The sequence below is a fragment of the Myodes glareolus genome, chromosome 4 (genome assembly GCF_982192425.1).
Source record: "Myodes glareolus chromosome 4, mMyoGla1.1, whole genome shotgun sequence".
Taxonomy (NCBI): domain Eukaryota; kingdom Metazoa; phylum Chordata; class Mammalia; order Rodentia; family Cricetidae; genus Myodes; species Myodes glareolus.
This window is the reverse complement of record NC_142029.1, coordinates 36640440-36712528: the sequence shown is the minus strand read 5'-3', so window position 1 is coordinate 36712528 and position 72089 is coordinate 36640440. Positions and strand designations below refer to the sequence as shown.

The 72089-nt window shown below is 43.5% G+C and overlaps 1 protein-coding gene across 3 annotated transcripts; it reads right to left on the bottom strand.

Moving 5' to 3' along the window:
• Positions 1-28248: 28248 nt before the first annotated feature.
• Gclc (glutamate-cysteine ligase catalytic subunit) lies at positions 28249-70618 on the bottom strand. 3 transcript variants are annotated; one of them, XM_048424019.3, is made up of 16 exons: positions 70225-70615; positions 49293-49405; positions 48203-48385; positions 43801-43914; positions 42129-42187; positions 41907-42040; positions 38521-38595; positions 38053-38169; positions 37043-37181; positions 36506-36618; positions 35996-36088; positions 35602-35706; positions 30886-30967; positions 30702-30805; positions 30478-30598; positions 28249-29574 (listed from the first exon to the last, which is right to left on the bottom strand). In XM_048424019.3, exons 1-16 carry the CDS (start codon positions 70372-70374, stop codon positions 29363-29365), a joined length of 1914 nt encoding a protein of 637 aa, XP_048279976.3. In that variant the 5' UTR covers positions 70375-70615; the 3' UTR covers positions 28249-29362. The 3 variants fall into 3 exon arrangements, with proteins under 3 accessions (XP_048279976.3, XP_048279978.3, XP_048279977.3); XM_048424021.3 differs by lacking the exon at positions 38053-38169 and having other exon boundaries at positions 70225-70618; XM_048424020.3 differs by lacking the exon at positions 35602-35706 and having other exon boundaries at positions 70225-70617.
• Between the last annotated feature and the right edge of the window lie 1471 nt (positions 70619-72089).

Here is a 72089-nt window from a genome sequence, read left to right as displayed (position 1 = left end):
TTGGCTAATTCTCACATCTTGCTTTAACCCATATTTAGTAATCTGTGTAGCACCACGAGGTGGTGGCTTACCGGGAAGATTCTAACCTATGTCCATCTTGGGCCGGAGCTTCATGGCGACTGCCTGACTCTGCTTCTTTCTCCCAGCATTCTGTTCAGTCTACTCCGCCTATCTAAGATGCTGTCCTATCGAAAGCCAAGGCAGTTTCTTTATTAACCAATGAAAGTAACACATAGACAGATGACCCTCCTACATCATATAAGCAAAGGTTACTATGGCTGCAATGAAACAACATGATCAAAGCAATTTAGGGAGGAAAGGGTTTGTTTGGCTTATGCTTCCACATTGGAAGAGGTCAGAGCAGGAACTCAAACCTGGCAGAAACCTGGAGGCAGGAGCTGATCAGAGACCATGGAAGGGTGCTGCTTACCGACTTGCTTCTAGGGCTTGCTCAGTCTGATTTCTTATAGGACCCAAGATCACCAGCCCAGGGGTGGCCCCACCCATAATGGGCTGGGCCGTCCCCCATCAATCACTAATTAAGAAAATACCTTACAGAACACACTTTTAATCCCAGCACTTAGGAGGCAGAGGCAGGTGGATCTCTGTGAGTTGGAGGTCAGCCTGGTCTACAAAGCAAGTTCTAGGACAGCCAGGATTATTACACAGGGAAATCCTGTCTTGAAAAAACCTGAAGGAAAGAAAGAAAGAAAGAAAGAAAGAAAGAAAGAAAGAAAGAAAGAAAGAAAGAAAAAAAGGGAAATGCCTTGCAGCTTACAGCTGGATCTTATGGAGGTGTTTTCTCAATTGAGGTTCTCTCCTTTCCTGTGATTCTAGCTGTATCAAGCTGACACAAAACTAGTCAGCACACTGTTTCAGTAGAAGACATGGCTTTGATTCCCAGAACCCACATGGTGGCTCGCAAATGTCTGTAACTCCATTTCCAGGGGATCTGATGGCCTCTTCTGATCTCTGTGGCTACTCTACGTATGTGGTACATAGATTTGCATGCAGGCAAAACACCTATATACATAAAATAGAAATAGATAAGACTTTAAAAACTAAGCAAAATCACTCAAAAGTGGTTTATAGTACTGAACACTCTGTGTGGAGAGAGAAACACACACACACACAGACAGAGAGAGAGAGAGAAAGAGAGAGAGAGAGAGAGAGAGAGAGAGAGAGAGAGAGAGTAAGGAAAAAGAATACAAGTATAGCCTAAATATAGAATGAATGTTAATGGGAGAGAAAAACAAGGGTAACCAATATGCTTTAGAGAGCTACTGCTATTGCTATTTGCCCATGATTTGTACACAAAAGAAAAAGAATAGGCCTGAATAAGAGTATTCAGGTGTGTGTGTTAAGATTTGCTTATGCTTAACTTCTGTATCATTTGCTTCTATCTTGCTGTGATAAAACATCATGACCAAATCAACTTACAGAAAAAGGAGTTTATTTCGGATAATAGTTGTGGGGGCATGGGAGAGTCCATAATGCTGGGAGAGCGTTAGCACAGGCAGTTAGAGCATCAAGTTGAGAGCATATATCCTCAATATTGTGCAGGAAGTGGAGAGGTCCAAGGCTGCAGACTCTCAAAGTATACACCCAGTGATGTGCTTCCTCTGCAAGGCTCCACTTTCTAAATTTCTATACCTCCCCAAACAGTGCCACCAACAGGAACCAAGTGTTCAGACACATGAATCTACAAGGGACATTTCTCATGAAAACCTCCGCAGTGGTCTGCCAGTCTTCAAACGGTAGGGCACCTAGTGTTTATATCAGATCAACCTGTGTGCTCCCTGCAGAGTGTCTTGTCACAGTGCTAAGGCTGCTGGGATCGTATGCTTCAGGAACTTAGTCTTTGCTTTTCCTTCAGCTCACCTTCACGCTTTGCCTCTATCAGAACCCCATTCCTTCTCTCATCAGTCCTCCTCGCTCTGAGTTAGATGTGGGTTCAAATCTTCATTCTGGCTAGCTCCTGACCCCTGTGGAGAGTAGCATCACCAGGAGAAATCCCAGAGCATCCTAAAGGAAGGATGAATGGAGGCTACACCAAGAAAGATACTGGCAGGAGCTCCCTGCAGGCTCCTTTAATCTCCTACTGGCTCAGCTTGGTCCTCCTCACTGCCGATGGTATCAGTGAGGTGAGCCTTTGGTGGAGACCAGTGAACTGTGACCTAGCTTGCCAATTGCAAGTAGCCTCTTGATGTCACCTCGGACCAACACACTCTGGCTCCTAGTTGTCTTCCTGGAGGAACCTGGGAAGGAGGACAGAAGCAAATGCTTAAGAAGCCCCTGATGTTGACCTCAAAGATAAGAAAGGGAAAGCTTGTCGGAGCCTCATTTAAGACCTAATCTAATGTAGCCTTACCTGAACATTCTCATTTCCTTCTCTTCACCCGTACCCCAGAACAGATACCCTGCCTGCTCCTGCTTGTCTTTCTTTCTCCTCCTCACCCCCGGCACTTCAGCTCTCTTGGTTTCTTCTGTCCAGGGTCTGGTTTCACCACTTTGCAAGGCCATAACTCTCTGAAAGTTACCTTTCCCAAGAAGCTGGCCTGCTCCTTCATTGGCTCTTCCAACTCTCTTTCCCCATGCATGGCTGACCATGACCCACTATCTTAGCTTGCTTTCTACTGATGTGATAAAAAAAATGAGGAAAAACAGCTTGGGGGAGGAAGGTGTTTATTTGGATTACATATCTCCACAGTATTGAAGCCAAGGCAGAAATTTAAACAGGGCAGAAACCTGGAGGCAAGAACTGAAGCTGAAGCTGTGGAGGAGTGCTGCTTACTGACTTGCTCCCCATGGCTTGCTTAGCTTGCTTTCTTGTATAACCCAGGACCACCTTCCCATTGGTGACATTGCCCACAGTGAGACAGCCCCTCCCATATCAATCATTAATCAAGAAAATGCCCTACAGACTTGCCTACAGGCAATCTATGGAGATAGTTATCAACCAAGGAGCCTCTTCCCCATGACTCTAACTTGTCCCAAATTGACAAGAAACTAGCCAGGACACCCACCAAACAAGTTCGTAGGATGTCCCTTGAGTCTCTAACTTGAAAAATAGTCTGTTTTCTACCGAACTTTCTCCCAGAAGGTCATCAAGACACTGTGATATCTACTTTTCTATACTTACCTAGACTTCAGGCTGTGAGTTCCCTCAGGCCAGAGCTGTATTGCATCATCTTTGAACAGCTTCTGTTACCCCATGACCAATGGAGGCAAAATTTTCAGTTGAACGAAATGAATTTCCCCTATTTTAGAGAAAGCTTAGAGTTCTTAGATAAAATACAGAGGTACACATTTCAGATAAACAACAAAATTTCAGTATAACTATGCTCCCAATATTGTACAGGATATAATTACACTAGATATCTGTTAGTTGTTTATTTAAAATAGACATTTAACTAGCTACCTTGTATTTTTGGTAGCTAAGTGTGGCAATGGGTATATGTTTCAACAAGCAAAGATAAGGAAGCATGCCAATCCATTTGAAATATCTGGATGCTGGAGGGGTGGTTGCAAAAGCAACACAGCTGTTTGGCATGCCTCCAAGAGAATTGCATTAATCCTTATCTCTAGCCACCTCCTCAGTTACCAGGGCTTGCCTCTTCACCAGCAGGATCCTCGCCAATAGGTCTGAGGCACACAGTGGCCTGCCCTTGAGAGGCCCAATGTCAGAAGGAGCCTCCAGCCTTGTTTCTTTCCACTTCTCTGAGGAAACAGATCAGCAGGTGATTTCTCCTCAGGAAAGCAGCAGCTTAATGCAGAGCTCAGTTTAGCCCCTCCTGTCTGTTCTATTCAGATAATCACTTGGAAGTTTTGTATGATTTTCCCAAAGTGTACTTAACGTCTCAAATACATGAAGCAGCTGCCATTACTAAAATAATCTCCACCCTTAAAATGACACCTTTTCTAGTTCCTTCAACCTTCAAAACCTTCTCTTTCAGAAACATTTCCTTCTGTTTTGTGCTTTGGTGTTTATGTCTTTACTTAGAGAAAGAAAAGGTTTATATTAGCATAAACCATGGTTTAAAACTGTCATTTGGCTTCCCACCCAAATAAGATGCTGAGCCATTTAACACATGCGTGCATGCACAGGCAAAGACTAACTAACTAAGTTATATAATACATAGATCTAAACTCATAAGGACTTATGTTAATTGCCTAAATAGCATTTAAAAAAATTTAGAACTTATACTTCATATATATAAAACATTACTAGTAAGTATTAGTAGGCTACCGTGTAAGGCCTCAGTTTATCCACACATTACATAAAAATGTCATAATCACAGCCAAGAACAATAAAAATTGCATAATCTATTAAGTAATAGGATTAAGACAGAAAACTCCTAACACGCGCTCTAATTGCTTCAGGTCTACCTTCCCTTCCTAATGGCTAACTGTTCTGTGAAACACTGGCCTGAAGCAAGAGGAGGAAGAGGAGGAATAGGTGAAGGGAGAGGAAAAGAATGAGGGGGAGGAGGAGGAAAGGGAGGTGGCAGCGGCTGAGTCAACCATGGATGGGATGTGTGGGATTTTGCCCAGACCCAGCACCCGAGAGTGTCACAGGACACCATCACCTTTATTAGCAGCTCATTAGTAGACAGATGGCACCTTTGGTTTGATCTTTACCCTTTCTGAAACAAAGCCAAATATATAAACCAAAAAGTAAATATGTCTTTCCAAAGCTACCCAGGTCTGTGGCACAGTACCAGTACTCAGGATGCTGAGGCAGGGGGATTGCAAGCTCAAGGTCATCCTAATCATTTAGTGAGACCTCATCTCAAAAAGTCCAAAGAGATCTACGGTTGTAACTCAGTGGTAGAGAACTCGTCTAAGGCGTGTGAAGCCCTGGCTTCAATCCTCAGTATTACAAAGGGCAGAATAAAAGTAGCCCGGGATCCCTCCATTCTATTTACTCAGCAGACTGCCAAACAACCCATCAAGTTGGGCTTCTCTTTAAATCATATGACTCAGCCCAACAGGGACGCTTAAGAGAGCAAAAGGAGATGCTACTAGTGTGACAGCCGATGACATATGTGAAAGGGATTTGTCCTTTCAAGAACCTCTTACCACATACACAAATCTGATGCTCAGGAGGCAGAGGCAATAAGAATGTAAACTTACGGCTAGCCTGGGCTACACAGTGAGCCTTGCTTCAAGAAAAAAAGCCAACAAAACCCTTTTGCATCTGGACCCTGCTTCCCAGCTTCTCTGATTTCCCCTGACATTTGACAAGGTCCTGGACCTTCTCTTTGAAGCATTTATCTGTGTGTGTGTGTGTGTGTGTGTGTGTGTGTGTGTGTGTGTGTTTCGTTTTTTGTTTCTTTGTTTGTTTTTCAAGACAAGGTTTCTCTGTCGGTTTGGAGCCTGTCCTGGAACTAGCTCTTGTAGACCAGGCTGGCCTTGAACTCACAAAGATCCGCCTGCCTCTGCCTCCCGAGTGCTGGGATTAAAAGTGTGTGCCACCAGTACCAGGCTGTATTTATCTCTCTTGACCTCATTTAACACTGCAACTCTTCTTTGCTCAAAGGTCAGGTCGGATCTTCCCCGCTGTTCTCCTTGGATTGAAAACTTCATTCCCAGGCCAGCTGTGTGACTTTACCGTCCATAATTCCATGAGAGAGATGTCCCCATCTCTATGAATTTCCGTATCATGATATTCAGGCGTGCAATTCAAAGGCTGGGCTTGTTAAATGTTAATTCCTGATACAGTTTACATTAGAATATTCCGTTGTCACCTCAGACTGTACCAGGCACATCCCATGGTGTGTTCAAATGAATGGCACTTCTCAGGTTTGGACAAGGAGGAGGTGTGAACCCATGGGGGTGCTCCCAAAGCACTTGTCACCATCCACAGGTCACACATCTCCCACAGCTGCTGCCCCCTGCCACAAACCAACTTCCAACTGTCTTCAAGAGTCCCAGTTACCTATCCCTCCGGTCACTGCCAGGCCTGAGGTTCAGTGTCAGCGTCTGTCTTTTTCTAGTTACTATAGTCTTTGACACAATATTCTTAATTATTTCTTTTTAAAATATTTCATTTTACTGGCTACAATCAAAAACACAAACGACAGCTTATGCTGGAGAAGATGTGGAGCAAGGAGAACACTTCTCCACCGCTGGTGAGAGTGCAAACTTGTACAGCCACTTTGGAAATCAATATGACATTTTCTCAAAAAAATTGGGAATCAATCTACCTCAAGACTCAGTTATACCACTCGTGGGCATATACGCAAAAGATGCACAGTCATTCCACAAGAACTCTTGCTCATAGCAGCTTTACTTGTAATAGCCGGAACCGGGAAACAACCTAATATCCCTCAACCAAAGAGAGGCTAAAGAAAATGTGGTACATTTACACAGTGGAGTGTTATTCAGCTGTTAAAAATAATGACATCAGGAAATTTGAAAGCAAATGGATGAAACTAGAAAAAAAATTGTGATATTTTGTTTGTGATCTAATGAATAAAGCTTACCTGAAGATCAGAGTGTGGAGCTAAGTCACTACTAGTCAGCCATAGAAGCCAGACAGTGGTGGCACAGACCTTTAATCCCAGCACTCAGCTGACAGAGGTAGATGGATCTCTGTGAGTTCAGGGTCACCCTGGGCTACACTAAACTGATCCAGTCTCAAAGAGAAACAGAGCCAGGCAGTGGTGGTTTACACTTTTAAACCCAGTACGTGGGAGTCACACACTTTTAACCCCAGCACTAACGAGGTGGAGGCAGGCAAGGACATGGCTGGGCAGAGAGAGGACTATAAGGTAGAAGGAGACAGGAGCTCAGCCCTTTCAGTCTGAAGAGTCAGTAGAGATAAAAAGTCTCTCTAATGGCTGACTCCTTTACTTCTCTGAACTTTCAGCTCTGATTTACCTTGATATCTGACTCCGGGTTTTTATTATTAAAACCAATTAGAATTCGAGCTACAAAAAAAATCATCCTGAGTGAGGTAACCCAAACCCAGAAAGATAAACACAGATGTACTCACTAATAAGTCGATATTAACTGTAAAGTAAAGGATAACCAAGCTACAATCCACAGAGCCAGAGAGGCTAGGTAACAAGGAAGGCCCAAGAGGGGCACCCATGGATTTCCCTGAGAAGGGGAAATAGAGATCTCCTAGTTGTACTGGGGGCAGGTGGGCATGGGAACTTGAGGGATCAGGTTGCGGGGACAGTTCTGAGAGAGATGACTGGAAAGGGGGGGCATTATGGAGTAAGGTAGAAGCCTGATTGATACAAGGGAAACTTCCATCAAGGATGGCTCCCACTAAGACTCCTGGAGTAGTGAACTGAACTGGTCATCCCCCGTGATCTAATTGGTAACTACCCTGGTTGTCGTCAGAGAGCCTTCATCCAGTGGCTGATGGAGGCAGATTTAGAGACCCAAAGCCAAACTTCAGGCTGAGCTTAGGAAGTCCTGCTGAGGAGAGGGAGGCGGGATTGTAGGAAGCAGGAAGATCAGGAACATTGCAGTAAAACCCACAGAAATGGCCAGCCTGGTTCATGGGAACTCACAGAGTCTGAACCAACAACTGGAGAGCCAGCATGAGACTGACCTAGACCCTCTGCATATACTGTGTAGCTTGGTCTATATGTGGGACTCTTGACAATGGGAGCAGGGACTGTCCCCAGTGCTTTGACTGGCATTGGGGACCTATTCCTCTGGCTGGATTGCCTTGCCCAGCCTGAATGCAGGGGAAGGTACCTGATCTTGTGGCAGCTTGATGTGCCGTGCTTGTCTGAAGCCCATGGGAGGCCTGCCCCTTCCTGAGTGGTTATGGAGAAGGGGATGGCTTGAGGAGGGGGGCAAAAGGGAGAAAGAGAGAGGGAGTGGGAGGAGAAGTGGGAGGGAAAGTTGTAATATAAAATAAATTAATTAATTAGAAATTATTACTTCTTTGAAAATTTTTTAAAATTTCATTTTTCTTTCAGTTACACATATATGCATGTGAAGTGTCCTTGGAGTATGAGATCCCAGAGAGCTGCAGTCACAGGTGGTTGTGAGCCACCTGGTGTGGGTGCTAGGGACTGATCTCTGCTCCTCTACAAGAACAGTACAGTGTTCTTAACCACTGTGCCACCTCTTCAGCTCCCATCATTTCTTTTCAATGTCTTTTTTGTCTCTCCATACCCTTCAGTTCTTGCTACCTCCATCCTAATTCATGTGTATGCAGTAAAGAATTTCAAAGCTAAAGATCTATGTCTAAACAATACTTCTGCTCCCAAGAGGAGGAGTATAAAGGTTTGGGGGACCTATGTCCCTGTCCTTGAGGTTCATAGTCTCTGAGCATGCTAGTTCATTAATGAGGTAGGTTTGCAACTGCCACAAGTGTTGTGGAATATTAGTTGAAGATGTGCTACATTTGTTCATGCTGTGGAACATTTCTTTAATGATGCAAAGATGTGTCGCATGTTTTTTATGTTGCATTTGTTTAACTTTGTGAAGCTGTGCTATTTTGCTTGTCTAAAACATCTGATTGGTCTAATAAAGAGCTGAATGGCCAATAGCAAGGCAGAGAAAAGGATAGGCAGGGCTGCCAGGCAGAGAGGATAAATAGGAGAAATCTGGAAAAGGAAGATCAAGGAGCAAAAGAAGAAGGAGAGGAGGATGTCAGGGGCCAGCCATGCAGCTACACAGCAGGTCACAGAGTAAGAAGTAAGGAAAGGCATACAGACTAGAGGAAGACAAAAGCTCAGAGGCAAAAAGTAGACAGGATAATTTAAGTTAAGGAAAACTGACTAGAAATATGCCAAGCTAAGGCCGGGCATTCATAAGAAAGAATAAGCCTCCATGTATTTATTTGGGAACTAGGTGGTGGGCCCCCAAAGAGGCAGAAGAATAAAGAGTAAAAACAACCAACAACACAAATACATCCCCAAACCCCAATATTCATAGTAGCTTCTCTTGATGGCTTGGCCTGTTCTTAAGCCTTTTGAGTTGAATGTGAGGCATGCCTGGAGCCTTCTCTTCATTTGGAGTTGTCTGAAGGCAATGGAATGTCGAATTGAAACAGCCTTTGTTTAGTTGCTGTTTATTAGGCTGAACAGTCCTGGGCCAGATGCTCTTCTACATGCTAACATTGTGGTGGTGAGCAGAAATTCTCCTGGAGGACTTGCATCCCACTGGGAGATGAGACCGAGACTGAGAACATACACATACATAAGCAACCTAAAGTGGGCTTCTGGAGGAGCCAGGGCTAGAGACAATGTGAGCCCAGAAGCAGGCACACACACCGCAGTGGAAGAAGAGGGGCAGAAATCGCAATGGCAGTGGTGGGGCTAGAGAAGTCCCGGGACAGCAAGCGTCCAGTGTGACCCAAGCACAGAGACAAGAGTTCAGGGAAGGATCAAGAGAGACCGTTGGGGCCAAGTTGCTGCAATATTTTCTGGCCAAAGAAGAGACATTGACCTTAGTTTTGAAAACGGAGAAGAATACGCAGGCAATTGGGAGATAAAATTCCGGGCAAAGGCACTATCACACGCAGTGGAACAACAGATGCTGGCCTCACATGGCATCTTTGGGAAAATTCCCTAAGGGGTGATGACGGTAGGCCAAGGGTAAGGAGACGTTAGTCTGCCAGGGAGGTCATAGCCCAACCAGCATTGGGTGGCTGGTGAACTGAGTGTGCTGAATCGTGGGTCTTGTGGGACTGGGTGTTCAGATTTTTGTGTCTGAAACAAAACTGTAACTAATCCCCGTCCAGGATACATTCTGCAGCTGTTAGGTTTTCCCAAGTCCAAAGGGAGAAGACACAGGAAACGGCTGCTGCCTGAGAAGGAATCACTATCAACTAGTTGGTGGAACATCTTGGGCTCCCTGCAAGAGGGGAGCTGAAGGAAGAGGAAGTTCCTGAGCAAATGAGGGGTTTTGTAAGAACTATGGGCAAAAGCGAGAAAGCACAACATTCCTGGTTAGGAACTCAGGAGTGAAGTTGGCATGGTTGGGTTTCTATCGTTATGAAGAGACACCATGACCACGGCAACTCTTAAAAAGGAAAAAGCGTTCAGTTGGGTGACTTACAGTTCAGAGGTTCAGTCCATTATCATCATGGTGGGACATGGTGGTGTGCAGGCAGACATGGTGCTGGAGAAGGCCCTGAGAATTCTACATCCTTGATCTGCAAACAACGAGAAGCAAACTGTCTCACTGTATGTAGCTTGAACATATATGAGACCTCAAAGCCTGCCTCTGCAGTGACACACTTACTCCAACAAGACCATACCTTCATCAGCAAGGCCACGCCTCCTAATAGTGCCACTCCCTTTGGGGGCCATTTTCTTTCGAAGCACTGCAGGACAGAATCAGACAACTAGCTTGTATGTCCTCTCTGAGTAAAGTCTGGCCCTATAGGCCTGTAGCAACCTTCTTCTCGTGAAGGTGTTCGATTCTGCTTTTCCCAGCCTTCTCCATAAATAACAATTCCCACTGTCACACAGCAGCTACCCTCGTGGGGAGCCAAGAGTCTATGTTCTTCTGATAAAGTTAGAACAGTTAAAGCAAATCTTCACTGCCTTTGTGTTCCTCTGCAGTCAGACCATTGCTGTGGTCTCAGAAGGATGTTAGCTGATATGGCCTAATGTGTTATTCCTGTTCAGGATCTCCATATACCTTTGCTTTGACCACCTTGGTACCTATTTCTGCAGTAGAGTAATACAGCTAGAACAGATAGAGGTCTACCTTACTTGTAAGAAAGGAAGTAGGAAAATTTCTCTGTTCTCACTGTCCACAAAAATAAGGAAATATCTTAGTTTAGTTTTCTATTGCTGTGAAGAGACACCATGACCATGGCAACTCTTATCAAGAAAACATTTAATTGGGGTGACTCACATACAGTTTCAGAGGTTCGGTCCATTATCATCATGGTTTAGAGCATGGCCACCTGGAGGCATACATGGTGCTGGCTACGTCTTGATATGGAGGCCCCAGGAAGCTGACTGACTCACTGAGAGGTATCCTGAGCATAGAAAACCTCAAAACCTGCCCTCACAGTGACATACTTCCTCCAACAAGGCCAAGCCCACTTCAACAATGCCACGCCTCCTCATAGTGCCACCCCCTATGCGACTATGGGAACCGATTACCTTCAAACTACCACCGAAAGTGACTTTAGAAGATTGTTTAACTAAAGATTCTGTGATCATGAGAAACAGGTGCATGCGTGTTCACCCTACACGGTGGCCATTGTGCACTCATTCACTTCTTTGGTCAAAATTTATTGAGATCTTTTACATGCCAGGTATTATTCAAGATCGATAGCTACAGCTCTTATAGCCTATTTTAAATATTACATGGAGTAGATAAACATCAGGAGAAACACTTCCCTCCTGTGGTACATTTTGTCAGCAAGTCACTACTGAACATTCTCTAGAACAGTGCGGGGGGGGGGGGGGGGAAGGTTCGGACCTGGCTCCATCATTCAGAAATTCCAGAACCTGTTGAGTATTTCTGATTGTTAACCAAAAGGAAGTATGTAAGTAGCTGGTATCTCCCAAAGTGGGTAAACTTCAAAATAGAAAAGACCTATTTGAGGCAGTGAGCACCGTGCTTCAGCTTTTCTTGACTGTCAGTTTCCAAGGTCAGCTCTAGAAAAATCCAAGAAGTGAGGTGGTTACAAGCAGCAGAAAGTTATTCTCTCAGGCTGGAGATTAGCAGTGGAAAATGAAGGCACAGTCAGGGCATATTCCCTTTGAAGGCTCAGGGAAGAGCCTCTTCTAACTTCTGGTGGTTTCTAGAGATAAATAATCACCTTGTAACATTGACTTCAATCTTTGCCTACATGACTTTCCTCTTGGTGCGTCTGTATGTCTCCAATAAAATAAAAGGACAGTCGTCATTTGTGTATGGCAGTCACTTGTGGACAACAGGCTTCAATAACTGTCAGTGGCGAACACCAAGTCAAAGATAGATAGCAGACATTGATGGACAGCAGACGTTGATGGACAGCAGACATTGATGGACAGAAGACATTGATGATGGACAGCAGACATTGATGATGGACAGCAGACATTGATGGACAGCAGACATTGATGATGGACAGCAGACATTGATGGACAGCAGACATTGATGATGGACAGCAGACACTGATGATGGACAGCAGACATTGATGGACAGCAGACATTGATGATGGACAGCAGACATTGATGATGGACAGCAGACATTGATGATGGACAGCAGACATTGATGATGGACAGCAGACATTGATGATGGACAGCAGACATTGATAATGGACAGAAGACATTGATGAACAGCCGATAATGAATTTAGAGCTAATCTTAGTTATGCCTTCCAGAAAAACCTGTTTCCAAATAAGCCCTTGTTCATGGGTACTGGAGGTGTGTGGTGTGTGTGTGTGTGTGTGTGTGTGTGGGTGTGTGTGTGTTAAGGCTTCCACATGTCTTTTGGAAGACACACCTCAATGCCCGACACTGATTTAAATTAAAGACACACCTCACCAAGGTGGTAGAAAGAATGGCTATTCCTACATAGACATTAAGACAATGCATTGTCTATAGTTGACTTAAAAGCTACAATTAAACTGATTGAAAGTCAAGTGGAAGCTTTTATTACCACAATCATTGACTTCTATTACTATGAATGGTCAAATACTCCCCAAAGCCCTTGCTACCCTGCAGGTCCAGTGAGGTACAGGCTGATATACCACTGATACTATTTGTACTGCTACTGACCTCCAAGGCTTGTTTTAATCCTGTCACATCAACAAGAGTAACCATAATCCCCAGGGAGTCATGTCACAGGACAATACAAACTCCTATTCCATAAAAGAAGTCTATTGTCAGATAAGGTCAGGGACTGAATGGAGAGAGTAACAGGACTTAACAAACTGAGTTTTTACGTTGGCTTACTCATCTATACTTTCTGAAAGTTGCTCTGTAGAATGAAGTTTTTTTTTTTTTAAAAAAAAAGACCTCCTGATTTATGGCAAATACTTAAGGATGTAAATGTGGTAGCGATCTTACTAATAGTGTGCGTGATCATGTGTGTTTGTGTGTGTTACTACCCTATAACCACGTGAGCCTTGTAGTGACAGCGATGAGATTATGTTCTATATCTAGTGTTTAAGACATGAGGAAATAGGCTTGAGAACTGAAGGGGATGGCACTGCCATTAGCCCCAGTGTCCACTAACTGGGAACTGTTGGCTGGCAGTTCTGATGTGAGATGGGATCTTCTGCAGAGGCCCTGGAGCAATCTTAGCTGGGACCATTTCCACTCACCGGCCCCACATCAGTGTGCACATTACATATGCATTGACAGATATTATACAGTGTATATGGTGTTCCTAACCCTGCTTTGTGTATTAACATTACACCAACAATTTTCTCATGCCATTAACAGTTGTTTGGAAATACAGTTTCTAACAGCTGCAGAATGGTGTCCGTGAAGTACATTCTTTCAAGTAACATCTGCAATCATTTATGTATTACTCAGCTTTGGGTTTTCTGATTTTCTTTATTACAGATAACAGTGGGGAGAATGGTGTGGGAGGGTTTTTTGTCTATATGTTGCTTTTATTGGTTAATGAATAAGGAAACTGCTTTGGCCTATAGCAAGGCAGAACTTAGCGAAGTGGGGAAAAATTAAACTGAATGCTGGGAGAAAGAAGGCAGAGTAAAGAGAAACCATGTAGCCCTGCCGGAAACAGACACTGGGACTTTACACGGTAGGCCAAAGCCTTGTGGTGACACACAGATTAATAGATATGGGTTAATTTAAGATATGAGTTAGCCAAAAGTATGCTTAATCTATTGGCCAAACAGTATTGCAAATAATATGGTTTCTGTGTGATTATTTCGGGGATGAGCAGCTGGGAAATAACTAGCGACCTCCTACTACAGGAGAAGATCTTTGAATAGATATCAATACACATTCAGTAGACACTGCATGTCTAATCACCTTTACAAGACATAATAGACAGCAAGAACAAAGATGTGGATATTTTAAACTACATGGAGTAGTGCTTTAAACTGGGGACCACGTCTTTCTGCTTCATTAATGCCAGCATTGGCTGTTGTACTGGCAAACAAGATTTGCTATGAAAATCAATCCCGCTTGAGCCTTTGCTTTACATTGTGTGTGTTTTTATTGTTCCATAGGTCCCCTGGCGTTTCTTTCCTTAAAATATTTTAACTATATATTTTTATCTTTAACTGGCAAAATACTTTTATAACATAAGCTTATCACTTTAACTATTTTACATCTTCACTAACAGTGTCTTATGTGCATTGTAGTGAAGTACATTCATAATTTTGTTCAACCAGTTTCCATTCTTGTTTTCCATCTCACAAAACTGAAATCCTAAATTCGTCAGATAACAACTCCCCATTCTTTCTTCCCACAGTTGCTGGCAGCTACCATTCCCTTTCTGTCTCTATGCATTTGACTACTCTCATTACTTTATGAGGACAATACAGTGCTTGTTCTTTTGCTACTGCGTTTGTAACAGCATGATGTCTGCAAGATGCATTCATGCTGTAGAACCAATGGGAATTCCCATCTTTTTAAAAGCTACCCAATATTCCACTGTATGTAACATTCCATCTTTTCTTTGCCCGTTGGTCTGTTGCTGGACCTGTATTACCCCTACCACTGGCTGTGTGAATGATGTCACTCTGTATAAATACATCTTAAGACCAAACTTTCAATTCCTTGAGATGTGTATGTGCAGAAATTAGAATTGTTGTATCATGCAATACTCTTCCTTTTAATGTTTGAACAATGTCAGTGCCCCATTGTTCCGAAGAGCTTTGGAGAAACTGGTCTTCTATATTCTCCATAGATTGTGGACACAAGTTCCGGACAGCTAGACCATAGGGAAGTCTGTTATAGGTGTTATAGGCTCCATTTGACAACTCCAAGGAAGTAACATGTTCCCTTCCTTCCCAAATGACCCATCTAATAAATCCTGGACAACTGACCAGAGCAGACCTTCCACACCGCCTCACGGCCATTGCAACTATTCCTCCAGGTAGCCTGCAAAGATGGTTCCCTGGAGCCCTATATGAGCACCAGATCCAGGGCTGCTTCTGCCACTGCCAGACCTACCCTTCTCTGGTAGACCTGTTCTGCATGGCCGTGCTGGTGCAGCCGGCTTACTGCAATAGTCTCCCAGTCTGTGTTGTTAACAGCGTTGCAGGCCTTGAGTCAGCATCTAGGACTGATATAGCACAATCTTGATTTTTTTCAATCTGTGTCTATTGTTGGAAGCTCTGATGCTGCTTCATCCCTAGGCACCCTGGCTCAGCATGGCAGCATCCACCCTTCTGAATGATGAAACAGGGAGCTAGCAATGTCATGAGACCAGGAGATGGTGTTTCTCCTTGTAGACTTCATATAACCCCACAAGGCCATGAGGAAGAAGCCCAGGATACCCACAGGTGAGAGGGAGCCAGGACTTGCCTCCTGGGATCCACATGGAGTTTCCCCAGTGGGGTCCGAAACTACATGACCAGAGGTCTTCTGTCTGCCATCCTCACTGCTTTCATTGAAAATGCCTAGCGAGGGGTACACACGTCAGGCTCATGTGTCTTCATGATAATAAGTTGATGGGGTGGATATTTTCTCGGCAAGAGCAGTAGCAAAAGGGGCTATTGTAATATGAGGACCGGCTTGTTGGGGTATCTGTCCTGCCCAGTACCCCACAGCTGGCAAGCCCCAAAGAAAATCACACAGAGGACTCCATAAGATTATAAAATGATTGGCCCATCAGTTCAGGCTTCTTATTAGCTCTTGTAGCTTATATTAACCCATTATTCTTATCTATGTTAGCCACATGGCTTGGTACCTTTCTCAGCAGGGCAGGTCACATCTTGCTTCTTCGGAGTCTGGGCAGGAGTAGGGGGAATGGGCTTCCTTCTTCCCAGAATACTCCTGTTCTCCTTGCTCCGCCTCTACTTCCTGTCTGGTTGACCCGCCTATACTTCCTGCCTGGCCAATCAGCATTTATTTAAAATATGATTGACAGAATACAGACAATTCTCCCACACCAGGCTATGACTTAGTTAGGAAGGATGAACTTGCTTTGTACTTCTGTTCTGCAGTAGTGGTCCCAAGACCCCTAGTTCTTTCTCATCTGCACTATAGGCTTCAAGGACATGAGGCACACCCCTTCTCTGCAGAAAAGAATCTTGGCTCACAATTCTTGTGCCTTTTGCTCAGAAGTAGCCTTGCTTGCTGCCACCTCCAAACTCCAGGGAGATCATTTTCCTGCCTGTTTCTTTTTTTTTATAGGAATGACGAAGGTGGGGCCCCAGGTTCATTTTAATTGAGCATCTTATGCTGGGCACCTGGCCCGATGAATACTTCCTATTTAAATGACTTCACCAGGCAGATGCCATCATTTCTGTATTTATGGAGAACAAGGAAACAATAAAATTTGGAATCAAAAAGCAGGATTAAATTCCAGAGAATCTGTTCATTTTGAGAGCAAAGAAGATTCTGGGACCAAATCATACTCTTTTTTTAAAAAAAAATACCATATTGAATTTTGCATAGAAAGATGGTATCTTTGTCAGGAGACGTATATAGCAGAAACTCACAGGAAATAAGTTTATACTAGGTTATGAGTTTACTGGGTAGGACATTTGTCAGCCCTTTAGAATGTAAGGCAAGTTGGACAGCCAAGGCCTCAGCTTCAGGAGTCTGGGCTTTCTCCTTAAAGTCCATCTACTGATGGAAGCACTGTGCCTGTGTTTTAACTGACATTCCCAGAGGGCCGACCCTCACTGGCTCCAAGACACCTGCTGTGTTTGGCTTTTGCCTCTAATCCCATCAGCCATGACCAAGGGTCATGAAGTGGAAGCAAGGCCTGTTCCAAGCGCTAAAGAACCAAACCAAACAACAGCTACAGCGAAGACCCAGCTCACTGCAGGTGTCTACTGGACTTGGCTATGAGTGAGCAAATGCTTATAGCCTGGTGTGTTAGGGAGGCTGGATATATTTATTACTCTCTACAAAGCACTTTGAGACCCTCTTGGAGCCAGTGAGGGTCGGCCCTCTGGGAATGTCAGTTAAAACACAGGCACAGTGCTTCCATCAGTAGATGGACTTTAAGGAGAAAGCCGAGAACTTTATTGCTGTTAGTGTAATTCCCAGACAGGGGTTCATTCGACTTCACTCAGCCAAGAGAAATATGCGACATTTCCATGGGTCAGTTGTCCCCTTGTTTACAACCACAGGAACCAACCAGGAAAGGAGAACTGAACTATTTATTCTCAACTGTTGTTTTCAGGGGGACAGAGAAAATAGGAAAAACATTTGTGGACAGGCTATTGTGTTTGCTACTGGCTGCTGTCCAAGACTTCTGAAAAGACTGCTCTCACAGAGGAGACGCTTTGTTTCCCCCGTAAGAAATTGTTTTCTCCGTCTGGAAATGCTCCACGCTTCTTTTGTTTCTAAGGTTAACAACCTGGGTGCTTGAAGAACTTTATCCCCTGATTTTGCATTTCACACAATTCTGGGGTTTAGCCATGGCCTGTTCCCTGTCCCAGAGGCTGCAGGGATACTGACTGGTCTTATACTGCCATCACCAGGGCACTGCTGGAATTTCAAGGTACTTATAACGCTGTTGTAGTCTCAAAAGTCAATTTTCAAAAATGAAGGTGAGCAAGTTAATTTTACATTATATTATTTACTTAATAATTAGATTTAAATTTATATGTAATTCATCAAAACCCATGAGGGCATGACCTGCCGTCTGGCAGGCTTTGAAGGGGTAGAGAGAATTGACATGTGTGCCTGAATTACTCTAAATATGAAAAGCTCTCCAACGATCCCTATGGTGAAGGCTTGACACCCAAATGTGGTAATGTTTAGAAGTGGGGCTTAGAAGGCTAGTTGGATCCAAGGTGCACTGAACTCATCTGCTGAGTAGTGGATTTATCCATTGGTGAGTTCATAGTTGAATGGTTATTAGCTTATGGGGCCCAGCTAGAGGGCGAAGGTTACAGGAAGAGTACCTTTGAAGGCCCTGTCTCCCCCATCCCTCCTCACATTCTCTGCCTTCTGCCTGCCATAAGGTGAGGTCAGGGAATCCTAAAAGTTCATACTGCATTCCCTCTCTCCATGAGGCAAGCACCAAGCCTTTAAGTCACTTTCAATTAAAATGTGAACCACTGGCAGTGTGACTAGAGCCTAACCTTTTCCACGAATCATTTTGTGCTCTGTATACAGCATCAAAAGATCACGAAATCAAGATCTCCCGCGACTGGACAATTACTTCACCCAGCAGAGAGTCATTCCCTTTATCAGCAGTAGTGATGTCCTGTTGCAGAAGGCTGTAATGGAGGTCAGTGAAAGCATGTAGAATCACACATCACTTGTTACCAGTGTGAATGCCAGCAGAGATAGTTAGAGACTAATACACAGTTACAGGAAGTAATACCAAGACCAAACAAACAAGCAAAACCCCCATACATTGTTTATCATATGATCTCCAGTGCCCGTGGCTGTCCAGGCTGTGCAGTATCATCAGCTGGAGGCTGCCCTAGTTTTAACTCTACTGTTCTTCGTGTGTTACCATTGTACACAGTTCTGTCACTTCTGTAGGTTCCTGTATTCACAACCCTAGGCAAGACAGTCAGCAGTTCCATCATTCCCAGAATCCCTTGCACCGATTCACCAATTCTGACCTCACCAGTTCCTCTCCTGTATCCTCATTACCTGTCCTGAAACTCTAGTGGCCTGACTGACACAGGGCTTTGTTTACTTAGTGTGATTCACTGGGGATCCATGCAGATTGCTGCTCTGATTGATAGTTCATCCCATTTGTTACTACGGTCTTAGAGGGTGGAGACAGACCACTGTTTGCTTAACAGCCCTTGAAGGATAGCTGGGCGGCTTCTTGTGTTTGGCTTCCAGGAATAAGGCTGCTATAAACAGGCGTTTGTGCAAACAGGACTTTCCATCTCTCATCTGGACCAAATGACAATTACATGCTCAGGATCAGAAGCTCTCAAACTGTTTCCCAGAGAGGCTGTTTCCATTGTCCTGACCAGCAATTTAGTTACACTATCTTTTTTCTTTCAGTGTTTCTAGTAACTGTGCTATATTCTTTTATCTTTCTGTAGCAACTAGTAATGCTGAGCAGCTTTCCATGTGTTTATTATGTGCCTGTTGTTTCAACTCTTTGCTGAAATATTCCTTTCTGTCTTTCAGCTATTTTATAAAGGCATTGCAGTTCACTAATGGGTTTTTGTGAGTTATCACTACTGAGGTTTTTTTTTTAATGTATTAGATACAAAGTCTTTGAATGCTTTATTTTTAGTATAAAGTACTAACATTGGGTTGTGAGCAACGTTGCCACCTCAGTTACTGGGGTGGGAGAGAGCAAGAATACAGAAGATTTGAACATTTCCAGGGAAAAGCCCTCCCTGAAGGTGTCAAGTGGACATTGTATGAAAGTTAATATGGAATATTTCCCATGAAAGAGCAAATATTGAGCTATTAAAAAGTTTTTTTTAAAGTGTAGAGTACTAGAGTAATTCAGAATATTTTGGGAAAAAAGAAAATTTGCTAGATATACAGGATAACAAAAAGATACCTAGACAAATTCCCAAAGATTTTTAAACTCAAGTTACACACTTTTTAAATAGCACCTGGCCAAAGAAAAACCCCAAGAGTGTAAAGTCCTGACAACAGCCAGGTGTTCTGGTGCGCACATTTGATACCAGTGTGCTGGAGGGCAGAGGCAGGCAGATCCCTATGAATTAAAGACCAGCACATAGTAAGAAGCTATCTCAAAACAAAACACAACACCCAAAACAACAAACAACCCTCCCCCCAAACAAAAACAGAACAAAACCACCCACTTACAACTGAGTAATGAAAATGGGGCTTGTAGATAGGTCAGGGCACAGGGTGCTTTTGTGCAGGCCTGGAAACCTGAGTACAATTTCTTGATCCTGTAAGGTGGTCAAGAGAGCTGTCCTCTGACCTCCATGTGTATGCAGTGGTACATGTGAAGGGTGTGTGTGTGTATGTGTGTGTGTGTGTGCAGGCTACTGCATGCAAAATAAAAAAAAAACTACAGCATAACCAAACAAGAGATCCCTGTAGCAGTAATGAAAACAAGCCCACGACTTACCAGCTTATGCTAGATTAGAAGGTCATTCATATCTAAATATAAGAATAGGATTAAAGTACCTCTCAATATGGAGTTTCCCAGACCCAGAGGATCCAAGTGCACTCTTCTGACTTCTAGGCTCACCAGGCATGAATATGCAAATGAAACTCCCATACACATAAAAACAAAAATTCAATATGGAGTTTCACTTTGCAATAAGCTGTCCAGAATAGGTTTATGAATTGGGGAGTATTTGTAAGCGAAAACAGTCAAGACCAATGTTGCAGAATATTATTGTAAAGGTGTGTTACTTTGGGTTATGCTATGGAGCATCTGTTTAATGGTGCAAAGCTGTGTTTAATTAAATAAAATTCACCTGTGGTCCAGAGGCTGCGTCAGCAACTAGCAGACAGGAAGTAGTAGAGAGGAGCCAGGAGGAGAAGGGTTTATAAAGACAAGGAGCAAAAACACAAAGGCTTCTTAGGAGACACGAGGAGGTGAGCTAGGTGAGCTGCTTGCTATTCAGCCTCTCTGGGGAGCAGGGTTCTACCTCAACCTTTCAATCTTGAGTTCTTGAGCGGGACAGATTTAGATGCGTTCTCTTAGTAGTTTTCAAAGGGTCGGTGCCTGAGGGGGCAGAATTTCTTCAGGCTGTGACTCTTGCGGCCTAGACGCCTTTGGTCGTGGTGGAGCTGCAGTTGCTGATCAGCGGAGCAATAGTGTGAAAGGCAGACAATTAAAACAGAGGGCAGCAGCCAGAGCTCTGAATGAAACTGCACGAAAAGGCACCAACCAAAAGGATGGCTCTCAGATCTAGCCACAAAAGGAGTGCGGTTTTAATGTAGAAACCATGTCGGCCCTGGAGTAGATCGGAGAGAGTACTGAGATTTTATACATTTTGAAAAGAAGAAAATTGAGGTTTAGAGGGAGCAAACGATAGCCCTAATATCAGCCATCCTGGGAGGACTGGGAACGGAAGCCTGCTTTGGGAGTGAGTCTTCACGACTCACTCGGATGGATTTTTGTTGTGGACTTATAGCCCATGGGCACACCTGGCATTGATGGAGCGGCTATAAACTCATAGCCCGTGGGCACACTTGGCGTTGATGGAGCTGCTGTGGCAGGCTGGGAGCACATCTGGCGTGGATGGAGTGGCTGTGGCGGGCTGGGGGCTGTATTCTGTGAAAGCACAGGCCAGTTGTGGCTGTCTAGGGCTTGGGAACATAGTGTCACATTTTGGACATTTTTCTATCCAGGCAGACAGATTGTTTTGATTTGAATTCCAGGCCAGTCAGCCTCAGGTTTTCCTGCCACCTACACCCAGCTGTTCTAAACATGCCCAGCACCTCCACCTTCCGAAAAGGCTGAGAGCATTTGAAACACATAACTCTATTTTGATACAAAACAAACCCAAATCAATGACTCTAGGAAACCCACTAGACCCATGTTTGAGGTGACTGAAAAGGGAAAGAGCTTACAACACCCTGTCCTTCCCTGGGAACCTCAGCTTTAGCCTTCAGCATGCCCGGGGACTTTTCTTGTTCTGATTTCTCTTTGCATTGTGGAAATGTCTTCTATTTCAAAGGTGGCTCTTAAGAAGATGCACTAGGCTGGTTAGAGTCCTTTGGGCATGTCATCTGTTGCAGAGGACCATCCTCTGAGAGGGCAACAGTAGGGGTAAGGCTCCACAGAATGCTGTGCTTCGATTTTATTGCCCACCCACGCAACTTTTGAAACAAAGAGGTTAGATTTGTTATTTACCTACTCACCGAACAGTATATGCAAATATTAGGTTTCTGTAAGGAACATAGTCGAAACTGTTTTGTGTAAATTAAAACACTATTTTGTGTGACTTGGAACAATGCAGTGCCTCAGGCATCTCTGGTAAGTCCTAGGCAGGCCACTGGGCAGCTCAGATGTAGCCTAGTCCAGGGCCTGCCCTGATACGCTAATGAGCTAAGCCCAAAGTGGTGCTGATGTGTTAGTAAACTAGTAGCCCCAAGCTGGGAGTCCCTAGATAGCAAAGCTACCTCCTGATGAAATAATACAAAAGCTGGAGCTTTGGAAATGGTTTCTAGGATTGCGCTGCCATGTTTCTGAGACATGGCTTCTCTACCTCTGTGTTGGGAATACCTATCCCCAAGAGGACTTGAGATACCGTGCGTGGTCCTGGCTTCAGTGACCCTTGAACTTCCCACAGTGTCGCTGGGCCCACAAAGGCCCACCTGTCAGCGATCTCAAGGGCCTTGTGGGACTTCTACCAGGCCATCCTCCCCTCCTGCCACAAATGGGCTTCAAGATGAATGTAGCTGAAGCCTGTAGCTTCATAAGAGTCATCACTGAAGAAGACACCCCAGGGAAACCCCGTAGCAGCCTTTCTGCCCCATCAGCGGTTCTTCGTTTGGTAAGATGTCTGTCTAACTTTGATATTATCATGATATTGTAAGGAAAGTTTGTGTGAATAAATTGAGCATATTCGAAAGGCAAATCTTGTGTGGACATCCAAATCGCCAGGCACCTTCTAGCCCGTAGGTGTGTTCCTCACAGGTTTGAATTTGAATCTGCATGCCTTCTTTTATGATGGGAGTGCTTGTGTGCTGTCTGATCCAGAATGATCAAGAAAGAATTCCAACCTCAACTTTAGACCTCTACACACACACACCACACACACACAGACGTGCACACACACAAACACACACAGTCACCTACACACACGTGCTTGCCCCCACACATGTACATACTCATACACACATGCACTCACACATATACACATGAAAAAACCACCTTAAAAAGTTCACTTTGAAAACTAGGTGTGGTACAGTAGTAGGCAGAGGGGTGAGTTGGACTAATTAAGGGGGAGGTGCTGGTGACCATGTCAGAAGAGCAGCAGGTGGCAGTTGAAGTTCAGGTGTCAGCCCACTGGGAGGAAACCCCCTGATGGCTGACTCTCGGCAAGACCTGGAGACCACCGACTCCAGTATGTCTTTGCTTCTGCTATGCCTTTGCATGTTTGCCACTGCCACCTCTCTCTGGTGTCTGCCATGGTGTGAATGGGGTGGGGAGACCCCACTGCCTGTAATGCAGTGTGCTTATCTCCCAGAAACATCCCGTTCTACTGGGCATTTTTACCTGTGGATTATCATAAAGATGTTTTCTTCCTAAGCTGCACTGTCTAGCGGATACAGTTAAATAGACTTTTGATGATTGTTGGGGACTGTAGACCCCCAGACCCTGAATTTCCTGTGACCCTTTGGCTGCCGGAGTAAACAGCTTGTTTTCCTGTGCTTGCAGCTGCTCTAAGCATGAGCTCCTGATGGCAGGGGAGTGGTTTCTGGTGGCTTGCAGCTGAAGGGTGCCTAGAGCAAGGGCATGGCCATTGGTCACGGAAGGCACTATATGAGCTGCCCTGGAACACAATAAAGTTAGTATTCTTGTTTCAAGGATGACACCCACCCCCCCGTGTGTGTGTGTGTATTTCAATCTCCAGGCCTTTGCCCGACTTGCAAACCATCCCCATAGCGGAGGTGGTACATTACAGGCTTAGTACCGTAGTACATGTAGTAGTATGGACGCTACAGATGATAAAAAATGAACCAAGGAAGTGTCACCCCCGCTAGAGTATTTGAGTTTCTATTGTGGAGCCACATAGGTTAATGCTTAAGAAAAACGAGTGCTGAGAAGTTCTATCCAGAGATCCTTCATCTGGCGATGGATGGAGATGGAGACGGAGACCCACATTGGAACACTGGACTTAACTCCCTAGGCCCAAACGAGAAGCAGAAGGAAAGAGAACGTGAGCAAAGATGGCAAGACCAGAGGGAACCTTCATCCGACGATGGATGGCGATACAGACGGAGACCCACATTGGAGCACCAGATGGAGTCCCCCAAGGTCCAAATGAGGAGCAGAAGGAGGAAGAACGTGAAAAAGGAAATCAGGACCGCGAGGGGTGTGATCACCCACTGATACAAGGGGACAGATCTAATGAGAGTTCACCAAGTCCAGTTGACTGGGACTGAGCGAGCACGTGATCCAGCCAGATTCTCTGAATGAGGCCGGATTCTCTGAATGTGGCTGGCCCGGAGTCTTTCTGAAAAGCCATTGACAATGACACTGGGACTTGTTTCCTCTTCATATACTGGATTTCTGGGATCCAGTCTGTTTGGATGCTCACCTTCCTGGACCTGGAGGGAGGGGAGAGGAGCTTGAACTACCCACAGGGCGGGAGACCCTGACTGCTCTTGGGGATGGAGAGGGAGGAGGGGAGGGAGTTGGGGGAGTGGGAGGGGGTTGGGAGGAGGGGCGGAAATGGAGACTTTTGTATTTTAATAAACTTTGAGAAAAAAAAAAGAAAAAAGAAAAACAATTGAGTCCCAGCAGCCCAGCTAGGTTAAATTCTCTTAATCTTAATGTGGGGAGATGTGTTCACAGGTGTTGGAGTGCGTCGTAACTGAAACAAGACTTTAAAAATAACTTAAAGTTAGACTAAGATGTTTTTGTTAAATAGTTTTGAGGTGAAAAAATCCACATAGAAAGGCACATAGTTGAGTGGGGTACTGGAAGGTCAGGGAACAAGAGCCAAGTAGCCCAGTTCTCCTTAGCTGACGTGCCTTTCTTCATAGGCTTGGGAGATGACCAAAGGCAATGATTAATTCCTTATACTCATGTCTGCCCTCAGTCTCCTGATGTAAAAAACATTGAGGAGTGGGTAGGTACCCTGAAGATTTAAAGTAGAGCTGACTGATTGTTTTTCATGTATGAAAGTTTAGACTTGTGATTACTTATAAGATCACCTTTCAAGGTAAGTAATAAAGTGATTGGTTCTTCCTTAGTAACTGCAAAACGCAGCCTGTCAGGAAAAGAAATCCTTGCTTGCTTACACTGTTAATCTGTAACAAGTTGCTTGGGTATGAATGTACATTCCCTGTTTCTGCAGGTTCCTAATACATATACTGCCTAACACTCCAAGACTAGGGCCTAACCATGACTGTGCCAAAACCCAGACAGCTATGGCACCGAGTTTTCAATTAGGCAAGGTATTGCTCCATCTCTTGAGATGAAAGAGGCATTTTGGAAATAAGGAGGATCCGCTCAACCCCACAAGGGGCATGCTTCTGTGACCAGTAGGTTAGAAGCAGGTGAAAATGTCCATGTCTAAATAAGAGAACAGAGTCCAGGCTTGGACATGGTTTTTTTTTAAGGTTAATATTTATTTGAGAATTATATATAGACTATATCTTGATCATAACCATCCTTCCCTCCTGTTTTCCCCAGAACCCCTCATCACATCTTACCCCCATCAACTTTATAATTTTGTAATTATGTATGTTTTTTAACTCAATGCTGTCCATACATACATGGCTGTGGGGCCATCCACTGGGGCACACTCCCCCAAAAATAACTAACCCTCCCAAGCGGTCATCAACGACAAAGAACTCCTCTGCTAGAGGGGCCCAGGAGCCCCTCCCCCTTCCTCTTCCTGATGTGTGCAGGTAACGGACAGCTGCTGAGTTCCTGAGCAACCGTCACGTCCAGAGAGCAGCACTTCTACCTTCTACCTGCCCTCCAGCTCTCCTACGCCTTCTGCCCCTTTCCTGTGAAATCCCGAGCCTTAGGCAGGTGTGTTGATGTAGTTGTCACATCTGCAGCTGAGCACTGCCCTCTGTACAGCCATGAATCTCTACACCAACCGCTACCGGGAAGGCACAAATCTATGGGTATACTCTAGAGGGCAGTCTGACAACATAGTCCTTTAGAATAACAATAGGTTCTCCCCTGAGCAGTTTGCAGCACCAGGCATTCATTTCCTCCTGTGGAGCAGGCTTCGGATGCAACCAAGTCTCCTCACTATTGCTCCAGGGGGCACCTCTTGCCTGGCAGGTGGGTACTGCAGCATGCCGAGTCTAGTCTACCACTGGGTAAGATGATTAATCTTTTCTTCCCCAGCAGCCTCCATAGCCCCTTCTGGCACTATAAAAGCATGCTGGGAGAGAACTTCCTGGTCAGTTGGAGTTCTGTGTCCTGCAATTAAAGCATGTGCATCTTCAATAGGGTCTTACCACCTTGGTGGGCAACCAAGAACATTGGCAAGTATCTGTATTGTTTTGGGTGCCTCTGGCCTTCTCTAACCACACAAAGGATCCCATGCCTGGCACTGAGATTTTCACTTAATAACTTGTCTTCTTAGCATTGTTCACTAATGTGGTGTGCTTCCATCCAAACTCCCTCTTTAATGAGTTTACAAACCAGGAGGGTTCCAGAAGTCTTCTTCATATACTTTTACCAAAGACAAAGCATCTTTTATTCATGTCTGGGTTTTATAATTTAGCTCACAACCCTGAATTCTGTTTGGATGGTACAGCTCATGAGATGTGTGGGTCATACTTATTCTGTCAAGAGTGGAGCATATATGTCAAGCCGAAATGTGCCTGGTTGAAAATTTGGCAGGAGAAAGTCTAGATATATCCTGAAGGCAAATGTTGGTGCTCTAGGCTAATGTATCTGTAACTTGGGTGCGAAGTGGTAATAAATCTTGCTATTCATGTAATCAGCAGACAGACCAGATTTACATAGGAGCTTATTAGTAATGCAGAAACGTGGACTCCAGGTTATGTAGAAGTGCTGCCAGGGAGGTCACAGCCCAAGTGTACTGCGCAGAGGAAGGGTGAGCAAGGGAAAGCCCTTCGGGGTACATATTCCTTCACTAATGCATGTACCTTCTATATGTTTTTCCCTTTACTTGTAGCTAAAATTTTGATGAAAACCCAGCACATCAACAGGTGTTCTTGTCCTCCATTTCAACTTTTCAAAAGTGTAAACCATGTTCTCAAACTAAGCACACCCATTTTCCCTCTTAAATTATCTCCTTAAACTGATCATGTTTAGGAATGCCCCTAAAGTATTTTTCTGAATGAAGTCCCTGAGCAAAATAAAATCCCTCTTTGTGCTTCCTTTGCCTGATGTGAGCACTGTTTTAGGATAGCCCTCCTGCTATGTATACTGTCTCTCCATGTCAGGGCTGCTTTGGGGTAGCCCTCCTGCTATGTACACTGTCTCTCCATGTCAGGGCTGCTTTGGGGTAGCCCTCCTGCTATGTATACTGTCTCTCCATATCGGGGCTGCTTTGGGGTAGCCCTCCTGCTATGTACACTGTCTCTCCATGTCGGGGCCGCTTTGGGGTAGCCCTCCTGCTATGTATACTGTCTCTCCATGTCAGGGCTGCTTTGGGATAGCCCTCCTGCTATGTACACTGTCTCTCCTTCATGTCTAGGCTTCACCTGTCTTAGTTCTGTACTCAAGGTGTGTATCAATAAAAACATTCTGCATGAGCTCAGGCTATGTGAGGGCATGGAGTGTGGACTCAGATCCAGACAGGCTGAAGACAGCTTTGCAGGACTTGTTAATTCTTTAGTCTACGTGTCTCCAGTGTAGGCTACATTTTCCAGGTCACCACTGGCCCAGCAGTATGAGAGTGACTGAGATTAAAAGGAAAATTCACTTCCCAAGGCAAAGCAGTCTCTGTCACATTCTACAGGGGTGTGTGTGAAAGCTAGCTACCAAGGGAGATCTGCCTGTCTTTATTACTGGTCCTCTTCTTAAAGAATTGGGAGCTGCAATGATGAAATGACACCACCACAATTAAAAATCTTCCCAACCAAGACTAGGCATATTGGCACATGCTTTTAACAGTCCTAAGGAGGTAGAGGCAGGTGGGTATCTTTGAGTTCAAGACCAGCGTGATCTACAGAGTGGGTACAAAATCAGTAGCCAGGTAACATAGTTAGAAACAAAACAACAAAAACTTAAAAACCCTTAAAGCCACTTGTACATGTACTAGCTTCTGAATGTGAATTCCATTTTTTTTTTGTATGAGTGCTCTGTCTGCACGTATGCTTGCACACCAGAGGAGGGCATCAGATCCCATTACAGATGTCTGTAAGTCACCATGCAGTTGCTGGGAATTGAACTCAGGACCTCTGGAAGAGCAGTCAGTGCTCTAAATCAAGCATCTTGCCAGCCCATGATTTCCATTCTTTTATTTTCTTATACCACAAACATTTTATTCTTTTTACAACCTGACTTACATAACAAAACTGTAGAGGAGAAAAAGGACTTTCTTTAAATTTTCAAAATAAATATAGCCAATCCTAGTCCTTAAAGTTTTAACCTGAAGCAGCTTTATTGCAATCTTTCAAAATTGGCATTACAGTGTAAATATTTATATCCATAAAGCTTGGCTTAATCTACAGTACAGTTATTTCAGAAGTAGTTAAATTTAGTTAACAATGAAGAAGTTAACATAAAGCTAAAGCAATCTATAAAACAAATTATTTACAATTAAACATTTAGGGTCCTGATTCACAAAAATTAGTGCATTTCATGATTGATCTGAGTTTTACAGAGAAAGCAAGCAGAATGCAGAATACTCCCCAGGGAAAACTGGAATGACGGCGGTCAGAAGACAGCCTACCAATATGTTTACTGCAAACCAGAGGAAGAGTAAGAAAAAACCTTGGCAGCTGCACTGATTTGACGTTCACTAGCACGGTGACCAGACAGCTGGTGGAAGTGGACGAGCAGACACCAGTTGACAGAGCTGTTGGTGTGTACAGAAGGGAATGATTTCACTTTTCAAAAACAAAATCACCCCCAATACTCTCTACACATGAACTCTGAGTCTGTATATTTTGGACAAATCCCGAAGGAGTTTCTTTTCTAAGAGCCGGCAGAGTTCAGTCCCCTGCTGAGAGTGTGGGACTGCTCTGGGAAAGAACAGCACGGGCAGGGCGTCTCACCCTCGGGCGTCAGTGCGATCCAGTGATTTTACTTACGCAGCAAAGGAGGCAACTCAAAAAACAGTTACAAGAAAGCATTTTTAAGTAAATTTCAGTGAATCAGGTCCCAGGTAGTATTAAAGGAAGATTTACAGTAAACAGTTAAAACTCTGGAATGCAGGTATTATTGTACAATTACATTTACAAAACTGCCGCGACACTAGTTGCTCCAGAGTAAGGATTCAAAAATGTACAAGCCAGTTCACTATGACTTTAGATACAATGTTATTAAAATACATTGTTAATCATAAAAATACTTTAGTATATACATGTACAAACTCAGGTTTACCTACTGAAGAAAGCTGCTGGTCACCGCTGGCCACTGGCACAGCAACACCACAGGCCATGTTGGTGTTTGCGGCACCCGATTGGGCCAGCAGTCAGTGCTGCAGCTGCCACTCGCGCGAGAGCGACGGCCTCTTTCTGCCGGATGTCTAGTTTGAAGAGTCACTTTTACCTCCACTGTACTTTGTTTTTCTAAATCCTGATCCAAGTAACTCTGGACATTCACATAATTCATTTGCAATTTGGTTACACTTCAAAACGAGGCTATAATTTATCTCATCAGTTATTATACTGTCTTGCTTGTAGTCAGGGTGGTTGGCAATGAACTCTCTCATCCACCTGGCAACTGTCATTAGTTCTCCTGAAAGAAAAAAATTAGGTGCTTTAAAAAGTGGATATTTGATGACTACCAAACACACGTCTCTAAAATGAAATCTGCATGACCTTAGAGTGTCACATGCTAAGAGTCAAAAGGATAGCTTTCATCGCATTCAAAAGATTGCCAATGGGGACAAACGGACGACTGCAGGACAGCAACAGGCATATACATACCCAGTTAGACAGATGCCACCCATAGGCTGACACCACCAGCTCTTAAGGGATGGAGGGTCAGTATTGTTTGTAAGAGCTGTGCTGTCCTCCTTCTTGGCCAGCGGGCTATGCCTATAGGTGATGCCATTATGTGACTACTTCAAAGGACTATAGGGTCCCTACAGTTAAGGAGCACATAGAATAAAAAGGGAAGCTGTAGGTAAAATATTCTGGAGGTGATGTGCTCTTACAGATGACCTTTGTCAAGATGCTGTTAGCACACCGAGGTTTGCATGAGCTGCTCCCCGTGTAAGTACTGGCAAGGCCAGTGAGGCACTGTAAATAGGATCTCCTCGGAAGGCTGCTGTGCAGCACGGGCTGAGAGCTGCACACAAGCCAGCGGTGCAGGCTACTGGAGCTGTGGCTATTCAGCCTGACAAAAGTTCACAGTGACATGCAATACACATAGATGACACCAGACTGGTACTGCAGCCACCACACCTCATCGAAATATCACATTTAAAAATGTATCACTATTTCCTACAGGTAAGGGGGAAAATGCTCTCTCAATTTAAAACTGTTACCCTAAGATTTTAAGGTATATGCAACTGTAGAATTATCAAATGTTAAAAAAAAAAGAGCATGGCTAGAGTGTGATATACTGTTAAGCACGTCACAGAGTTAAATACTATAAAGAGTCAAGACAAAGAAAAGGGAAAAAAATCTACTATACCCGATGCTCTCTTCTTAATTAGCTTTAGGTAGTTCAGAATACTGCATCTGGTGTCCACATCTACTTCCATGTTTTCAAGATAGGAGTTCAGAATGGGGATGAGTCCAGGAAACACCCCTTCCTACAAGAAGAAGACATTATAAACTCTGCCAGCTGGTGTTCATCGCGTAAGCCCCGCTCAGGCTGTATCTTCCCACTGGTGACAAGCCCCACTCAGGCCGTACCTTCCCGTTGATGATGGTGTCTATGCTCATGAGGGTGTACTCCTCTGCTGCTGGCTCAGAGCTGGTCTGGGCCTTGCTACACCCATCCACAACGGCATTGCCACCTGCCAACCAAGGGGAGCACAGAGGAACTTCAGCAGTCTGTTCAGCATAAACCGACCCTAGAAACCCGAACACATGATACCTTTGCAAATGTCTTTCCTGAAATAGAACATCCCCTGCAAGACAGCATCTCGCTTCTGTGCCATTTTCATGTTTTCATCAACCTAATGGAGAAAGAATCAGGACTAAGTCAGAACATCTTGGATGGAAAAGGCAGCGCCTTCATCACTTCGATGCTTCACAGCTGGAGATCAGATGATGTACTCCTCACACGCTGGTTTGTGCAAAACACCCGGAAGAGAAGCTCACTTTACAAAACACAAGTAGAAAACGGTCCTTCCTAAGGCTTACCAAGGTTTTGAGACATGGGAGGCCTGAGATCTTGGTCTCAAGTCTGTGTTCTTCCTAAGCCTCCCTCACTTAAGTGAACAAAGGGGCAGCAGGCTTCCTTCAGGTATGCAGTATTGGCTCACCAAGGGCAAAGTCACCAATGCCATTTGCCTACCTGGTAACTCATTCATGAATTTTTTGAAGACTTAACCCTTTTAAAGAATTTTAGTAGCTGCACTTACTACAATGTTAATTTTTCCCCACTTTATGTGTATGGTGTTTTGTCTGTATGTTTATCTGTTCACCATGTACCTGCAGTGCTCCTGGAGGGTAGAAGAGGACAACAGATCCCAGGGTGCTGGGAATTGAACCTGGGTCCTCTACAACTGAATTTCCAGCTCTCTATAAAGTTGCCTTATGTGGAACCTCAATACACACACAAATACAAGCGGAGGGCTAGGGTGGAGGAGAGCTGATGTGCAGAGTCTTCCTCAAGCACAGCCTCTCTGAGGAACTCTCAGTTTCTGCTAGACTAGCTGACCACTGAGCCTGGGATCCACTTGTCTCCTCACGCAAACTCGGTGGCAGTAGTATACTACAACCTGCTTGTAAGTGTATCTATACTTTGCCAGTGAGCCATCTCCCCAGCCTGGACACCAAGTATTTTGTGATTATTTAGACTCTTTGCGCATTCATCATGGAAATAATCCTATTGTTACTCCTTTGATGCTTTAAAATGATATGGCATGATCTTCTGAATATCTAGACATGTCTAGGAACACACAAGGAATAGGCTAAAACATTAACTGTGACTGTGGTCAACTATAAGGTTTTCAGGCACTACAATAGTTGGCTCTTATTAATTAGCTCCACCAATATTCACACCACTAACTTTTCTGTGGGTCAGTCATTCATGTTTTAGCTTACTTCAGGATCTTCCAGGAAACACACTTTAAACTTGCAATGGTGAACTCTTTCTTGAGTATTATTTTGTTGCATTTTAGTGGGAATGCATTTCTGATAATGTCTATTTTTGAGAAGATTTTTCTTGATTGACTTTAATAAATCTTCAAAGCATGTGAACACAAGATGCTCTTTGGCATGATATATCTGACCTAACTAAACTTGTTAATACATCATTTACCTGCTTGCAGCTCTTCAGCCTGTGATTACATACAAGAGTCTAAGTAGTTGGTCTATTAGGAAGGTATACAGCCCCTACTCTCTGTGTGGAAGGAAGCACTGAGGGCAGAAGAAACCCCTCCAGATTAAAACACTGACTAACAGGATGAACAGCTTATGAATTTAGTTTCATATCTTATGTATTTCCTGCCCACCACATTAAATGCCTCTAAGAATGTCACTAAACTTTCCTGGACAGCAGCCAGCACTGCTGTCACTCGCCTAACTGACACTGTCTTCCTCACATTTCACTTTGTGTGACACTTTGTTATTCCTGTTATCTTTCTAAAAGGTCACTGTGCATCTCTTATTTCCAGCATTTCTCCTTGCTCTGGAAATGTTTTACAAAAGCAAGCCATACCGGAGTGTTGAGATTTAATGTTACTTGTTTCTTCTTAAAAGCATTTTTACATGTATTTATCTTTCTGTGTGTCAGCAGACGGCTTGTGCGGGAGTCAGCTCTCTCCTACTACCACACAGGTCCTGGGAATCTATCTCGGGTCACCAGGCTTGGAGGCAAGAGCCTGGACCTGCAGAGCCACCTCTGAGTCCTTTTCTGTCGTCCCTTATCTTTACTGCTTTCTCTTCTGTGGGTTCTGTCTTCACATCCCCTTCCTCGCTCTGCTTTTATAATGCTAACAAGTTTTCTTCCTTCTTTTTCTTGCTCTTGAGCCAGTCATTTGGAATTAACTTGAGTTTTAAACAAATGCTCTTTTCATATTTATTTTTTATGTTTGACACAGATTCTTGCTTATGGAGACAAGCTTATTCAATCTGTTATCTTCCTGCCTCAGCTTCCCAAGTGCATTAGTCTATCCTGCCGCTGATGATTAATAGTGTTGTATTTTTCTTATTCTTTGTGGTGGTAAAGAATCACTCATGCTGGGCAGTGGTGGCACACGCCTTTAATCCTGGCACTTGGGAGGCAGAGGCAGGCGGATCTTTATGAGTTTGAGGTCAGCCTGGTCTACAAGAGGTAGTTTCAGAACAGGCTCCAAAGCTACAGAGAAACCCTGTCTCAAAAAACCAAAATAAATAGATAGATAAATAAAAGAATTTCCTCCCACATACTACAGAGAACTGCTCGGAGAGATAGAATATTTATCCCCCCTGCCAAATATGAAGGGGTGGGAGCAATATATGTGTCACAGGATATGCATGTGGCAGTCAGAGCCAGCTCCAGTCTCCCACCATGTGAATTCCCGGGAACTGAACTCAGAATACTGGACTCAGTGGCATGCACCTTTACCCACTAAGCCATCTTGTAGCCCTGTTTCCTATTTTTAAGATTATTTTTGTGTTTTGCCTACATTTATTTATGTGTACAATGTGTATACAGTGACCAGAGTCCAGAAGAGGGTGCTGGAATCCCCCACCCCAAATTAGAGTTACAGCTGGTTATGACCATGTGGGTGCTAGGAACTAAACCTTGGTCTTCTACAAAGGCAGTTAGTGCTAGTAACTGCTTAGCTATCTTTCCAGACCATTTTCTTTGCTTTTAAATAGTAGTTTTGAAAGTATTATTCTCTCAGTGTCTAACATTGGAATGCATTTGCCCAAAACTGAGTGTCCATGTAACCTCAAAATCTACACAATGGTACCAGCATGACAGGATTAGAATCCTGGGAACCTTTGCCCTTCTGAATGGGAACAGAGTCCTTATTCAAGACCTCAGACTGCAGCAGAGTACAACTGAGTTGTAAAGTACCAGCTTCCCATGCCTGAAGTCTTAAGTTCCTCTCTATCACTAAACAAAACCAACATTGAAGGAGGGAAACCATAAACAAAGGAGAGATTGCCCTAAAGCTAGCCAGGCGCCTCTGTCATCTGTGGACACAAGAAGAATGCAATCCAATAATGAGAAAGTGGCCCTTGCCACACAGCATCTCCTCCCCCCATCCACGTACACAGAATGTTAGGTGGTGGTTTTTTTTCTTAATGTCGAGTTGATACAAGATAGGGTCATCTTGGAAGAGGCAACCTCAACTGATGAACTGCCTCTATCAGACTGGACTGCTGGCAAGACTGGGGGTATTTTCTTGATGCCGATTGATGTGGGAGAAGGGACAATCCCATCATGGTGGTGCTACCCCTGGACAGGTGATCGTGGCTTGTATAGAAAAGCAGGATGCTAAGCAAGTAGCCTTTAGCACCTGCCCTGACTTCCCTCATGATGAGTTAGGACCGGAATCCTAAGATAAAATAAACCTGCTCTACGTTGCTGTTGGTCATTGTGTTTGCCACAGACACAGAAAACAAACTAGGTCACACACTAAATTAAACAACAGAGAGAACTCATTCGGATGGGAAGGAAGCTTAAACAGTACTCTTTCAATCTCTCTGGCATTATATTCATTCAGTAAGGAAGTAATGCCACTTTTTCTCCCTCACAGGTGTCCTTACCATCTCTCCTGTTCAGAACATTTCAGTGGAGAAATAAAATTCCTAGATTTGGGTGCTGAAGTTAACTGCTTCACCGAGGACTGTCCGAGTGAGAACGCTGAACCCTCTCTTAAGGATATTTTTTCTTAGCTTTCTGTCAGCTTTAGGACAGCTGTCATGTTCAGGAACGGAAGCCTGGATGAGTAACTCACAAGGACTTTTCTCTGGGTGGACTAACGTAGTCAGCACACACCCATGGGCAATAAGCCTCTGAATTCCTATTTGCTCTGACAAAGCCCCTCCGACTCTTCTGTGGCCGGATTCCTTGGCAGCAGTCCACAGCAGCAGAGTCCTCCACACTACTGAACAGTCTTTCCCATCCATTATTATGTCACAAAGAACTCACGGCCTTGACCACCTTAAGGACCGCCTCAGACCACACACAAAAGCTTTGCGGCCTCTGAGCAAGGACAGGCTAAAAAACTCTACTGGCCAACTTCCTCCAGGAAGCCTCTTCTCTGGTCTTCCTGGGGTGAGATTTATAATTCTTAATTTGGTAATCTAAAGCTATCACATTCTCCACAAACATCCCAAGTTTGGTTGCACTGAGACCTTTCCCTGAATTCTACCAGTAAGCCTTCAATCATCCTAATTTTGACATGGTAGACCAAATGGACTTTTAGGGGGTGGCACTAGTTTGTGGGACCATCTCAGGCCATTGTCTTTAAACAATGTCTCTAGAGATAAATTTGGTCTTAGGGGGAAAAGCAGAGTCAAAGCAGAGACAGTTTATCCTGATAGGTAAGAAACTCTATGTGAGGACAGGCTGGAGCTGCACGGTGCACACAGCGAAGTAAACACCTCTGCACTGTCTATGCTCATGGCTCTAACCACCCATCATTACCTTGGACAGTGGAATGAGGAAATCCAGTTTGTATGAGAGGATCACCCTGGTGAGCAGAACCACAAATACCACATAGGCCGAGTTCTCAAAGTCTGTTAACTGCACCTAGCAGTGAAGACCAGACTGTTAGGGATCGACTGCCTGCCCCAGTTTCCCCCTCCCTAGCCCTCCAGACTGCATTATTCCTGAGCACTTTCATCGTCCCCCTTTGAGGCTGGAGCCCTCTCTCCAGGTCCACGCTCTGATATCAGCTCCCACTGGCTTTTGGAGTTGCTATTCATAGGCACATTTGGATTCCTACTGCTTTCGAATGAACTCAGAGCCCTCTGAGGAGAACATTAGGCGGGTGGGGAGTGGTCAGAAGGGAGCTTCTGAGCGGAAGCACGTGTCTCACCTCCATGGGTCTGAACTCTACTCTCCATCCAATATCTGAGTTTGGAGGAGGAGGCTTAAATCTCATTGTCTGCCAGTTTGTGGATTGAATATTCTATAACAAGAAAAAGAAATAGAATAAAATCAACTTTCTACACATTCAGAACACAGTTAGATGACGTGTCTTTAATGATGGATGAAGACTGTTTACCATCTATACCGAATATCTCCCAATTTACAAATACGAGAAAGTTACAACTTTAGGACTCTGTTGAGTGTGAGCTGTTAGAAGACAAAAGTGGAAGTGTCCCCTGGGAGCTAGGACGTCTCCAACACGTGTTTGTGCAGCTTACCCTTCAGTATCAAGGAGCTGAGGACTAACCAGTGAGACTCAGACAGTAAAGCTTTAGTTGTTCTTGGTTCTCTGCTGCAGGAGGCCATGAAAGGTAGATTTCTCCTGTCACCATCCTCACAGGCACAGGTACAACCCTGCTTTAGTTTGTGAAGTGAAATTCATTTGAAAGGGAGATACCTCAAAATGGTCAGACTCGTTGGCATCATCCAGGTGTATTTTCTCTTCAAAAAGGGTGAGTGGGTCTCTAATAAAGAGGTGAGCAACATGCTGTGCCAAAAGATGATCAAGGCCTGCAAAGACAGATCGCAGGGACTAACTGCAAAGGGCAAGGCACCTCGTACGATTCCTAAGTTCACAGACTGAAGAAAGGGTGTCTAGACGTAGGAAGTGGCTGGGTGGTTCAGTGTTCTCACCTTGCCCAGGATTTTATCCTATGGACACTGGGGAAGAGTCGGAGTTTACTCACTCCTCACACAATGCCTGATGGGCACTGGTGTGGACCTAGATACAGAGCTCCAAAAAGTTCCTTTTGCTAAAAGTCAAGAAGATCTCACAAGTATTTGGAACTTGAAACTTTAGGAACAAGCAGCCTCATAAGAAAAGTTAGAGACTTCACACTAAAAACAGAAACCAGACCAGGAGTCAGCAAAAGTTCAAAGCGCTTTAAAGAACAAAAGGTGCACATATGATGGGCTTGGTAGGAGGGCTGCTCACCTTCCCGCAAGAGCTGCTCATAGATCTCTTGATCGATGGTCAGGTCGATGTCATTGTATTTCTCCCCACACTTAGATAGGTAGCTATCTATGGAATCATACCGAGATTTACTAATCCTAAAGCGATTGTTCTTCAGAGGCTAAAACAGAAGAAATGATCTAAAATTAACACCCAGGAATTCAATAGAAGCACATTTGCCTGGTGACCTGTGTTCAACCTTTAGAACTTATGGTGGAGAAAACTGACTTACAATGTTGTTCTCTGACCTCTATACACAAGCTGAGGAACACCTGCACTCCCCAACGCTTTCTCTTTCACACACAATAATAAAATTGCAAGCTTGTTTTCATTTATAAAGTATGTTAAACAATTTGTGCGTGATTATGACAGGACCAGGGCAGAAAAGCCCTTAGTGGAGACATCCTTTGTGGACACCTCTAAGAACACTGATGTCCAGTCAGGCCCTTGTCCTGGACAGTCTCATCTACGACGAACCTGGGCACCTGGCTCTCCATGGCTGATGGTGACACACACTCTGGAGTGCGGAGTTAAAAGGACTCACGGTGACAGTTCAGCAGTGACAAGAAATGCTAACAGTGCTAATCTGTCCTTCTGGGGCACTGTCTAAACCTGTGAATGAGACAGTCCTCTGACAACAACACTTCCTAATGGACTCCACTGGACATATAGCATTCGCACAGTGCACTCACAGTGCCCAGGACTTTCTGGTAAAACAGCTGTCAGTGTGACTTCTACCACTACTTTTAAAAGAAGCAACAACTAATACAGATTTTAAGCAAGGATAAAAACTGCCTCCCTCCCCAAACTAACCACCCACCTTCCTCCTCCCATACCCACTTAAAGCAAAGCCAGACTCACCACCTGTATTCTCTTCCCTTACGTGAGCACCCAGAGGGTAAACATCTAAGAGAGACTTCAAAATGCAAGTACGTGTAATATGCCCACATCACCTGCTTGATGCAAAAGATTAAGGAGAAAAACATTCCTACCGCCAGGCCCCTCTCCTCCCGTGTTCTATCATCTACAGACGCAGAAATCACTCCCCAGCGACAATCAATGTCTGACACGTAGCCTCGGTAAAATGGTGACGCAGCACTCAAAGCCATCTAAAAACACAAGTGAGCAAATGCAGGTCACAGTGCTGCACACATGGGAGGCTCCCACCGTTCATCAGCCCATGCAGTCCTTGAGGGTCTACTGGTAGGCTCCCAGCTGCTGCTTTATAAACAGAATGTACAAGAAGAAACTCCAAGGCTTTATTTATTATTGAATCATCTCTTCTACAACATGAGGACATACTTAGCACAGGGAGAAAGGATGTTCATACTCAAACTTGGTATTATCATAAACAACAATAGCTTGACTCCTCTATCTACATGCTATTAGTTCATTAAATAGCACCCGTGGTCTTATTTTCTTCACAGATACGTTTAAAGGAAGACATACTTTCTACTTACAACAATTGGGCAGATGGTGGCCAGCTGATCATAAAGGTATCTGGCTTCAGATATGCTGCAGGCTTGGAATGTCACCTGTTTAAGAATAAACGTGATTAAAACGACAACATAAAGTCATTATCAGGCCCCATAAGAAGTCAGTCTGAGAAGAAGGGGGACACAGGTGAGAAGGCTTTAGAGATAAGCTTTGTTTAGAAGTTGTCTTGGGCCGGGCATGGTGGCACACACCTTTAAACCCCCGCACTCAGGCAGAGGCAGGTGGATCTCTGTGAGTTCGATACCAGTCTGGTCTACAGAGTGACTTCTAGAACAGTTAGGACTGTTACATAAAGAAATCCTATCTTGAAAACAACAACAATAAAAAGTTGTTTGGCTTGATGCAGAAAATAATTTATGTGCTTACCCCTTGAAAGAGCAGTGGCTGCCAAGTACACTAAGAGTCTCAGTTCTGATGGTTTAAATAAGCTCCATGGGGGACATACCTACTGAATTACATGGGGAACTGGCTACTGAAACAACTGTCAAAACGGTTGGTGTCCTGATCTCCCTGCAGGTTTCATGTTAGTGCTAGCGTGAACAGCACACGTCAGTTACAAGCACCGACACCTTACTAGCCCCCGCAGATCAAGACAATGGAAAGCAATGCTGTAGTCATCAAGGAAAATGGGTTTCAAAGGCCATAGTAAAAATTGAGGAGGGCTGAAGATAAGATTACTGACAAGCAAGGCAAGGTAGCTCCTCCAGTGACATGGGACTTAGAAACCAACTTGTGAGGTCAGGGATAGAGACCAGTGAAATGCTTGCCTTGTTAGCACTGGGACCTGAGTTTGATTACTTGAACCTCCAGAATTTGGCATGTGTTTACAGTCTTGGGCAACAAAGACAGGCAGATTCCTAGGGCTTACTGGCTCTAGGCCAATGAGTGAGTGACTACACCTGAGGTTGGTCTCTGGTCTATGCACACAAGGAAGGAAGGAAGCAAACATGCACACACACACATGCATGCACTTTATGTGTAGTGAGGATTCAATGTAGAATGAGAAGACTGGATAAGCAAAGTGCTGTTTATTGACTGTGGTCTTTCCTATCACTTAGGGCTGAGCTATAGGACTTAGTCTTGCCATTCTAAATCCCAAGCATGTGGAGCAGTATCTGCCACCCACTTACTAAATTTACAGAGGGTCATGAAGGAAAGAGGATAATAAAGACAGGAACGTGGGGGAAAGGTATGCAGAGCTACTTTAAAAACCTCTGAGATTTAAAAGATCCAAGTGTTTCCAGGTGTTGTGATAGGTTCTGTTGGGCTTGTGTTTCTTAGTTGGTCTAGTTCCTTTCTGGGACTTCTGTGTTTGTTACTGTGTGTTACTATCTTTGGTTTTGCAGATATTGTAATGAACATTTTCCCTGAATGATTTTGACTAACTTTTCTCAGGTAGCCTGGGAAACAGCAGTAGGTACATCCTGGAAAATTAGGATTAGAAAAACCTAAGAAAAACAACAACTGAAATTTGAAAATTCCATCTCTAATGTCTCAGTTATATGAAGTAGATTTCTGACTACCTTCCTGCTCTAGAGCTGAAGCAGCACAGAACATCGCTGTAGGTGGTGCCTTTAGTGGAGGAAGCAAAACCAAGGCGTTCTGATATCTTAACAGGGGTACAAACACAGGAAGCTCTCACTTTTGCTTTCCTCTTAAAGGATCACATAGGAGGAAATGTTACCATGACACCTACAAGAGGCAGAAGAGGAACTATAAATACACAGATGTTAGAAACCAAATCTACAGTTTACCTAGAATTCAGTTTTGAAGCCACATAATTTTCTTAAGTGGAAAAAACCAACAAACTCATAGCAGGTAATGACCTTTTTATTTATTAAATAGTTCTCAAAAAGTCCAAAGACTGAAGATTTACTTTCTTTGTAAATCCTACGGAGCCCAGGATGCCTGAACTCACAGCTCTTCTGCACCCTAGCCTTCGGCAAGCTCACTAATTTGAAGTTGTTTTGTTTTATCCAGTTAAGTCTTCCATCAACTAAAAAAAACCTGCCATCCTTTTTGGGGTGCTTTTCTATAATAAACAGTTCTTTCTGTTCTAGTCAGGAACTTTTGTGGCTGTTTGTGAATTCATCTCATTTATTACACATTTTAATTATCTGTGACTGTAACATTTTAAAGTGGAATGTTGTGGGGAATATTAAATTCATGCCTTAAATAGAATAGAGAACTGTGTCTTCTTTGCATAAATCAAGTGTCAAAGGGAGAGACTGTCCCTCTGGAATTGTATTTCAGTAACTTGCTTCCCTGGTTCAGTATTAAAAAAGGCTGGGTTCCCAAAGCACTCACAGAATACTGAAGCCAGGTATTAAGTACTAGAGTTTAATGGTCCATTCTAGAAATGTTTGTATTTAAGATGGGAAAGCAGATAATGCAGTTAAGTCAGCCTCTTTTTAAATGAGGTGCAACCATTTCTAAGGGAAGGGACTGACCTCTGTTTGGAGGCCACATATTCAATCTTACCTAAATATGTGGAAGAAACAAAATGCCTTGTCCTTTATCATGTTATAGAACAGACAGCATGGGAAAGTCTGACTTGGATTACACCTGTAGTTTTAAAAACAACAGTTTGGAGGCTTATGTGACAAATGGGTGGACACATTTGTAGCCTTGAGAAGAGTGCTGAGTTCTGTGGTCTCTGTGCCAAGGCTATGGTCCAGTTTAATAAAATGAGCCCAAGAAAGCAAGGAGGAAGTTGAATGACTAAGGTGGGGCAAAGTCACCAAGCAACCACAGGCCTGCCTGCGAGGGAGTGGGAGCTCTGCATTCCCCATTCCAGCTGTGGGCACAACCACTGCCAGGGGCTATCAGTTATCTGACTAGGCCCAACAAAAATGTTAATTAAGTGAACAGAGAAGTATTATAGTATCTCCTGTGTAACTTTGCCAGGGGCAAGGCAAAAGGCTGTTAAGTATTTATTCCCTTTAAACACTGAGGTGCCTGCACAAACATAAACATTTATCTGCCAAAGAACCTTTCCTTGGACCACAAAAGTCACTGGATTCCCCCACCAGAGGTCACTTTCAGAGATAAAGCCTGGTCTGACATCCTCAAAGGCTCTCGCTAGGTGGCAGTAAAAATCAGGCTTTAAGAAAGAGAATTCATAAGTACTTTTGCATTTAAGTTCACTAACATCCACACATCTTTGTGGTGAACTCTTAAATTCTTAGTCAAAAGACATAAATAATAATGTTACGAAAGCAATCTCATTTCAGAAAAGCATGCTATCTTTGAATCTGATTAAAGGGTGATTTTTAAACAAGAAACACGCATAGAGTTAGTAAGAAGAAAGGAAGAGAACACTTAGCCTCTTCAGTAATGGAAGCAATACCTGAAGACAGCAATTGCCCATCCCAAATCCCATGGCATCCATGTAAATATGGTCTGGCTTAGAAGCCTTTGCTGCCTCCTCATCTTCAGGAAATGTTTCTACAAATGGAGATGGTGTGTTCTTGTCTTTAAATACTGTATTAAAAGTTAATTAAAAAGAAGAAGAAACAGTTGAGAATCAAGGACAACTTCAACAGGCTGCCCCACCCACACCCAGACTTACTTGGCACGTTGATAACAACCTTTTCTCCTCTCCTGTGCCGGATGTTTCTTGTTAGGGTACTAAAACCAACAAACAAAAGAAGAGGTCACCCAAGATTGCTATATTACAGAGTTTGAGAACATTGAAAGAAATGGAACTGAATCCTACTTCAAACTAAGATGCCAAGACAGCCATGTAACATGCGGCTCTAGAGGCCTGGCATCCGCAGCTCTGGGTGGTGCCCTCTCTCCTGCTCATCCAGTGTAACCCGAGGTCCAGCTCAGGTGTGCAAGCCCAGCCACAGTCTGGTGAATTCTAACATTTCCCACAGAAAATACAATGATTTTACTCAAATTTAAGAACTGAGGTTTTGGTATCATTGAAGTCTAAATCCTTTACCTGCCTCAGTTCCCCAATTCCAGAGCACTAATCTGACTTCCAGCTGACGCACACACTATAACCACTGAGCACCTGCTGTGACCAGTTCTAATTCAAACACATGATTTTAACAGCACAAAGAAAGGAAAAATTTCCACCGATTTTTTAAACTGATTACAAATTGCAATTAACACTTGACACAGAATAAAATAAATTTACACAGGTTAAAAAATTATAAAACTAGGTTCACTCCATTTTTATGTTAGTCTGACTACTAGAAGGTTTGCACTGACTCAGCCTCAACACTACATCTGCTCCGATGCCCGCTTCCCTCATCTGGTCAGGACACCAAGAGGATTCCCTGTGCTCTTCTTTCCTGTGAGCAACTCTGGCGCCAGCACTGGATAACTATCACAGTCCATCGTTTCTTCAAGTTCAATATTTTTCTCTTTAAACACATGAAAATGCTTCAATGAAACTGTATTTATAAATCTTTGTCTAGCTGGGCATGGTGGTACATGCCTTTATCCCAGCACTACAGAGGCAGAGGCCGGGAAACTCTATGAATTTGAGATCAGCCTACTCTACACAACGAGTTCCAGGATAGCCAAGGCTAGATAGATAGACCGTGTCTCAACAAAAACGAAACAAACAAACAAAAAAACAAAACCCAGCAGAACAGCAGAACAAATAAATAAATCTTTGTCTACCCTTAAGATGATTTTAAATGTGAAAAAGGTGGGGGCCTTTGAAAGCAAAGACTTTGAACGTGACAGGTGTGGGGCCGGTGAAAGGAACCTCCTAGAATTCCTAGTGTCCCCCATACTGGGTCAGGAGGACAGGTGAGCCCATAGGGAGAAAGCAAAGATCTTGCTGGTGTAGGGCCTGAAGCAACTTAAAAGCTGAAAATTAAACTATAAACTACAGATGTAGAAAACACAAGGAGAAGGCCTACGCTCTAAGAGGTGCTATCCACATCTGACCTTGTCATGGCACCCAGAGTAATACAGAGCGATGGCAGATCCCGGTGGGAAAGGAACAGGTAAAGGAAACCTCCCAATACACGTGCTTGCAGAATTAGGACTGAAAACTACCTGCAAATTAAAGGGAAGAAAAGGAGCCAAGGACTTTAAGGATGACTTAGAAACGGGCAAAGCAAACCTGGATGCAGTTAGCAACAGTGAAATAGCTTTGGGCTCCTGTGGACATGAGCAGATGTGTCTGCTGTCTCCTCTGAATCCAGTACATGCTTCAGAGGAATTCCCAGACCAAATATTGTATACCAGAAGGCAGAGTCTGTCTGAGCCACACTCACCCAAAGCGGGGGTGTTTGTTTATGGCTTCATCTGGAAAGAAGAGAGACTTGGATGCGCCTTCTTCTTCTGGGTTGGGTTTGTATTCAGGCAGTGTGAATCCAGGGCAGCCTAGTCTGCAACCAATTGAGAAAGGAAGAGATGAGAAATGGCCTCAGAATCAATTAGCTATAGTATCACCATAATTTGCAATGGTTAAAAACATCTAATTTCCAGGGTTGTAGAGATGGTTCAGTGGTTAAGAGCACTGGTTGCTATTACAGTGTTCCTGAGTTCAATTCCCTGCACCCATATAGCAGCTCACAACTGTCTGTAACTTTAGATCCAGGGGATCCAACATCCTCTTACAGACACAGGTGTGGGCAAAACACCAATGCGCATATAAATAAATCATTAGGAAACCTCCCCCCAAAACATCTAATTTCTATTACTCCTCACTCTGGAGGACCTAGCAGTGTTCCCAACAATGGAAATGCTGTAAATACTGGCCCCTTTGGGGTCTTTTTTTGTTCTCCAATTGCCTTGTATTGTGATTTCATTTGCTTATCCCAGCTGATTTTGACTTTATCAGCCTCCATTCAGCATCCAGAAACATTTACTCAGCTTTCCCCAGAACGAATCCCTTGGTCACATGCTGTTATGAGGTAAAACATTGCTTTGGAAATGTTTTTCACTAGCTACAAATGCTCATATTACCTTTAACCTTATTTACTGCATTGCTCCAGTCTCCTGGTGATTCTGGACCAGCTGTCCTGATTATTGCCTCTGCAGATCTCAGGAATCCCTCAAGGTTAGACAGTGTCTCTAGTAGCCATAATTTACAACAGAGTGCCCTCTGATGTCCAAGATCCAACCTTATTGTCTAATTTAACCTCATGAAGACCTCACTTGCGGTAAGGCAATCCTTCCAAGTAAGTGAATGCAAAACAAAGCAGGCTCTTGGCAGACGACTGGCCGGGACCTTCTGTAAGGACAGTCCAGTCCCTGCAGGCTGCCCATCACCCTACAAACAACTGAAGCTGTGGCTCTCATCTGGAAAACAGTTCCTAGCAACAAGGCCTCCTGGGCATTCGTGCGGAAAATGTGCATCTTTTCTGAGTCTGTGAACTTAAAAAAGTCCTGTAGGAGAGTGAGACATTAGCCTGGGGGAATCCTAGCTTCCTAGAGCCAGCTGGGCTAGACAGACCCTAGAGTCAGAATTCGTACTTTACAACACAGCTCCACTTTCACCACTCACTTGTACTGCCCACCAGAGCGCGCGACAGTGATGGACGCCTGTCAACCATGATTACAAACCAATACGAGAACCTCAAGTGAGGCGAGACTCACTGAGAAGCTGGATTGTCACTGCATACAAAGTTAATTCGAATTCAGTTTTGCACTGTCCCAGACTACAGAGCTGTGCCTCCTCTTAGAGAAAAACCACACTGTTCACTCCTCACACACACAGCACTTCCTCCTCAACCCCACGATATAGCAAAACCTCATCATCTGCTGCACAAGGATTGGTTTTAAGATTTGTTTTTATTATTTTTAATTATGTGTGTGTATGTGGGTATGTGCATGTCTGTGCAGTTGCCCTTGGAGGTAGCAGGCATAGGAGCTCTTGGAGCTGGAGTTACAGGCAGGTATGAGCACCCAATGTGGGTGCTGGGAACTGAACTCACGTCCTCGGCAAGAGCAGTCTGAACTCTCAACCACTGAGTCATCTTTCCAGTCCCTACAAGGAGGTTCTGAAGAACTAAATCAGTAGTAATTATTATTATTATTATTTCATTTACAAGTCAACAAATTTCCATCCCAGTACATAGACAGAACTTGGATTTTTTTTTTTTTTAAGAATTACAGACTTTCTGATGGACCCTATTCCTGTTTCCATTCTTTATAGTGGAAGAAGTCACTATAAACTTTTTCTCCAGAGAACAACTATCCCATACTGAACCATTAACTGAGCTAAGAGACACAGTAGAGTCTAACCTCTGGGGCCCAGAGAGAACACTCACTGCCTTTCAATGCTGCACATTTCTCCATTGTTTAAAATGGTTCCGGTTTGTGCTGCCTCCTTCTGCCCCACTTTAGGTTGCCAAAGCTAGCTGTATAATTCTTAATGTTAAGGAGAAAAAAATTTCAAGTTTGCTAAAAGTTGTCAAATAACACCAACAGACTGGTTCGTAGGCTGCTACTCCATTATCCTCAGGTTTTCCACATTATCTACAGCACTATCCTTGGTATCTCGATTCTCTTCCAGCAGGTTAGCCAATTCTGTCAATTTATGATCCATCCACTTTCCCACTGCAACCAAGACAGTATCCTAGGGAGTTCCCTTTCCCTCTCCTGGCGTACCCTGGCACTTACTATACATCAGCTCTCATGCAAACAGTCCAGATGAGGCTACACAGCAAACTGTGTTAATATCTACAGCCTAGGTCTCTGCTGCTCTTAGAGTAACAAAGTTCCCAACACCTGCCTGCCTCGCCAATCACCTGACCTCCCGGGTCACAACAGCTAACTTGCTTTCTTCTACTTCCCACCAGTCTTACCTGTGTGACTCCTCTTCCCCAGAACAGGCCTCTGCTCCCTCCCCTATGAAACGACTCCTAGAGTTTTAGACACTGCTCAATCATCTTCCCTTAGTGAGGCCTTCCTCCACCCCAGAATCTACCACATAGCCATAGCCACACCCCACAGCACTCCCTAGTTCTATCATACAGAATGCATATTTATATATAATAGGTATTTGATTAATCTCTGCTATGCCCTCAGTTCTGCAGAGCAAAGTCTGCCTGGATCTGGAACAGAACAGACTCTTGTATCTCTAAGTGTCTGAAGACTGACTAAGTTTGAACTCCCATATGTAGGTACTGCACCAGGAGCTTACAAACCACAATGCCTACTGAAAATGAGTCCTTCTAAGAGCGACGGCATGATGCTGAAAGCTCGCACGCTTAGGAGAAAAGAAACATCAGAACAGTGTACTGGTTTTGTTGTTGTTGTTGTTATTTGGTTTTTGTTTTGTTTTGTTTTTTGGCACAGAGTTTCCTAGCTGTCCTGGAACTAGCTCTTGTAGACCAGGTTGGCCTCGAACTCAGAGATCTGCCTGCCTCTGTCTCCCGAGTCCTGGGATTGAAAGTGTGCTCCAGCACAACCCGCCTAAAAATGTGGTGTTTTAAGTTATGAATAATCACCCCCACAGAGAAGGCAGGCAACTAACTTAGATAAGTGAGGTTTGTGAGTAGAACTCCGATCTCACCTAGGGGCACTATATTTAATATTGGACATTTGTGCACCCCTTTCTAATCTCCACTATGTTTATTTATGGGTATTTACTGCCCTAACTAGATTTGGTGACAAACCCTAAGCTTACAGCACCACACAAATGTGACTCAGCTTGTTTAGTTGGTATCTGGCAAGAGTACACCAGGAACAAAGTGCCAAGGAGCTCTGATGCTGCCCCCACACCCTGATATCACCTTATCTGTGCTAGATATCTGCCAGATTGTGAAAGCATGCTCCCTCCCCAGTGTTCAAAGGCACTCTGGGGGTTGGGAGCCATGGCTCAGAGTCAGCTGGAGGGCAGATGCTATGCTCCTTTGAGAATGTGAGCAAGGGCAACTGCTAGTCTAATGAGAGGAGCCCCAGGGTTTGGCTCTTCCCCAGGAGGCCAAAGTCTCGGTCTCCCCACACTGCCAACTGGCCACCAGTCACAGGGTCTTTCCAACCCAGTCCACACGTACGCTCTCACCAGTGCACAGGCACCACCCACCAACTGAAGATGCTATGTAATGCTGTAGCAGCCTTAATGCAAGAGTCTACCAAACGTCAGTAGGCAAGTCCAACCTCCAGTCCACAGGCCCCACATGCTGCAGGTTAGCTGTGAAGGTGGTCAGCATAAGACTGTAAACTCACTTAAAACATGAGACATGTGCGTGCGTGCATGCGTGTGTTATGTGTGTGTGAGAGAGAGACTTTATGTCTTGAAGTGAACTTTGAAAATGACAGTGCTGCATGGTACAAAGGTACAAACTGTCTTTAAGTGTGAGAATAAGGGAAATGCCAGGTCTTCATAGCCTCTAGTCTGACTTCTGTTCTAACACGTTGATGCAGAAACTCACCAGGTCTTCATAGCCTCTAGTCTGACACTTCTGTTCTAACACGTTGATGCAGAAACTCACCAGGTCTTCATAGCCTCTAGTCTGACTTCTGTTCTAACACGTTGATGCAGAAACTCACCAGGTCTTCATAGCCTCTAGTCTGACTTCTGTTCTAACGCGTTGATGCAGAAGCTCACCAGGTCTTCATAGCCTCTAGTCTGACTTCTGTTCTAACGCGTTGATGCAGAAGCTCACCAGGTCTTCATAGCCTCTAGTCTGACTTCTGTTCTAACGCGTTGATGCAGAAGCTCACCTGGGAAAAGAAGTTATCGTGCAAAGAGCCTGGTTTCCCCCTAGCACCGAAGTGGCCTCCTTCCGGCGCTTCCTCATGTTGTCCTCCACTGTGTTGAACTCGGACATGGTTCCTCCATAGGGCTGGCCAGGCGTCCCTTCGATCATGTAACTTCCGTACTCCGGTCTCCAGAGGGTTGGGTGGCTGCAGAGAAGTCACTTTAGTTTCAGCTTGTCCTTTTACTGTGGTCCATTTACTTTAAACTTTTTAAAAGTTGTATTAAAAATTTTAAAGCTATTGGGTACAAATAAATAAAAGGCTTATTAAAAGCTGTAAATTTTCTATAGCTTTTCAAATACTTAAGGTTGCTAAGTGTTGAGTTTAAAATATTTCTAAGTAAGTGAAAACGCACACAGGTATTCTGTCCAGGATGAACTCAGCCCACTATATAGGCTTTCAGCTCTATGTCAGGGTCCCCAAATGCAGCTTCCCAAAACAACTAAATAGAAACTGAACTAGAGAGTAGGTGGCCTTGGCCCCTCTCTACTCCCATGTAAAGAAATATTTAATCAGGAAAAATAAATTGTTGAGTGTGGCGGTGCACACCTTTAATCCCAGCACTGGGGAGGCTGAGGCAGGAGGATCTCTGTGAGTTCAAGGCCAGTCTGGTCTACAGAATGAGCTCTGGGACAGCTAGGGCTACACAGAGAGGAAGAAGGAAAGGGGGGAGGGGGAGGGGGAGGAGAAGGACGAGAAGAGGAAATATACTGTCTCTAGTTGTCCCAACTGTGGATCTCCATTCTATCTCAGAAATGTGTCTTAAAGAACAAACAAGCCTCCCACACTGGAACTGACTGTGCTCGGTGTTCTGAGTGAGTTAACCACACTTTATAGCCATGAAGAGACTGAGGCACTGAGAGGTCAGGTGACTTGTTCAAGGCTACTCATCAACTGAGCAGATGAATCAAAGTTGGAAACTGTAACTTGGGACCCAAACCTATACTCTTAACCTCTGTCATCTTGCCTTCTCGAAATCTGAGAAAAGATCCTAGGTCTTGGTTACTCTAAAGGCTCCAGAGCCACTAGGCTGAGTCTTGAGCCATCAGCTTACTTGGGGTTTGTCCTTTCCCCCTGCTCCTGCAGAGTTTCAAGAACGTCTTCTCCAGACAGCACCAGCTGGACTTTTCTATTTTCATGATCAAAGGACACCAACATGTATTCCACCTGCAGAAAGTAATAAAGGCAACAGATTAATGCTTTTCCAGACATGAACTCAACATACCTTCAGAAACAGAGCAAGTGCATGCCTTTAATCTCAGAACTCGGGAGGCAGCGGCAGAACGATTGCTGAGTAGTGAGTTCGAGGCCAGTGTGGTCTGCAGCGTGAGTTCCAGAACAGCCAGGGTGGCTTAGAGACAGAGAAACCCTGCCTCAAAAAAAGAAACCAAGCAGGGAATAGGGAAATGTGATGGTTGTAAAAGAGTCACAGAAACTGGGAACGGTCACACCTGCTCACACTATATGAGTCCTTTGTAGGATATGAAAGCCTACAGATCACAGGAGGACAAGAACTCATTCCTCAACCTCTTTCCTCTGTTCTAGTCCAGATCCCACAGAAAGGTCAAGATGTCCATTTAGACAAGTGCTACTAAGAGGAAAAGCCTTCACAGTCGAGATGCTGAGAAATGCATTTGTAAAAAAGCATTCTAATGCTCATTTTCTGAACTTGACTCCAGATATTTGAGTCAAGATAGATTACAGTCCCTGGTAGATTCTTCTACAGTCCTCTAATTCCCCATTCTCCTTCAATGTAAAGGTATTATTTTAGAGGTTCTAACAATTTAGTTTTGGTATGGTACAAGTAATTTAAGACAACTTCCTGCATTATTACACCTGATAGAATCCTAACGAGAGAGAGAGAAAGAGAGAGAGAGAGAAGAAAAAATCATAAGTCAATACCAAAGACTGACTATTTTTTGTGGACAGAGTAAAACTTAAACTTGCTTTTGTTTTTTCTGAGATGACATGCTTTAAAACAATGAGAGCTGGTGTGGAAATTTAGATTATGAACCACTATCTGTGGATGAAGTAAAATACCCACGTTCACATGTAAACAAGAAGTTGTAGAGCTGAGTTATTCAACCAAATGCTTAGCTGACTCTTCAGAAAGCAGCTCTAGAGAACACGTTGTGACCCACAAGACAAATCAGCCCCAGATATTTCTGGCTGGGCTTATTTTTATTAAAGAAAGGTGGGGAGGAAATAGGTAGGTGAGATTGTATCTACTTTCCTTTCTTTATGTTTTGCAAAAAAAACGCAGAAACCCAACCTTAAATCTACCCAGGAGTCAGTCTGCAGCCTGTCTGTTCCCTTCCGAGTGGAGTTGATAGCAGTACAGTACCTCATCTTTTAGTTGTGTGGATTTAGCTCAGTATTGTCAGGCATTTAAGCCAGCCACTCTAGAGTTGGTTTGCTGTTAATTATTTTGTTTTTAGACAGGGTCTCACTTAGTTGCCCAGTCTGGCCTGGAACTCAATGTGCAGCCAAAGCTGACATCAAACTCACAATCTTCCTGCCCTGGCCTCTCTAGTACAGAGTACAATATTTGCCACCATCCAGGTAGAAGTAATCATTTTGAAGAGGCTCTTGTTTTTCAGTTAAAACATACAGAGGGATGAACATAACCACAGGAAATGGCGTGACAGTTTAAAATACAAAAGAAAACTAGCAAACCAACCAAATAAAACACTTGCAATTATTAATATTACTAGTCATCTCATTGATGAATTTAGGTTCCTATGAAGAATTTTTAGTTTAAGAAATGGGTGACATACTTGGTTTAGGTACGTGAAACAGAATAGGATGTAGTGAAATCAAAAGGCTGGAGAATGGAGAAGGGGCGCCCACCTGCCAGACTGCCCGCCAGCCTCCACAGACCCAGGACTCATGATTAGCTCAACACTGTAGGACCATGGTGCTTTGTAACTCAGGAGGGGTCCATGAAACTCACTACCTGAATCAACACTGTCTCTTCAGGCATGTTAAGATGTCCGCAGAGGAGCCCAAAGGTTACCTGTGACATCTTCACACATAGACCTTAACCTTTAAAGCCTAACCTTACAGTGGAAATGTGAAATGCTCCCCACAGCCTCGTGTACTTGAACCCTTGGCCTCTATCTGATAGCACTGTTTCTGAGAAATCGTGGAGCCTCTGAGATTAGAGATACGGCTGGCAAAGGTGGGTCACTGGGGGGCCCAGCTTGAAAGCTGTGTCTGTTTATGGTTCTGTCTTGAGATCTAGGCTTCCTACCACCATGCTTCCTATACCAAAAGTTCCCACTGCTATGGAGAGTCCACCCTGTCACCAGAGGTTCCCTCTCCCACAGACAGACCAGGGAAGTTCTCCTCCCAAAGATGCTTCTGATAACTGGAAGGAGTGTTCCTCCTTTAACTCAATGGTTGCACACGTCTGCCTGGCATTATCAGTTATGGGTATCATAAGCAGATAATAAGGTTTCTAAAAGATAAACTAAGAGATAACTTTTACTTTACTGGGTCTGCATCATTTCTCTGTGTCCAAAATAAGCAAGAATATCTGTAGTCATTATACTGAAAGGACTTTGGGTAGTTTCCGAGTTTAAAATGTAAAGCACCAAGAAAGGCAAAAGGACAAAAAGCTAAAAACATTCTGTTTTACAGCAGCCAAGTGAGAGACACTGAAGATGCTAATAAACCAGACTCTTAACTGGAAGACAATCATTCCATGACCTCAGGAAGCAAACAGAATAATCAGAATATTTACTACATGAGAAAGAAAAACTGACCTTTTTTTTTTTAATAAGGCCTAAGTTTGAATGAAATCTAACAGAAGTTCCTGAGCACTTTTCAATTTTAAATAAGTAAATATAAAACAAAGTGAGGTTTTCCTCCTGCTCATTTCATGACTCCAGTGCAGCACTGTCACCTCAAAATGCTGGCAGACTGACGACCACTGAGGGCCACGGGGCTTGGCTGGGCCCCCTAGCGGTGAGCAATAGCAGTGATTCAGTAATGCAAAGCTTTCCATACCTGATGCTAAAGCTACAACCGATGCCCAGATTTCACCACTTTCCCAACTGCTCCCTTGATACAACAGAAAAAAAAGCTAAAGAGAAAATAACACAGCAGTGTGGAGGCCTCCTGTGCAATGTGACTTCAAGCATTCACACAAAAGTATTATCAGTCACCAGCCCCCAACTAGGTCCTTCTCACCCCTCAGAAATGTGGCACCTACAAGACCGAGTGTCACCAGAGAAGAAAAGGTGTTCATAAAATGGAGAGTTAAATTATTAGTTAGATAAAATTCGAAAAAGCTTAAAAGCAAAAGTGCCAGATAAACCCACAGTCCGCTTCTCAAGATTACAGAGAAACAAGCAGGAGGGGTGGGCCATGCATGGGAAGAGTATTCCTGCCTTTTCCAGGAGCAGGCAGATTACCTGGGAACTCATTTCTTACTTCCTTTATGTTCTTTCCAGTTACTGCCACGGAAACTATCTGGTATTGGGGTACTGAGGATGGATTATCGTGACATTAAAGGCGATGGGGGAGGAGGGGTCAGTCTGATAGCATCTCAGAACCAGTTTCAGCTAGTCCATTCAGACAGGGACTTCTTTTTTTATAAATTGTTTTTATTGAGCTATATATTTTTCTCAGCTCCCCTACCTTCCTCCCCCATTCCCTTCTGTGCTCACATGAGCCTTTTGCTCCCAATTTACTCAGGAGATCTTGTCTTTTTCTACTTACCACGTAGATTAGAGCCTTATATGTCTCTCTTAGGGTCCTCATTGTTGTCGAGGTTCTATGGGATTGTGAATTATAAATTGGTTTTTCTTTGTTTGTTTTGTTTTTTTGTCTACAAGCCACTTATGAGTGAATACATATTATATTTGTCTTTCTGGGTCTGGGTTACCTCACTCAGTATGATGTTTTCTAGATCCATCCATTTGCCCGCAAATTTCAAGATGTCATTATTTTTTTTTCTGCTGTGTAGTACTCCATTGTATAAACATACCATATATTCTTTATCCATTCTTTGGTTGAGGGGCATTTAGGTTGTTTCCAGGTTCTGGATATGACAAATAAAGCTGCTATGAACATAGTTGAGCACACGTCTTTGTGGCATGATTGAGCATCCTTTGGGTATATACCCAAAAGTGGTATTGCTGGATCTTGAGGAAGGTTGTTTCCTAATTTTCTGAGAAAACGCCATACTGATATCCAAAGGGGCTGTACCAGCTTGCACTCCCACCAGCAATGCAGGAGTGTTCTCTTTTCTCCACAATCTCCAAAACCTTGTCATGAGTGGTTTTGATCTTGGCCATTCTTACAGGTATAAGATGGAATCTCAGAGTTGTTTTGATTTGCATTTCTCTGATAGCTAAGGATGTTGAGCATTTCCTTAAGTGTCTTTCAGCCATTTTAGATTCCTCTGTTGAGACTTCTCTGTTTAGGTCTGTACCTCATTTTTAAACTAGATTATTTGTTCTTTTAATGACCAATTTCTTGAGTTCTTATATATTTGAGATCAGTCCCCAAACAGGGACTTCTGGCCCACAGGTACCCTGCCCTCCAAGAGGAACAAATTAGAGAAGGGGAATTCAGCAAGATCGCCTAGGCAGTACTTGGGGCGACCTACAACAGTAGCTGCCCTTCCATGAGGATTTTCTTTCTCTGGTTTCAGTTACCTGCAGTCTCAAAAACTTGCTATATCTTTCCTTCTGACAAAGATCAGTCACATAACTCTTATTACTATGTACTACAATTATTTGTTAATCTTTCACTGTGGGCAGCAATTTAATTGATTTACTTGATTTAAGTAATCCTAATGATTAAGGAGTAGGTATGCCAATTCTCTAACTCTGACTAGGCTATAAGGCCAGAATTCCAGCGACATCGCATAAGCAGACTAAATACATATACCATTCTGAAAACATAAATGGGCTGCAGAGTGACTAATTCAATTTCGTGTAATCAATGTACCATCCCAGAAGTGGCAGGGGAAGAAACAAAACACTCAGCACATACCAGCATCAGATGTGTATTCTCCATAGTACACATAATTTGAAACATGGCTGCCCAGCACCCATGAGTTATCCTTTCATATGGAGAAAGGGACCAGTAAAAATGTCTGCAGACTTCGCTATCTTTTAGAATGTATACTGCTTTCTCCATATATTACACTTAGATCTCTTACATTTCTATTGGTGAGAGTAATTTTTATCCCATTAGATAAAAGTCACTATTATCTTTCAACAGTTAAGAACAGAGACATAAAAATTTAGTTTTGAATATCTCTGAGCTGTTGAATCAAGACAAAGACATACATAGAGACTATTGTGAACTCTGCTGTATGTGTTAATGTTGCCAGGAACAACCAGACATGTAATTCTAAGTCATAATGCTTATTCAAGCAAAGGTGAGCATCTTTATGTTCATGTAAAATTGTACCAATAAAAACAAAGAATCTTAATTGAGGGTGATCTAAGTACTCTGTAACATACTGAACACAGAACATACAGCAAATATTTGCAGTACTGAAGGTTAAAATTACGGCAATAATACTCAGAATGTTACACAAAGTAGTACAAATTAAACCTTCTACTTCCTCTTACATTTATAAAGTGTAAAGCCTGTGGGAAGGGAGCCAGATGCTGAAGTGTGCTGGGCATTTAGGAAGCAGTGCCTTCTTGCAATCTACTTGTCAAAGAGGAAGGAATCCATTTCCCGAGGACTAAAGGAAAGCGTCACAGAGAAAGGCTTCTTTGAGAAAGCTCTTTTGTCAGCGTCTATATAAACGACAGCTAAGCAATTTCCATACTCAAAGGTGTTTAACCCACCCAGCATGCACCTCACTCCCGGAGAGAAGAACCCAGTACCTGTTGTGGAAGGTGCCACGAAGTACTGTTCTCCCACAGGGCCGTGGTGGGTACTCTTTAAGCCCTAGGGAGGGTCAGTGAAGGTGGGAAGGAAGGCAAAGTGTCTTATAGCTTAGACAGGTCTCCAGCCACCCCCAGAAGCTGGGTTCAGCGCCAGCCCCTAAACTGCTGGCTCTCTTCTAGCCTATGTAGAAGCTTGACTACTGCTAGAACCACCAGCACTCCCTCAGAGACCCAGTTTTCTCTTCACACCAACTCTTAGACAATTCCACAGCCACTCTGTTAAAATCAGCAACTAAACAGTGATGGTTGGGAGTTCTTCCCCAAAATGGTTATTAATGTTTTGCTGTGTGGGGAAACCGTTTTATAGATCTAAGCCACAGTCCAGCTGCTCATTCCACTTAACATTATTTCTTTTGTTCTTTCATTCTTCAACAAAATCCTGAGATGAGCAGGTATTGGGAACACTGAAGAGTCAAGGTCACACTACAGCTAGAAAGACAGTCAATAACACTAGAAAACTAAATTAACTGAATGGATGCCCAAAATGTGGAGTATCAGGGCCTAATTAAATCTAGGGATCCAGAGGGCTTTCCAGATGATGTGCCATTTATATTTAAGCTAATACTTAGAAGGGACACTGGCTACACCAAAGCAAATGTCTACAGAACATTCCTGTGACATAAATACAGTGTCAGGATGCTCTACTTCCCTATTCACTCCTGGGGAGCAGATGTAGCATGCGCTCACGCACTGGGCATCACCTCACAATAGTTCTCCTCTAATCATAAACCCTTAACCCTGGACCACTCCCTACAGAGAGGCGTAACTTATTTTGGGAGCACACTCTCAGCCATTAAGTTGGACAGCACTGTTTCTATATCCAGCCGGACACACAAACCTAAACAACCTGTTGGTGAGAGCCATAGTGATATTACTTAATTTTTAACCATCCCACAGTCGGGAGAATCTGAATGTCAAAACCAAGAATATTTGTGCTGAGTGCAGTGTAAAACTGAGTGAGAAATCTGTGGTGGTTTGAATAAGAATGGCCACGGGCTCATGTATTTGAATGCTTCGTCACCAGGAAGTGGAACTCTTTGAAAGGATTAGAAGGGTTAAGAAGTGGCCTTGTTGGAGTAGGCGTAGATTTGTTGGAAGTCTATCACTGGGGGTGACCTTTGAGGTTTTAAAAGTCTCAGACAGGCCTAGACTCTCTTCTCTCTTTTTGTGGCTGGTGGATGGAGCTACTGCTCCAGGGTCAGGCGTGGCCCCGTGATAAGAATGAACTTACCCTCTGAAACTGTAAACCAGCCCCCAGTTAACTGCCACGGTCATGGTGTCTCTTCACGAACCAATACAACAGTGACTAGGACAAAATCCTAGAGCAGGAATTTTCATACCAAAATTTGAGATGGGTCAGGTTTTGACTCAAGGTGGACTCCAGTGTTATCTACCATAAACATCAGAACTTGTGCCTTTCTGGTCATGTTTAGCAGCTTTGGCATACAAAGTGTAAACTACTGTGGTTTTCTGCCTGTGATAATAGGGAAGTAAACTGGCGAGATGTTAACAATTGTTCGTGACTCAAAAAGGTTTTCAGTGGAATCTGAAAAGACCTCCTGTATCATAAGACAACAGCTCCCTCCCCTCTCACATACACAGAGTTATAGAATACACTCTAGGGGAAGTTTAGATATTTAGAAATTAAACTTGGCCTTACCCTGCTCTGGTCTTTGGTTTAGGACAGTAGCTTTCAAAGCTGGCTGCTTTATTAATTATTAATCTCATATTAATTATTAACCTCAATTTTAACACTGCATAAGTGAACTTCTCTTCTGGCGGACTTACTTCTCTGGATCACTTTGGTCCACAGAGGAAATTTTTCACATGCCTGGTTTAGTGAGAAGAGGCCCATGTGAAAAATGAAGACTTTAAGAGAAAAATGGGAGTGTGACTCTCACAAAAGAAAAATAGATCATGTTCTCCATATGATTTAAACTTTAACATAAAATAAAATTTCAGTTATCTGGTGTCAAGTAAAAGTACAGACTAGAACATTTCTATTGCTGTGGAAAGGACAGAAACCCAGGAGGTACCAGAATTCTGACCTGGACACACTGACAGTGGCACCAAAGAGCCATGAACGTAGACTCCTCCCTCGCGCTTACAAGTTTTTCCACATTAATCTATGACTTGGGCATGTTGATGCCTGTGTATACAGGTTAAATGGCAGCTTTTAGGAGTCAGTCTCCCCCTCCCATCATGTGGGTTCTAGGAGCCCCACTTGGGCTGTCATCTTTATCCACTAAGCCATACGGTCATTCCTGCTCTTTTATGCTTTAAGGAAGACATAAAACATCCATTTTCTAGGCCTCTTAATTTAAGTTAGTTGTTTTTTAAGTGATTCAATTATTCTTGGCATGTCATTTTAAATTTTCTGACATGTATGAAGCCCTCCCTCGTTTATGAACCTAGGAAGGACGCATATCAGGTAATCAAAGAGAAGTCTGTCTTGGCACCAATAACACACAGTATTGTAAATATAAGCAGTTATTTACCTCAAAACAACCCTGCTTCTAGATTTTAACTTTAGCTTCTAGATTTCAAGGGCAACTGAATTCCTTATCTCTTTCCCAAAACAAACTATATCCCCGTGTCAGAGTGGAGGACACGACACGGAATCTGGTTCCCACTCAGAGGGCATTTTCAATCAACTGTTCAGAAGTAGGCAGAGCTGGGGAGTGGGGTGATGTTGCCATCTCAGAGTGTGAGAGCCATGTATGCTGCAGTGGCTCCTCCTAGGTACAGGGACTTTTATTGCTTTAGCATAGAAACATGACTATTACTAGAGAGAGCACTCCTAGGTGTTCTCACTTAGAGAGGTAAGCAAACACACCCCCTTTCCATACACTTACCTTGTCCTAAATCCTGTAAGAAACAGGAGAAACTCGGGGGGTGGGGGTGGGGGTTAGTGGAACCAAATCATGCAAAAAGTAGTAGGGGCTTAAAACAGGTAACTCCAAAGCACCCACTGTACTCAGAGACAAGATGATAGTAACACAGTCCCCTTTCTCCCAAACACTGAAATGCCATTCCAAAATATTAAGAATCTGAACAAAGATACTCTCTGCTAATCATAGCTCACAGGGGCGGTGTCAGGATCCCATTCCAAACCTGCTCCTGATGTGAGTAGGCTGACCACCAGAGTCATCCCAGCCTGCTTTAGACATGACTTGGGACATTTTAGACAAGCTGAATCATGCCTAAAGGTCAAGAGCCTCTGGTCCGGCATAGGCTGCCTAACTGGAAGGCAAGCTCAGCATGAGTATCTTATGAATATGGCCAGCTTGCCAGCAGATTGGCTGGGAAGGTTGCAGTCATGGACTCAACTTTTCAGCCTTTGTCCTCAGGATAGAAGAATTTACTACGTACACAAGGAACACTGTCATTCTCGGAGTGTTGGCATCTCACTGAGAGTTACTGCCATCTGATAATGAAAAAGGCTTATGCTTAAGTTTGCCTCCATCATGACCTGCGATGCATACGTGTCCTCATGAGGAGTGGCACTACTTGCCACTTGTCCCTTGCCCTACCCTTCTTTTCCCGATCTGTTGTGAAGTCTGTACACACTATCATTGCTCCTGCCTGCTTGGGCAGCAACCAGGGGGAACAGTGGAGAATCCCAACAGTCCATTTGGAACCTGGGAACCACACACCTCATTTTTCCGGTGGTTTTTGTTCTGTTTTGTTTTGTTTAAGTGATATGAAGATAATACTAGCTCCGCAGGCCCCAGGGAAGAATGGCACCAAACACTGCCTTAGCAGGCCAATGCTCATTGGTTTCCATCTCTACAGCAGGGGCAGAGTTTCTCAAGGTTACAACTTGGTGGTCATGGTAGGTACGATTAATACTAGAAAATATGAATTTATTGCAACAGAGAAAAGAACATTCAGGTGACAAAAATACTGTTTCACTTGGAATTTTATTTTAGGTCTAGCCTTACTTAACTGAAAGTTACTTATATACAAAATGTACAATTAGGCTAACCCAGGGGTCCTTCTCACAGCAAAAATCCCCAATAGTTTCCCAGGAACATTAGGTCACCTGCCATCCTCCACTCAACCCCTGCCACCACGCAGCAGACACACTTGCCTTTCTGCTTCTCCAGGAAGGCACTACTGTGTTACTTCTTCCGGGGAACGTGGGAGGTCTCACACACCAATCCTACTAAAGCAGCCGCTCACACGGTGACAGATAAACCACCTCACATACTCTGTTTCCCAGAAGCCCCTGTACCTAAATGCACCCAAGGTTGTGTCTTCAGAATACAGGCTTACAACCTCTCCACACACGAGTGGGAATCTGAAATGGAGTGTATCTGCTACTAGCACTAAAACACTTTTTTTTAGGTCTTCAGACTTTACGCAATTTCATTTCTTTTTTAGCTATAATGAAGCAAGTCACTTGGAGTTACACAGGTGGCCTTACTGATCCTGTTCTTTGTCATCTTAATCCATTTTCCATAGTTCAGTCTGAGCCAAGCAATTAGACAGTCAAGCTCCTCAGAACTGAGTACAGATAAGTGATTTCTGGGTAGGAGCTGGGGGTAAAGTGCATGAACTTTGTGCTTTTTAGGACTTCTGTTGACTTCCTGCTCTTATTCTACTTGACTAGAAGGGCCAACAGATAGATCATAAGCCTCAGAAACAGCGACTTCTTGGTCCACCAGCATAGGCAGGACTACTGAAGAGCGCTAGGCAATAAAGTAGTTTTTAATTCCCTTTTAGATGTCGGAGGCTTGTAGTTCTCAGAACAAATTCCACGAGGATTTATTTCTTATTAACTTTCCAAGCTTTACAATCACTGCTGCTTTCTCTGAGCATCCTCAACTCCCAGAGGAGTGTGGCTGATTTCAGACACTTTAGGACATTGCCTAGCTCTGCCATGCTCTAAGAATTTCAGCCTCTAACTCCTGTGGTTAATTTCAGTGATATAAAAATCACATCTGCTATAGATATGAATACTTTGCCTTGGTATGGATCTTGGCTTATTGATACAAACTTAAAGTCAATTTTGTTATATGTATATTTTTTAAAAAAAATTATTTATTATGTATACAGTGCCTGCATGCATGCCTGCAGGCCAGAAGAGAGCACTAGATCTCATTACAGATGGTTGTGAGCCATCATGTGGTTGTTGAACTCAGTACATTTAGAAGAGCAGGCAGTGCTCTTCACCACTGAGCTATCTCTCCGGCCCCTGTTACATGTACATTTAGGCTTTTGATTAAGGTATTGTGTTTGTGCAGCTCATTTAAAAATGTAATGTATAATTAAGAAATATAGGTTAACAGATAGTTGTCTATAATAGTCAAGCTTGTTGTCATGTTAGTTTGGGTCTCTAGATGTACAGAGATTATTTCAGATGGATAGATATTCTTCAAATTTTTCAAAGACTAACAGAATATGGCATTTAATATGTTTAAGAACTTAGGACTTTTCATGACACATCTGCTCCTGGAAATACCAATCTACTTCAAGAGGATAATGTACATGGAAGAGGCTCCTTATGAAGTAGGTTAGCCATTTGAGCAAGAAACTGCTCTTGCTCAAGGACTGCTTGATGGTATGCTGTATGAACTGGACAGACAGGACCTACAGGAAAATGACTGAAGTTGCCTAAAGAAGGTAAGTAAGACAGTTCTTCAGGGTTCCTGCTTCATGAAAGAGTCTGCTAGACATGCTGCAGGACACAGAAAAAAGCAACTGACAAACTTTGCCAGTACAAGGCATAAGAGATCTTCAAATTTCCTGCTTCATGGAAAAGTCTGCCAGATACTATGGGCCTATAGGCTGAAGATGGATGTCCCAATGGTACAGAAGAACTTTGGGTGACTGTCCAGGCAGCAAGAAGTCTCCTGTCAATTCTAGAGTTTTGGAAGTTGGTTACAATGAACTTATTGTTTACTTAGGTAATATTATATCCTTCTGGAGTCTTTGATGGAGCTGAAGAAAGATCGTTACAATTATAAAAGATAGAGTAGGTCTAAAACTTTAGACTCACAAAAATAGGATAGATGATAGAATATTTTCAATAATTTGCCAAATGTAAATAAACTAAATATTGTAACTATAATTCTTGCTTGATACCTATTTTGTTATATGTAATCTTGCCACGTTAAAGTAAAAACCTTCCTTTATAATTAGACAAAAAAGGGAAGGTAATGTGGGATTCCCTTCTGTATGCTGCGAATATGTTTGATTATCACTGGTTAATAAAGAAGTTGCTTTCGGTCAATGGCTTAACATAGCCAGGCAGAAAATCTGAACAGAGGTGTAGAGAGAGAGAGTAGGCAGAATCAGAGAGACACCATGTAGCTACCAAAGGGGAAAGATGTGAGCCGCCAGCAAGAACCTTATCTGTAAACCACAAGCCTCATGGTAAAATTAAAGTAATGGAAATGGATTAATTTAAGATGTAAGAGCTAGCTAGAAATACGCTTAAGCTATTGGTCAAACAGTATTGTAACTAATACAGCTTCTGTGTGATTGTTCCAGGAAATGAACAAGCAGTCTCCGCCTACACATACCCAAGTTTTCTGTGTGTGCAACATACATATGTATGGGTGCACATTCATGTCAGTTCTTGTCGTCCCGCTTGTTTGAGACAGTCTGGCACTTTTCTACTGTGTACGCCAGGCTAACTGGCCCACATCTTCCAGCGATTATCCTGTCTTCACCTCCTGTGACCTTGTAAGAGTATTGGTATTACCAATGCAAGGACTACTACAGCTGGCTTTTACATGGGTCATACGGATTCAAACTCAGGTCTTCACACTCTGTGGCAAGTACTTTATTCACTGAGCCATTTCACCAGTCCACACCTCAGATTTTTAATGCTTTCCAAGAGTTTAACCAAAAATATTCAGGAGTCCCTTACTTTACGGTTTCTGCTAAATCAGTATGCCTTTTAGAAACAAAGGACTTCAGGGCTGATCTAATGGGAGCTCACCAAGGCCAGCTGGACTGGGACTGATGGAGCATGTGATCAAACCGGACTCTCTAAATGTGGCTGACAATGAGGGCTGACTGAGAAGCCAAGGACAATGGCACTGGATTTTGATTCTACTGCATGTACTGGCTTTGTGGGAGTCTAGTCTGTTTGGATGCTCACCTTTATAGACCTGGAGGGGGAGGGGGAGAGAAATGGGAGGAGATGGAAATTTTTAATAATAATAATAATAATTATAATAATAATAATAAAAGAAACAAAGGACTTAACAGAATCTTTAAGATTCTTTAAGGGTACTGCAGGAAAACTACAAAGATGATGACGATGCGTGTGGACACATGTAGCATCTGGAATATCTGTCTGCAGGAAACTTTTGTAATTTTGTTTAACTACAAAATCCTGACAACAGACACAATCTGAACACAGAACACTCCAAGACAGTCCAACAGAGTAGGACCATGGATTCTCTTAGGACAGAGCAGGACCACAGCCAGATTTTCTGGTTACTTACTATGATGTACCAAAAATCTGTTAGGGAGAAAGATCTCTTGCCCACATGTGTGAGGACTTTAGGTTTGATACCCAGGTGCTGCAACACAAATGTTAAAAACAAAAACAAAATAAAAAATAAAAACAAACAAAAATCTCTGCTAGCAAGCACTACGTGCTTGAGTGTGAATCTGTCTCTATGGAGCATTACTAACCCATTTTTTCAGGCTATTATCAAATGACCTACAAGAATTAGCTATTGTGTGCATTCCATGATTTTTCAAAATTTATATGACATTTAGAACATTCTCGAACAGTTAAAAAGTATTTAAAGCACTTGCCTAGGATACACGAAGCCCTCATTCGAATCCCTGGCACTATAAAACAAAAGGATACCAAAAGAAACAAGAAAAATTTGGCTGAATCTTGGCTGAGTGTCTTAGAACCAGGAGGACAGCCAGCTTGGACATAGTATATAGGCAAAGGAGAACAGAGCTGTAAGGATAACAGAGTGGAGAGACTTCCATTTCCTACTCTTACTCAAACAAACTGCGACATAAAACCCCAACAAACAAGAAATGCCCTGTCTGCAGAGCCTCCTCACTAAGAAGAACTAGAATTCACAAAATCAGTGTTATGCAGAAGTACCCTAAAGACACAGGTATTCAGACTCGAACCAAATCCTAATTCAGGAGTATTGGGTAGAGAGTGCAGAAGTGTGCAGATTTTTCTGAGCTACTCATGAGCTTTAAAAACAATCCTTCAAAAGATCCTCAGTCTAGATAATGATATTCCAGAAGTACTATGGAAGCATACAGGAATACATGAACACTGAGCACCTAACACGGTAGCATTCCCGAGCATGGAAGCAAGCTCCAAATGGGGTGGGGGCCACCAATGGCAGGAGACCTGAAATGTCAAAAGCAATTGCTAGAACCACACTAATTATTATAATTCACTGTGTGCAGAAAGCCGAATTTAGTAAGGTTGCAGGATAAAAGACAAATTTAGAAAATCAGCAAGAGTATATGGCCTTGTATGTGCAAAACCCATCCACTGAAAGCTATAAAACACTGCCGAGAGAAACTACAGATGTAGAGATGAGGAGAGATGCACTTCTTATGAGTAGGGATATTAACTGCTTACATATCAATTCTCAAATTAATATGTGTACTCAATAGTATCCTAATGAGATAAAAATGTCATAAGGGCTTATTTTTTTATACACTCTACCTGGTTCTAAAAGTCATGGATTCAGTGTATCTAAAATAATTTCAACTAAGAAACGAACAGAGAGGGTATTTCCTGACTTCATTCTCTAAAGAAACCAAAGCAGAATGTTAACAGCACCAAGACAGAGCACTGGACAGTGCAACAAATGCGGACATAAAACTACAGCGAGCAGCAAGGAAGTGGCTAGTCCTCCCAACAAGCACTGGAGCAGCATTCAATAAGCACATACATACATATGCACACACAAAACACAAGGTATCTCTATTTTCTATGGGATGAGGGAGAAAACCAGAAGCTTTGTAATGTCTATGAAGAAATGAATTGTTTTTGCTTCAGACAAGAGGTTAATATCCAGAGTTTATGAAAACTGCAGAAATTAAATACCAAGGCAATAAAACGGTCATTCACTGAATGGACAAATGAATTAAACAGACAGTGCCTAAAAGAGAAATACAAATAGTCAGTGACTACTTATAAAGTGTGCAATACCCCTAGCAATCAGGAAAACGCACATGAAAACTATGGAGATACCAGCTCACCCTAGTCAGAATGGCTGTCATCAACACATCTGACAAATGTTACAAAGGACATGGAAAGAAAGGGACCCTTATTCACTGTTGGCAGGGGAACAGACTGATATAGCCATTACGGAAATCAGTTTGAAGATTTCCCAAAAAATTAAAAATAGAAATACCATATGACTCAGCTGTTTCACTCCTAGGCATTTACTCACAGAACTCTATACTCCACCATATGAGACATTTGCATCCCCGTGTCTATCACTGCTTTATCCGTTACAGAAAGAAACCGAAATCAACTTAGTTGTCCATCAGCAGATGAATGGATAATTGTACATATGTATGTATGGACACACAGACACACACACAATTTAGCACTAAAGAAAAAACTTGATCACATAACTTGTAGGAAAATGGATAGACTCGATATGTAATATTAAGCAAAGTCACACAATCCCAGAAAGAAAAAAACCACTCATATCCCTCCCTATATTTGGAACCTAGCCAATACATTTAAAGAAATGTACACATGGGTGTAGTGTAATATATAGGAGAGAAGACAAGAAAAGCTAAATATTTGGGTATGAGGAAATACTGGATGCAAGTAATGGACACACATTATCAAAGGACAGAAAACTAATCGCGTTTCTACTTCTATTCGTTTTTGGTAGCAGATATAGATATATTCATTCAAATGTCAACGTATAAAGTCCAGCATGAAATGCCAGAGTTTGTTCTGAAAAGCTCTTCTGTCTGAACATGGCCCATGAATGGAGTTGTGTGAGAGAACTCTAGATACTTGTGAGAAAACAAGAGTCTTATGACCTCAGTATTTTCAAAACAAGGAACTGTTCTTGGAATGTGTTTTCAGGCTCCTCCCAGGTGTTTCGGATAGGAAGCGCGTCCTTCAGCTTATTATTATTGCTTGCTGGTATCATTCAATTAAATGTTTAAACTATCCTTTCGACACCCCTATGGAAAACCTTTTGGTTTTTTTTTATTTTTTTTATTTTTTTCCATGTGTGGCTTGTCCTTGTAATTGTACACTTTATTCATGTGATTCTTCTTACCCTTCAGAATACACACTGTCTGAAGCTCTAAGACAGGTTATTGCAGGAGAATTTAGTCTACCTCATTCATCAGTTCCACCCTCTCAGGTCCCACCATTTCTAGAGTGGAGACACTATTCGAACTGCAGCAGAAGGTCATTGGGTCTTTGGGTCTGGTCTAATTTTGTTTAGTGTTCTATTTTTCTTTTTTATTTGCAACATTTTGTTATTGATAAAGTTTAAAATAAATAAAATTCAAAAAGACTGAATTGTGTTCAATGGTATATTCTAGTAAATCAATAAATGTGGTTCTGAAATACAATTGAGATTCTGAAATACTATTTTATTATTATCATTTTATTGTTTTGTGTATGTTCATGTATGTCTGTGCACCACATGAGTGTAGTACCCTCAGAGGCCAGAAGAGGGTGTTGTATTCTCTAGGACTGGAGTCACAGATGACTGAGAGGCCATGTGGGTACTGGTAACAGAATCTGAGTTCTCTGGGAAAGTAACCTAACAAGTGCTCTTAACTATTGAGTCATTTTAAAATTCCACCATAATCTACTAAGCTAATGAAGCAGATCTAATTGCAAAACACAACACAACAAAACAAAACACCAGCTAATGTGGAATGTCTCGCCCACAAGGACTGTGGTTACTTAAAGAGATATAAAGTGAAACCTGATGGCACAGGCCTGTAACCCTAGCTACCTGGCAGGCTAAAGCAGGAGAATCACAAGTTCAAGGCCTGCCAGTTTCAAAATTTTAAATAGGGCTGGGGCTATAGCTCAGCGGTAGAGTGCTTGCTGAGCATCCTTGAGACAAAGAAGAAAACTTGGAAGAAGAGGGTTTGCAGAAGGCATTCTCTGAGAACTACTGTATTTGGTTACAAATCTGAAAATGCTTCCTTTCTTTCTGTACACTAACTTTGCATTGTTTAACATTTTTATTAACATATATTATTTAAGAAAGGTCTCATCTTTACCACATGTGGGGCAGAGATGAAGAAAAGGACAGACACACAGAAAAGCTGGGGTCAGATAGGCTACCCTCGCTCTGATGGTGCAGCACCAACCACACACAGGATGTAAAAATACTCTACTTGTACACACAGTCAACATTCCCACTCAAATCAGAGGAAGGCTTTGTCAATTTCCCATGAGTCTGAGGCCTTGGTCCTTGATGTGACTCAACTCAAACATACATGTTCACTCAGAACTTCACTTGCTCCATGCACATCATGACAGCTCCGCGGCCTGCTTCATTTGAGTGCTATAAAAGGGGATTTGGTAACATGCCAAATTTTAGAATCAGGTTTCAATTCTGCTACTAAGTAATAGAAAAGGCTGTACACACCGTTGACAGTAATAATAATAAGTAGTTATTGCTACAGATTTTCCAGATCAATAAATTCCCTTTCTTTTCTGGGAAAAGTGGAGATTAAACCAAGGGCCCTAAGTATACTAGGAAAGAACTCCCTAAATGAACTATGTCCCTAGCTCTGCATCAGTATTTATTAGTTTCTTTGAGACAAGGTCTCTTTATGTAGCCCTGCCAGTCCTGGAATTCACTACATAGACCAGGCTGACCTCTCACTACATAGACAAGGCTGACCTCACAGAGAGATCCGATGCCTGTGCCTTCTGGACACTGGTGGGTTGAAGAAGTGTGCCACCATGCCCAGCTTCCTCCAACACTATACACTCACTGAGCTATAAACAAAACCTGTACCTGGTTCTTCAAGTTAAAATTCCATTTCCTAAAGAAACAGCGTAATGAATAGTGGCTAGAAGTAGGAACTGTCATATTAAAGGTGAAACAGGCATGTGTAGGAAGAAAAGACAAACGAAATAGCAAAGCCAGTCATGGTTCCAAGGGAAACAGTCTAAAAACAAACAACAAACCACCCAAAAAATAAAAATAAAACAAACAAATAAATACCTAGCTAAACTGTACATCCCTGAACTGTAAAAGCTTGAAGAAATAAGAGAAAGTAAAGCAAGCAGGTTCAAGATCCAACTCAGTTTGGCAAGCACTAAACACAAGGTTCTTTCTCATGTGGAGATATAAACACTGTCCTCGCACACAGAGCCGCACATTTCTGAAGAGGCAGGCTCTCTTCCAAACACAACCATGACCAGTTTTAGGGTTTGGCTGCAGTTCTTTCTGTTTTTTTCCAACCAAGTCCAGGGCCCAATAGATGTCAAACCTTGTAAAGCAGTGGTTCTCAACATTCCTATGCTGTGACCCTTTACTACAGTTCCTCATGCTGTGGTGACCTCAACCATAGAATTATTTCGTTACTATTTCTTAACTGTAATGTTGCTACTGTTATGAATTGAGAATATCTGATATGTAGGATATCTGACATGTGATCCCCAAAGGGGTCATGACCCACAAGCTGAAAACCGCTATTGTAAAGTAATATTTGGTATCAGGCCTACCCAGTGCAACATATCAACCTGAAACACTTCTACCAGCAGGGCTAGTCCTCATCTCCAGGGCCCATACCACTCACCACACCTTTCTCTACTTTTATCTGCTCAGTCTGTTTCTCAGTTATTCCCAAGGCTTCCACTTAGACTGTGAGTAGGAACCAACCAGCCTTCAGACATCTCAGGGTATGCAACAGCAAACTCCCCCCATGCACAAGGACAAGTTCTCGAGGCTGACATCAACAAATACTTCAGCAGGAGACCGCCAGAATTGGAAGTACCACAACAGAGTCTAGGAGAGGCTCAGTATCTGTACTCTGAAGGTCAAAGGCAGGAGTCTGAACCCTGGAGGAGGATAGCAATGCTTCACTGAAGAACCATTTCAGGAGAAATGGCAGGGTAGGGACTTTGCCTCCTAGAAACTTTTCGAAATTCTAATTCTTCCAAGTATCAGGCTATGTTCAAATAAACTCTCAACACTGGAATGCTGGGGAAAATTCCACTTATAGGTTTATATATCAGTTATGACAGAATATTTGCAAAAGAAATTTGGAAATGTAGTTTCAGCAGCCACTAAGTTTTCACAGAACATTCCTGACATCATATCACATAGGAGTCATTTTAGTCAGGCGCCTTACTAGAGGACTACACACACCCCCGAAGTCCAACTTCTCAACAGACATGCCTAAAGTGATAGCAGCAGAAGCCTTTAAATCCAGCACTTAGGAGGCAGAAGCAGGCAGATCTCTGTGAGTTCAAGGCTAGCCTGGTCTACAGATGGAGTTCCAGGACAGCCAGAGATACCCAGAAGTAATCTGTCTTTAAAAAACACACCAAGTGTTAACTGGCTACAATGCTGGACTCATACAGACAGAAGACAAGTGCACAGGGTTGCCAGGGTGCTCCACTCCTTGGAACTTTTGTGGGGAGAAAGGCAAACCTAGTCCTAACACCACCCACCAATGCCTCTCATGAGGGAAATGTGTGCAGCACATACATTTTACGTGGCCTACTCTACAGCTCTTCATCAGGTCGGCTTACTCAGCAAGGGCAAGACACTTGAAACAGGTAGTTGTACATGCTCTTCTTGCCAACAGGGGGAGCACTTCCCCCACCCCGAGAGAGGATCCAGGCAGTCTCTGGTTAGAGGGGAGGAAGGGAGGCTCTCTGGAGTGCACAGCTGTGCTTCAACTGCACCCATCTCCTCTGGATGTAGTTCTACCCTCAACAACAATTACAAAGACATTAACTCCACCGTCCCGTTGTTTTTTTTTTTAATGAAGTATGGCGTCCTAGTTAAATGTCAAAAAAAAATGCAAAAACAAATTTTTGATTGTTCAAGAGTGGCTAGTTCCATGGCAACGTCAAAGGATGCCACAATTTGCTGCCAACCATACCAGGCACAAGGTTAGGCCCTCGGAAAAACAGGTGAACGAGAAGCATGTCCCTGCCCTGTAAAACGACACACAAAACACAAATGAATAACTGTCAGATGTTGCAAATAGACAGAACTTTAGACTAAAATTGGAGCACAGCCAAACATGTCCCTCTTTTTCTTGTAGAAATGTGAATTATTAGTCCTTATATTTTCCTAGTTCAAGCATAACTCTTCCAGCTACAGATGGTAGTCATCTACCAACACGAGATACAGAAAAATTAACTTTATTTTTCTTTATTTAATATTTAAGAAGATATTCCATGCTGATGCAGCAACACTTGAAACTTAGCCCAAGGGTGATAATACTATTATTAAAGGAGCGGTACGCTATCTATGGTAAATGTCAAACCCACACAACAAAGGGGCAGACTCCTCGAGAGGTCATTTAACTTTATGTATCTTATATCAGTGTGTTTTAAAATTTAACGTTGCCGATTTTGATTCCAACAAACGGGTCCCAGAGACCATGAGCAGATTTTAGCACTGACTGGTTTAGCTGCAGGATCTAACCAGCCTTCCCTAACCTTGAAGTTATAAGCATTTACAGTTAAACGGGATAGCTAAGTCTTCCGGACTGTTGAGCGACAGCCTTAAGCCCTTGGATCTAGTAATGTATTTGTTAAAACGTGTAACTCAAGTTTGCGGACAGGTGTGACAAGTGACAGCCGTTTAAAAGAACCTAGATGATGGAGGGCCGAAGCAAACACCCTGGAGAAATAAAACGTGACAGCAAGCCAACCGGGGTAAGTTAGTCCCGTTCACACTCATCTCCAAGGTGAACAGTGAGACGGGGCGGCGGGAGGCAGGTACACACTCACGCACACACACACCCCTCCCGCTTAGGCCCTCCCAGGACCCGACCAGAATGAATGAGCTCCAGGCGAAGCGCCGAGCCCGGCCGGCGATGGGGCCGCGGGCGGCCTGGCCGAACAAAGGCGCGCGGGCTCACCTCATCACCCCACTTGAGCACGTCCTTGTGCCGGTCCTTGACGGCGTGGTAGATGTGCAGGAACTGGAGGATGCCGTGCCGCCGCACGTGGTCGGCGTGGCGCTTGGTCTCCTCCCAGCTCAGCGGCGAGCCCTGGGACAGCAGCCCCATGGCCGAGTCCTCCTCCCGGCCGCAGCTCCGCCCTGGGGGCGCCCTCGGGCCGCGCGGCGGGCGTCCCGTCCGTTCCCGCTCCGGCTCGGACCCCGCCGCGCGGGTGACAGCCCGGGACGCGGTCTCTCGCCACCGCCCGGTCTCGCGCTCCCACGCCCGCCCTGCGGCCCAGGCCGCCGCGGCAGCGCTCCACTCGGCGCCGCCGCTGTGTCGTGCACGGGCTTCCTACTTGCGAAGCGAAGCTGCGCCGGCACCGAGCATGCCCAGTTCCGCGCCTGCCGCTCCGTGCGCCGCGCTCCGGATTTTATAGGCTGCGGTGGGGGCGGGGACCGAAGCGGCGGGGCGGGGGCGGGGCCTGGGGCGGGGGCGGGGCTCAGGCCAGGGGCGTTCGCGGGTGGCCTGGCTCTCAGCAAGTAAGAACAGAGAAGTCATAATCCCAAAAGATAAAATCCGGGTCAAGAAAAAATGATGGAATGGATGTAAAGCGGACCAGATTGTTTTTTTAAGTGGGAAGGGGGCCTCATGCTTACAAAATGGTGAGAGACAAAAAAAATGTGTTGTGGAAAATATTAACTCGGGAGTCAGCTGGAATATCTACTCAACTCTTCGAACCCGTATAAAGTTAGACTAATACTTCTTAATGGGTGTTGTACATGGCTTGGATTTGTAGAGTCGATTGCTGGTGATTTACATGAATTCATGTGTCTACAAGGGGTCAGGCATATAGATGCAGTCACTGTAAATCGTCTAAGTTAACTATTTGTCTATGGGATCTGATTGGCACAGACATCATTCATTGTGCAGAAGAAGTCTTGTGACTATCTCCACATGGGCAGTGTGAGGAGCAGCCTTCAGAAGTTTCCCCACTTCAGAACCTAGGATTCACCCAGCACCAGGTTGGAGAGCTTTACCATGCGTGCTGAAAGCACTAAGAGCTGGATTTGGTGGGAATGAAGGGAACGTAGCACCTTGCCCCTGAATAACTGTTCGATTAATGTTTTGCAACTGGATAAATATATGCAGTAACTAGCTGATCCATTCCTGGACAGAGGGCAAAAAGCATTTATTACACCCTTTCTCCTAGACTGTAGTTACACTTTTTTTTTTTTAATGTACTTGGAGACAGACAAGATCTCACTAGTAATCCAACCTGACCTTGAACTACCTGGAGCTTCCTGAGTTGTGGAATTATAGGTATGAACTTCTACACCTGTCTTAGAGTTAATGTTTAATAAACACTAGTCACATTTAATAAACACTAATCAATGAATGCATGACAAGAATATTTTCTCACTACCTTCATATTGAATGTGCCCATCAAAGAACTTGGGACCATGGAAACTGAAGGTATGCTGTGATTTCCACAGTGGGGGTGTATGTAAGTGTGCGTGTGCACAGGTTAGGTGATATCTGAGGAGACAGTGACATTAATGAGAGGAATAAAAAAAAAAACCCAACTCATTCAAATTTTCCCCCGCCCACTTAACCTCTGCTGCTTACAACCACTACCTTACTGTGTGCTTTCCACCAGCCCTCCTGCAAAGGGATGGCCACTAACCACTGTGTTCTGGTCCTCTTTCACTCTGTCTGCGTGACTGGGATTCTCCAGCTGACACACCCCTTTGAGCCCCGGTTATTCTGTCTTGTGCCTGAATGTGTATACACCTCTGCCAACATATACATAACACTCTATATGCTAGATGGTGACTTTCTTT

Coding starts and splice junctions, on each gene's coding strand:
- Gclc (XM_048424019.3), bottom strand. CDS start 70,374: ATGGGGCTGCTGTCCCAGGGCTCGCCGCTGAGCTGGGAGGAGACCAAG. Junction 42,041..42,128: donor GGTTGTTATCAACGTGCCAA/GTAAGTCTGGGT, acceptor CTTTTAATACAG/TATTTAAAGACAAGAACACA. Junction 38,596..41,906: donor TGGGCAATTGCTGTCTTCAG/GTATTGCTTCCA, acceptor ATTCTTAAACAG/GTGACATTCCAAGCCTGCAG.